The sequence below is a fragment of the Phragmites australis genome, chromosome 3, assembly GCF_958298935.1.
Source record: "Phragmites australis chromosome 3, lpPhrAust1.1, whole genome shotgun sequence".
NCBI lineage: Eukaryota > Viridiplantae > Streptophyta > Magnoliopsida > Poales > Poaceae > Phragmites > Phragmites australis.
Window position 1 is genome coordinate 17999148 of NC_084923.1, and position 72089 is coordinate 18071236.

Genomic DNA, 72089 nt, shown 5'->3' on the forward strand with positions numbered 1-72089 from the left:
TTACCTCCACTATCGGCTCATCTCATGGCCCCACTATTGGCTACACCTCCTCCACTAGGAATAACGAGGTCACTATCCCTCGCCAAAGGTGTGAGGATCCAAACCCCTCCGTACATCGATGACACCTACCTTGGTTGTGTTGAGGCTTAAACTTGTGTAAGACTTTGTCGCTCTAGTCGCCCCTAAAGCACAAGAAATACCTACAATCGCACTTTTCAGTCGTTGACAACCACTGTGTGCGAGGGGGCGAGGAAGGTAAGGCACTGAAGCTTAGGTACACACACACAAAACATGTCTGGCTGCATGCCCGGAGGATCGTTATACACTTCGATCAAAGAAAAAAAAAGAAGAAGAAACACTAAGCGGACCCAAGGATTTAGTTATATTAATAAAATTCATATCCAAAAGATGCTTACATGCCTTCCCGAGTTCCTCGCATCTTGACTACTCGGGACCAAAAGCACTGACCAAAGATGGGGGAGAAAACTACAAGCCCTAACAGCGGCGCATGAAGCGGCGTATGCGCTTCACCTACGGCCTATGGCTATGGAGGCTGATGCGGTAGCCAGCCCCCGTGCTCTCAGAGGACGAGGACGAAGAGGACTCCTCCATGACCTTCTCTCCCTCCTCCTTGGCCTTCTTCTTCTTTGCCTCGCCCCTGGAGGCACCACGTCAGAGGTGACCCTGCCCCAGTCAAGCTTGTCAAAATCATCAATATCTCCGACGATGAGGAGGAGGATGAGCCATAATCAAGTTGACGAAGAATCGCTCCCTTACACAGCAATGAAGAATCAACTGGGTCAACCCTAGATTTTATAGCGGGACCAATTATTTTTTTACACCTAGGGATGAAAACAAAAGCACCACAGGTACCGTCCTACGACCTTCCCAATTATTATCCTAAGGCACCATGGATTCCGCGCACACGGCGCAACTCCCCACGGTATCACCCTAGTTTTTTTTGCATACATATCCCATCACATTTATTAGTTGGATCCCTTTCGGCGCATGCAAGGGCAACCGATACAAGACCCTAGGAGAACCGGCGTATTACCCAGTCAGACGCACTGACGTTACCACATGTCATTAAGCGCTTCCAAAAAACAGGGAGAATATCTTGCCTCTACATATGATCTCCATTATGACAGTTCAAATGGGGAAAAGGCTCGCCATCAGAGAAGCTGAAGAGATTGCTCTAACCACGGTAGGGCTTCAAACACCTTTTGACTCCAATGCCTCTACGCCTCCGTCCTCAACATGGGCTCAGAGCACATTGCCTCTGCTCGAACCTCGACAGCCTTTGGCTTCAACACCTCTACGCCTTCGGCCCCAGGCCTTTGGCTCCAACACTTCTATGCCTTTGACCTCTACATGGGCTCCAGAGCGTATTATCTCTGTTCAAAACTCGACGGCCTTCGTCTCCAACACCTCTACGCCTCCGACCTCAGCATGGACTCCAAAACATATTATCTCCATCCGAAACTCGCCAGCCTCCGGCTCCAACACCTTTACACCTTCGATTTCATCATGGGCTCCAGAGCGCATTATCTCCGTTCGAACCTCGACGAATTTCGGCTCCAATGCCTCTACCCCTTCAGCCTCACCATGGGCTCTGGAGCGCATTATCTCCGTTCGAACCTTAACGGCCTTCGGCTCCAATGCCTCTACGCCTCTAGCCTCAGCATGGGCTTCGGAGCGCATTGCCTCTACTCGAACCTCAACGGCCTTTGGCTCCAATGCCTCTACGCTTTCGGCCTCAGCAAGGGCTTTGGAGCGCACCACCTCTGTTCGAACCTCGACGGCCTTTGGCTCTAATGTCAACCATGTCTCCAACTCTCATCATTGGACTCTAGACCACACAATTTCCTTTAGGTTATGCCATCTCCATCTATCTTCGTCACCATCGCTTATGATCATCACTGAGAGGCTCTTCAATGACTAAAAGCTATATTAGAATATTCTGATTATGAGGCTAGGCTAAAGATAGTTCCTTCTACATCTGCTCGCCCCTCCACACCTCAGGGCTAGCAGTTGAGGGGGTACTATTGGGGAAAATATCCTAGTCCACAGATAATACTAAGGTATGTCATCAAGAGCTTTTCTAGAGCTCTTGGGCTCCGGACTCCCAATAGAAGCTAAGGCTTTGGGAGGTCGTGAACCCCTCTAGCCACCGCCTCTCGAGACAGGGGAAGAAGTTAGCCTCCAGAAGCAATATTAGGCAAAAAGAGAACACCAAAGGCAATTGGCCTGACATGAAGTGACCGATAGTTAACGCTGGTGCAAGTGGTGGCCACCCTAACATCGCAGCGTAAGTGGTAGTTAGACTGATACCTAATAGTGCGGCGCCGCAATAGACGACCAGCTGAGTGCTACGCCCTTAGGGTCAATTGCATCATTGTATTACCATAGTTGTCGGTGGCATGGGAATCAGGGGTCCTCGAGTCCTGAGGCCAGAACAGCAGAGTGCCACGTGGCGCCCTCCCTCGGGGGTTATGATGAGGACATCACTCCCTCGGATACATACAATGATCCTCCATTGAACTTTCAAGGTCCAATCACAAGAGCTCGCGCACGACAATTAAATTTAGAGGTGAGCTCGTTCCTAAGCAACTCTTTATATAATTTTGAGAATAGATTACTACATAATGATTATGTGTTGTTTAGGAATCATGGAGAGGACAAGGAAACACATAGAGGAAGGCTTGGAGGCGTGGAGGAGCAGCTAGGACGTCCAACAACAGCAGGAGGTCCAGTCCAACTCGAGTCCGAATCAGCCTCGGCCTCCAGGACCAGCGAGCAATAAAACGGACGCCCAGGACGCATCCGGACTCCGTTTTCGACGATTCACATATGGTTGGAAAGATAATTTCATAAGGAAACCAATGGCGTTGGTTTGAGGTCCAAATTCCTTCTGAGTCAACGGGAAACGTCGAAACAAGTCAGCATCCAGAATCTGTCCCGGTGCTGCGTCACCGTTTTTGGTCCGTTGGGCCATGTATCGTGTTGGAGTCCATTAGGGACGCGTCTAGGGGTCCTTGGCCGACCCTAATCCTTTATATACAGTAGCCGTCGCCCTAATTAGGGTTGGGTTTTGCTTAGATTATTCTGTCAAAAACAGTTTCGCCGTTTCGTCGGTTTGTGAGACCCCAACTCGTGAGATTAATCATTCATCTGCAATTTGGTTGCATTCTTCCTTGTTCTTGCTTGTGTTCTTCGATTCGCAGGCAAGGATTTTAGCCTTCTTGGCGAGGTCAACCGTGCAACGCCGGTTGATAACCAGAGGAGACGTGGTGCTGCGATTGCGGGGTTTTCGGATCGTGTTGTTCGGAAGCCGGATCGACTTGTGTCTCGTTTCCACCAAATCGAGAGTTACCAGAACCTTTCGGAAGATCGGGAACCCTTGTTCATATTAAGTGGTATTCAGAGCTTCAGGTATACCGTCAGGTTCATATCTATCCTTAGTTTCGAGTGTTTTCGCCTTCGTTCCATAGTCCACTGCCATATCGTTTTTTTTTCCTGTCCTACAACCCTTCCGCGCCTTTAGCTTTTGCATATTTCAGTTTCAGAGTTCGTCGTGTTGAGTTTGTGTCCTGGTCAAGGTCTTGTTGCTGGTTAGGTCGTGTTAGAGTCCAGTTTGTGTGTTTTCCCCCACCGTTTCCATCAAACCCTAGCCTCCGTCGCATATTTTCCCCACTTTCTTCCCGTTTTGTCCTCTAATTCGGAGTCGTTTCTCAAATCGGGCATAACTTTCGCATACGAACTCTGTTTTCAGAAAAGTCATAGAGTTTTTCGCATCGAAACAGCGTTTCGGATCCGTTCGTCCCCCGCTTCGTCGGGTTCGGCGAAATCAGAATTCCCAAATTCGCCTCCGAAGTTTGAGTTTTCAATTTCCAAATATTTTTCTCATTTTACGGCTGAACTTCAGAAAATTCTACAGGCCACGTCTTTCACTTGTTTAAGCTCAAATTTTCTGTGGTTCCCTCTTGTGTGCTCCTAAGTGAAAAAAAATATCAAAAAAATAAAAAGAAAAAGTCGAATTTTCCCAAAAAAACAACGACAGCCCAAAAAAATAGAAAAAAGAGAGGGGCAAAAGAGGAACAATATCTAGAGGAGCACATAGAGAAGGGCAAAGTGAGCTGTGTTAGCGTGTGCTGTTTAGTTCTTTGTTTCTGTTGCTCTTGCTATCCATCATACTTGTTTCTCCACCTTGTTTAACACACATACTTGGTACTTTTAACACTTTAGGCCAGCAACGAGAACAAGTACTTGGGACTATAATTCAGCATTACTATCTGTTTCTGATTTGTGTTCCACATATACATATTTGTTCTCTTTGTGTGCCTTCCAAGCCCCATAGATTCTTCTGAACAGCACTGGTTTGCATCCCTGCAATCGCTCGCACGCCTTCCAGGTATCCTTTGCTTTGCTGGTAAGAACCCTGGTAAGAGCTTGGTAAGGTGTCTACCTTTGCTGATCTTGATTGAGAGGCACCACTCCATCTTGGTAGTACGATTATTAGGGATTACCTTCACTGTTTGTTGTTGTGTTTGTTTCCACAATGTCAGTTGAAGGAGATAAAACGCCAAAGGACTTCAAGGAGTGTGTCAGCCAAGAGCAGCTACAAGCTGTTGTAGACAATGCTCAGAAGGAGATGAGGGAGACAGTCATCAAGGCTGTAACTGAAGCGATAATTGAGATGAAACTCGCAAACGCGGTTGAGCGGGTGGACAAACGGTTATCCGAGCTCACCGACAGGGTAAATGCTTTGGAAAACCGTCCTGTGCACAACGAAGATGTGAATGGAAGCAACACCGGTGATGAGTTGTATGATGACGATGTTAATGTTGATCCAGCGGCGACATTGCAAAACAGATTACGGCGTCGTCTTCGCACTAACACCACAGGTATGGGTGGCGTTCCACATCACCACCACCATCGAGGTATGTATAATCGAGCTCCTGAAGATCCTTATGCTAAGGTTAAATTTACTATACCTTCTTTTTCGGGACATTATGATGCTGAGGGATATCTTGATTGGGAGATGACAGTAGAGCAAAAATTTAGTGCCCATCAAGTACCTGAACAACATAGAGTTAGACAAGCCACTAGTGAGTTTAAAGATTTTGCTATTATTTGGTGGACTGGTTTAGCTGCAGATGGTGCCACACCTCGTACATGGGAAGAGCTTAAGGTTGCTATGCGTGATAGATTTGTTCCCCCATCTTATCATAGAGACTTGCGTAAGAAATTGATGCGCTTAGAACAGGGAGATAAATCTGTGCAGGATTATTATGGTGAGCTTCAAAAGGGCTTGATGCGTTGTGGCATAGTAGAGGGAAACGAAGATTCTATTTGTCGATTTTATTCGGGTTTGAGACGTGAAATCCAGGATATTATTGATTATAAAGAATTTAACAATGTCAACCAGTTGTTTCAGTTTGCTATGCTTGCAGAGAAGGAGTTGCAGGGGCGTGAGCAGCAGGGCAAGTACAAGGCCAGCACCACATACACGCCGCGCACAGGACCATCCTTTGGGCTGTCCAAACCATCCACTTACAGGGCTCCCTCACCAGCGAGCAAGCAACAAGCAGCTACGGCACCAAATCCTGTCACTACACGACCTTCGGGCTCAGGTAAAAATTCTGTTTTGCAGGGACCTTCCAAGAGTGCTTCCTCTGTTGCATCAACGGGACACACCTCTGGCATTCAATGCCGTCGCTGCCATGGATTCGGTCATGTGCAGAAGGATTGCCCAAGTCAGCGGGCATACATTGCAACGGAAGATGGGTACATCAGCGCCTCTGACATTGAAGAAGAAGAAGAACCAGTTGTTGAGGAGAGCAACGAAATCTTGGGCAGTGATGACACAGCGACCTATAGGAGCATCATTGTGCAGCGGGCGCTCAGCACAAAGGTACAACAACCAGAGAAGCTGCAACGCCATAACTTGTTCCAGATTTTCTTCGTCATCCAAAATCGGCGAGCACGTGTCATCATCGATGGAGGTAGTTGTAATAATTTGGTGAGTTCAGATTTGGTCAAGAAGCTTGGCTTGACCACACGCCAACACCCCCATCCATATAATCTTCAGTGGTTTAATGATGCTGGAAAAGCTAAGGTAACACAAACTTGCAGAGTTTCTTTTTCCATTGGTTCCTATGCTGATTATGTTGACTGTGATGTGGTACCTATGGAAGCTTGCTCACTTTTATTGGGTCGACCTTGGGAATTTGATAATGATGCTATACACCATGGTAGAAGTAATACATATACTTTTATGCATAAAGGAAAGAAAATTACTTTGGTTCCTATGACCCCTGCTGAAATTGTACAAGCTGATAAAGAACGAGCTGCTAATTTGCGTGATACTAAATCTGAAAATCAGCAAGTTGCTAATTCTGTTTACCCACCTAAAAAGGATAAGTCTCCACCTAGTTCTAAGGTAGAGGGCATAAAATTGAAGGGTGGTGTTATGCTTGCACTAAAAAGTGACCTTGCTGAAATTTCTAATAATGATATTTGCTACACCTTGGTTTGCAAACGAGTTTTGTATTCGCTTGATGATGTTATTAGTTCGATACCTCCTGCTGCCACTAACCTTTTGCAGGAGTATGAGGATGTTTTCCCAGCTGAGATACCCCCGGGACTGCCACCTATGAGAGGGATAGAGCATCAAATCGATTTGATCCCGGGAGCAACATTGCCAAATCGTGCTGCGTATCGAACCAATCCCGAGGAGACTAAGGAAATTCAGCAGCAAGTCCAAGAGCTTTTGGACCGCGGGTATGTACGTGAGAGCCTTAGTCCTTGTGCTGTTCCTGTGATTTTGGTTCCTAAGAAAGATGGTACTTGGCGTATGTGTGTTGATTGTAGAGCCATCAATAACATTACTATTCGATATCGCCATCCTATTCCTAGACTTGATGATATGCTTGATGAGTTGTGTGGCTCTGTAATTTTTACAAAGATCGACTTGCGTAGTGGTTACCACCAAATTAGAATGAAACTTGGAGATGAATGGAAAACAGCTTTCAAAACTAAATTCGGATTATATGAGTGGTTAGTAATGCCTTTTGGTTTAACTAATGCACCTAGCACTTTCATGCGTTTGATGAATGAGGTTTTAAGAGCTTTTATTGGACGATTTGTGGTGGTTTACTTTAATGATATATTGATTTATAGCAAGTCTTTGGATGAACATATGGATCACTTACGTGCTGTTTTTAATGCTTTACGTGATGCACGTTTATTTGGTAACCTTGAGAAGTGCATCTTTTGCACGGATCGAGTCTCTTTTCTTGGCTATGTTATTACTCCACAGGGAATTGAGGTGGATGAGATGAAAATTGAAGCCATAAAGAGTTGGCCGGTGCCCCAAAACATCAAACAGGTGAGAAGTTTTCTTGGACTTGCAGGTTTTTATCGTCGATTCGTGAAGGATTTCAGCGCCATTGCTGCCCCCTTACACGAGTTGACAAAGAAAGGTGTGGTGTTCCATTGGGGTAAGGCACAAGAGGAGTCCTTTGACACTTTGAAGGACAAGCTTACGCACGCGCCATTGCTGCAACTTCCAAATTTTGGTAAGACCTTTGAGCTAGAATGTGATGCTAGTGGAGTTGGCATTGGAGGTGTTTTGATGCAAGAAGGTAAGCCCGTTGCATACTTTAGCGAAAAATTGCATGGCCCTGTTCTTAATTACTCTACGTATGATAAGGAATTGTATGCACTTGTACGTTCTTTAGAGACGTGGCGTCATTATTTGTGGCCTAAAGAATTTGTTATACATTCAGATCATGAATCGCTTAAGTATCTTCGTTCTCAAAATAATCTGAATCGTAGACATGCTAAGTGGGTTGAATTTATTGAATCTTTTCCTTATGTTATCAAACACAAGAAAGGGAAGGATAATATAATTGCTGATGCTTTGTCTAGACGATATGCTTTGTTGTCCCAACTTGATTATAGAATTTTTGGACTTGACTCAATAAAAGAACAATATGTGCTTGATCCTGATTTTAAAGATGTATTGCTGAACTGTAAAGAGGGACGTACATGGAACAAGTTTGTGATCAATGATGGATTTGTGTTTAGAGCTAACCGTCTATGCATTCCAGTTGGTTCCGTTCGTCTTTTGTTGTTGCAGGAAGCACATGGAGGAGGATTGATGGGACATTTTGGTGCTAAGAAGACGGAGGATATGTTGGCCACACATTTCTTTTGGCCAAAGATGAGGAGAGATGTTGAGCGGTTCGTGGCACGCTGTACCACATGTCAAAAGGCTAAGTCTCGCTTGAATCCACATGGTTTGTATATGCCTCTTCCTGTTCCTTCTATTCCTTGGGCAGATATTTCGATGGACTTTGTTTTGGGATTGCCTAGGACTAAGAGGGGGAGGGATAGCATTTTTGTTGTTGTGGATCGTTTTTCTAAGATGGCACATTTTATACCTTGTCATAAAAGTGATGATGCCGTTTATATTGCTGACCTCTTTTTCAAAGAGATTGTTCGCATGCATGGTATGCCTTCTACTATTGTTTCAGATCGCGACGCTAAATTTTTGAGTCACTTTTGGCGCACTCTATGGAATAAGTTGGGTACAAAACTATTGTTTTCTACTACTTGTCACCCACAAACTGATGGCCAAACGGAGGTAGTGAACCGCACTTTGGGTACCATGTTGAGAGCTATTTTGAAGAAAAATTTGAAGATGTGGGAAGAATGTTTGCCCCACGTGGAGTTTGTTTATAATCGGGCAACACATTCTACCACCAAGGTAAGTCCCTTTCAGGTAGTGTATGGTTTTACCCCTCGCGCTCCTATTGATCTTTTGCCTTTACCTACCACTGAAAGAACACATAGTGATGCTAGTGCACGTGCTGATTTTATTCGTAAGTTGCATGAAACAACTAAAATAAATATCGAAAAGATGAATGAAAAGTATAGAATTGCTGGTAGTGAAGGTAGGAAAGAAGTCAAACTTGAACCGGGTGATTTAGTGTGGTTACATTTAAGAAAAGATAGGTTTCCAGAGTTGCGTAAGTCTAAATTAATGCCAAGAGCTGCTGGTCCTTATAAGATAATTGAGAAAATAAATGATAATGCATATAAACTTGAGTTGCCACCCGAGTTCGGGGTTAGTCCTTCTTTTAACATTGCAGATTTGAAACCTTACTTGGGAGCCGATGATGAGCTTGAGTCGAGGACGACTCCAATTCAAGAGGGGGAGGATGATGAGGACATCACTCCCTCGGATACATACAATGATCCTCCATTGAACTTTCAAGGTCCAATCACAAGAGCTCGCGCACGACAATTAAATTTAGAGGTGAGCTCGTTCCTAAGCAACTCTTTATATAATTTTGAGAATAGATTACTACCTAATGATTATGTGTTGTTTAGGAATCATGGAGAGGACAAGGAAACACATAGAGGAAGGCTTGGAGGCGTGGAGGAGCAGCTAGGACGTCCAACAACAGCAGGAGGTCCAGTCCAACTCGAGTCCGAATCAGCCTCGGCCTCCAGGACCAGCGAGCAATAAAACGGACGCCCAGGACGCATCCGGACTTCGTTTTCGACGATTCACATATGGTTGGAAAGATAATTTCATAAGGAAACCAATGGCGTTGGTTTGAGGTCCAAATTCCTTCTGAGTCAACGGGAAACGTCGAAACAAGTCAGCATCCAGAATCTGTCCCGGTGCTGCGTCACCGTTTTTGGTCCGTTGGGCCATGTATCGTGTTGGAGTCCATTAGGGACGCGTCTAGGGGTCCTTGGCCGACCCTAATCCTTTATATACAGTAGCCGTCGCCCTAATTAGGGTTGGGTTTTGCTTAGATTATTCTGTCAAAAACAGTTTCGCCGTTTCGTCGGTTTGTGAGACCCCAACTCGTGAGATTAATCATTCATCTGCAATTTGGTTGCATTCTTCCTTGTTCTTGCTTGTGTTCTTCGATTCGCAGGCAAGGATTTTAGCCTTCTTGGCGAGGTCAACCGTGCAACGCCGGTTGATAACCAGAGGAGACGTGGTGCTGCGATTGCGGGGTTTTCGGATCGTGTTGTTCGGAAGCCGGATCGACTTGTGTCTCGTTTCCACCAAATCGAGAGTTACCAGAACCTTTCGGAAGATCGGGAACCCTTGTTCATATTAGGTTATCTCCCTGAGGTCCGAGAAGACCAAGTTCCGGGAGAGGGTGCTCAGGGCCATGAACAGTAGTCCCCGAGTACCTAAGTTCCCCGATGATCCGAGAAGACCAAGTTTCGGGAGAGGGTGCTTGGGGCTATGAACAGTGGTCCCCGAGTACCCGAGCTCCCCGATGACTAAGAAGGCCGAGTTCTGGGAGAGGGTGCTCGGGGTCATGAACAGTGGCCCCTGAGCACCCGAGTTCCCCGATGATAAAAGGAAGTCAGTTCCGGGAGAGAGTGCTCGGGGCCGCGAACAGTGGCCCTTGAGCACTCGGTTCCCCAAGGACCCGAGCAGTCAGTTCCGGGAGAGAGTGCTCGGGGTCGTGAATAGTGGCCCCCGAGCACTCGGTTCCCCGAGAACCAAAAGAGGGCATATCCGAGAGAGAATGCTCGGGGCTGTGAACAGTAGTCCCCAAGCACTCACAGTTCCCCGAGGGCCTGAGAAGTCCTTCGCCGGTGGTCCCCACAGGGACTCAGCGGTGAGGTGTCTACTGGTGAGAGGCCCGATGCCACATTTAAGAGGGCGCGTGGCCTGTCACTTCCAACGACTCCCCCCACGCTTGCTGTCAGTCCCTGCCACTACCTGGCAGGGAGGCGTGAGGATATTTAATGCACGAGTCCCATCACGCGTCATCCGGCGCGCCTCGGGATAACGTCGCAGAGCTCGAGGCACACCGCCTGCCGCCTTGCTGTGTCAGGCCTGCTCTGACCGGGCGGGCACACGGGGCTGCTCGGTGGCTGCCCGGTGGGCCCTCCCCGCAGCACTAGCTGAAAAGCCGAATGATGATGAACAAGACTGGACGGGGACATGTTTTCAACCCTCCCCGTCACCTCGCGCAGCAGCCCATGATGGTTGCTTTCCATTTATGGCGTCTTGGAACTTGTGCCATCCTTTCTGGGCACGCTACCGCCCTAACGGGTATATAAGCGGGGCGAGCTCCCCGAAGAAGAGGACCGAGATAGAGATCGACAAGACACACATCGAAGAGTCTCGGAGAACACAAGACACAGAAGACAGAGGCTTGGATCAACCGAAGAACAAGGAGCATGAAGCTCTAGACTTAGACAAATATTCTTGTAACACAGCAGATCCTCAGAGAGACATTCTCAGAGCATTTATAGCATACACACAGGAGTAGGGTGTTACGCTCAGTGCGGCCCGAACCTGTCTAAAAATCCCCTGAGCATTTACTCCTTCCTGCATCCGATCATTCTACCCCACCTGCATCTCATTTACTCCCATTTATTTCACCTACGAAGCGGGTTTAGAATCATCCCCCCCGGCCGAATCAAGGGGGTCCCTCTAGGGTCCCCGCTTGAGGAGTTCACCCTCCGACAATAGTAGATAATATATTCTGATTAAGGGCAAATGCATCCTACCTAGGCCCATGTTATGTGATTCGATTGGCCCTAGGCCCTTGTAGTATAGTGATATGTTGTATCGCTATCTTTGTAAGGGCATGCTTGCATATTTACACCCTAAACGATACTATAAATACAGACCTATGGCCATCAGTCTAGGAGACCAATCTTTTGGATGATCAACATGTTTTTTATTTTCTCTCCTCTCTACTTCTTCTCCTCTATGGATACTGGACACACCGGTATATACTTCATCACCATCACTGAACTATCCGGTGAGTTATTGTGAGCCATCCGAGCATTTCCTTCTTGTCTGTGCAAATTGCTCCGGTGTATGCATCCAGTGCATATCACTTCATCACCCGACTATCCGGTGAGTTAACTTCATCTAATGCAACCCTCTCTGGAAATAATGCTCAGGTGTGCACAATCTTCATCACTGGACCATCCGATGCGTTGAACTTCGTTCTGCCTCTTTGCACTGTTCATTGTCCGGTGTGTGCAACACTTTGATCACCGGACCATTCGGTGTTTTGATCTTCAACTTCAATGGCTGCTACCTTCTTTGGACAAAATACTCCTGTGTGTATCTTCTCTGATGACCGGACCTTCCGGTGAGGTCTTCAGGCCTCTCTCCACTTTGCCAAATATGCTTCGGTAAGTTCAACACCCAAAGCACCGGACTATCCAGCGAGACAAATCTTCCTGAGACTTCTCCAATTCAGTCCAACTTTGTCCCGGCTGCGGTGGCTTCTTCATGTATTGCATCCATAAGACCTACTAACATATATTCTTGACAAACATGTTACTCCCATTGACTATATTGTCATTAATCACCAAAATCACAATCAAGGACTAATGGGGCCATTTTCGCTACAATCTCCCATTTTTGTGATTGATGACAACACAAATAAAGCAAATGGTAAATAATAAATGATACCAAATGTAAAGATCATAAGCGAGCATAACGTCTTACCACATTGCTTATATGTATGTTCTTATCACTTAGTCCCCCTTTGTTGTGGCTTTTCCTTTCTCCATTGCCACTATATCCCTTGAATGACTTATGCAAAAGTTTCTCTTTTATCAATCTAGACGCCTAGCATCTTTTTTCTCTCTCTTTGTCAATTTCGGCATTCCTAGATGTCTTACTTGTTGCTACAATGTCCTCGCATTGTTTATCTTGCTTTGGTCATCAAACATCTTCCCCTTTGTCAATAACCTCCCCAAAAGGGTTGTAAACACATATTGAACTCAAGGAAAAAATATTAGAGCACATGTGAGAGAGCTTCACAAATCATGATCCAATAAAAAGATACAAATTGTATGAATATCAGTACAAAAGAATGATACCAATTATAGACTATGAAAGCACATAGATCATAATTTATGAAACTCACATAATATAGTCTAAACCCCCCCTCTATGTGTGCATATATATACGATGAGAAGGAAATATATGCACAATTAGATAATATATTAAGATAGAAAATTTAAACTATATTATGCATGGAGGTAGCTTAAATAAATAAAAGATTTGATAACAATACCAATTAAAGTATTTAAGCATTGGATACCTTCGGGGATATGTTGATTGCTCCATAAGACTACAAAAGATGTTAGTAGAAACACATGTTAATCTCAAAATCACAACCTATAGTATATACTCCTCTAAATATGTACATACAAGTGTTGAATACTTGTGATATATATACACTTGTTATTTATAACAGTGGGGATTTATCCTATAATTGGGTCATGAAGTGTTGAATACTTGTGATATATATACAGTTGTTATTTATAACAGTGGGGATTTATCCTATAATTGAGTCATGACACATGAAAGATACCAACTGTAAAAACAAGTGACATGTAAAGAACCTACAACTAATAAACTATATAGGTTGCTCATGAGTTAGAGATAAACACAAGCAACCTACTATATGAAAAGCTACACCATGCATTGCAATAAATTAAAATAAGCATATACAAACCTACACCAGACATGTGCAATGAGGTTATTATATGATTCTAAAAAAACATTCTCAATGTATTTCTCATTGCAAAGGGGTGATTATGGTATATCGATTAAATCATTGCAAGAAGTAGAATCACCTACCTTATGATTGTAATTAAATAGAGAGATAGATTACTTCAGAGGGACATTGATTTGAGATTCAATGCACTCAAATTTAGCTTTAAGCTCTTCATACTCCTTATTTAGCAAATTGAATTTGCACAATAATTGCTCATAATTAGAAACAAAGGTAGTATGAATGTTATTAAGTGCATTGAATTTCTTAAGCTCTTTTGATTGTTTCTTAAGGATCTTTGTTTCTCATTGATCAAATGAAGGAGTTCATCATAGGAAGGAGAATTCTCATTGGATTCATCATTACTTACATCGCTATCCATACATTTGACTATAAGGTACTTGTGAGATGACTTGCGCGATGACGACTTATGTAATGATGACCTTGAGGTAGAGCTTTTCTTGGAGGGGAGGATGATGAAACTTTCATTACTTGAACTTGACTCTTCATTGTCGCTCACCCATCTCCCTATGCTTGCGAATTCCTTGGCTCTCCCTTTTGTCTCCCTCTTCTTGATCTTGGTCTTCTTCTTGGTGTTGGTGATACAAGGTCTCATCCCATCCTCGATGACTCTTCAAACATCCAACTCTCGGGTTTGCAAATAACAAGTCATTAGAATTTTTCACTGAGAGAAGTTTGTGCCATCGAAAAATGGAGCACTATAGGAATCCATCCCAACCCCGAACGTCACAACTCACTAGGCAGTGAAGCCTAGATGATCACAATGAGACTAAGGCTCAAATAACACTTAAATTGGAAAAACCTTATGAAAAGTATGAAACTCTAACACAAATTGTAGAGCTAGATGTGAGCCCTAACTCTGATATCAATTGAAGGTATCAGTGACATCCTAAAAGAGAGTGAATTAGGACATTTAGAAATATTTTGTCTCCAAAATAACACAAGATAAATCTATATCAAATTCTATCTAGATGTGCTATAGGAGTATCTAGTGTGTCTACTCTACCGATCAAAACACTTGCAATCTATTTAAGAAGGTAAATTGCAAGAATGTAAATGTGGAAACGTAAATAAGGTAGAGAGAGTAAACTCGGCACAAAGAATTTTTTCCCGTGGTATCGATGACATGAATATCACCCCTAATCCACGTTGGAGCTCCACAAATGATATACTCCCAGTCTGCATTCGGTCATAGCTCTTGAGCCACCAAATTACAAAGACAAGGTCAATAAGGTCTCACCACTAGCCTCTCTTCCAGTTCTTTGCTGCCGTGATCACTTCGGAGCTTGAGTCACCAAGACAAGGGTCTCCGCATCTCTGCACAATCGCCTTGTCGCCGCTCTATACCAAGTCTGAGGGTCAACAAGCTTGCCGGCGAGTCACTAAGACTCCAAAGTGTTGGTGTACCACTTGGTACAAGGTTGGATCACTTCTTGATCCACTCTCTATACAGGAATCACCTAACAACACTCTCTCTAGGCCTATAATCACTAATTACTCACTAATCTTGTACTTAATCACCTTGGATAATCACTTTACGCACTTTGGTGCCTTTGATGTCTTCTTAGGTGTACATGAATTTCTTTGGACTACAGCAGCACGTCACTCACTTTAAATGATTGAGTGGACAGGTATTTATAGCATCAAACTCGCGTACTAGCCGTTAACCCAACAACTCAGAAAAGTTGTTAACACCAGATGATCCGATGATAACAATAGTACTAACACTGGATCATCTGGTGAGTACACTCTCACAAACTAGCTGTTGGAACCCCACTCAAGCCTCTGTGAACACCGGACACACCAGTGTATACTTCATCTCCATCATCGGACTATCTGGTGAGTTATCCTAAGCCATCTGAGCATTTCCTTCTTCTCTGTATAAATTACTCCAGTGTATGCATCCGGTGCATATCACTTCATCACCATATATCTAGTGAGTTGACTTCAGTCAACAGAAGCAATGCAACCCTCTCTAAAAATAATGCTCCGGTGTGCACAATCTTCATCACCCCCATCTGATGCGTTGAACCTTGTTCTGTCTCTTTGCACTGTTCATTATCCGGTGTGTGCAACACTTTGATCATCAGACCATCATGTGCTTTGATGTTTAACTTCAATGGCTGCAACCTCCTCTGGATAAAATGCTCTGGTGTGTATCTTCTCTAATCACCGACCTTCCGGTGAGGTCTTCAGGCCCCTCTCTATTTTGTCAAATATGCTCCAGTAAGTTCAACACCCAGAGCACCAGACCATTCGGTGAGACAAATCTTCTTAGAACTTCTCCAATTCAATCCAGCTTTGTCTCAGATGCGGTGGTTTCTTCATGTATTGCATCCATGAGACTTACTAACATATATTCTTGACAAACATGTTAATCTCATTGACTATGTTGTCATTAATCAACAAAACCACAATCATGACCTAATAGGGCTATTTTTGCTACAGCAGCCTAGGAAGGAGATGGCAACGTCAGCTTACTGCCAAGGGCTGCGAAGTAGGGAGGAGAAGGCACTGGGCGACAGAGGTTGAGGGAGGGTGGTGGCAGCACCGACAGGCTGCGAAGCGCGGCGGTGGAGTCGGAGCTAGGGTTGGGGAGAACAGCTGGGCAGCCACGCGAGAGGACCGACGAGGGCAAGTAGCGGGCTCCTGGGCGAGGACGCAAGGGTGAAGAGGGAGCACGCAGAAGAGCTGCAGTCCCTGTGGCGTCCTCTTCCTCCTAGGCGTGCTTCTCGTCCACACTGGTTGGCACGAGCGATCGCGGAGGTGACAAACTAGTGGAGGAGGCTGACGACAGTAGTGGCGTGGGGAAGCAGGGCAGGGTGGCACGATGGCGGAAAGCGGTGAGGGCGACTCCGGTGAATCTGTGGATGGCCGCTTGGGCTAGCGTTGCAGCCACGCTGGGCGTCGCCGCAAATGTGGGTGAGAGCGGCGGAAAGAAGCAATGTCGAGGGCTCGGACACTCGACGGGCTAGTGGCGAAGCACAATCGAAGACCCGCTCATCAACGATCGGTGCGCGATGGCGGAGTCCTAGAGAGGGTGACGTTCTTGGATCGAGTGGGGAATTGGGGACGGGTTTTCGAGAGGCTTCATCAAAGCAGTGGGATACAATGATGGGCTACAACGAGGGCAAAGATGGAAATGGGACTTGAGGGATGATACAGACAGCCAAATCGCTTTGTGTGTGCCACATTGAACAGGCAGAGCACGTTGCAGAGCATGTGAACAGTGCAACAGTAGCAGGAGGCCGAGGCGAAAGATGTAGTAAACTTTTAAGTCTTTATAGATGCATGATGGTGTTCTTCAAGCCAGCTGAGCAATTGATCTAGCCAGGTTAATGGAGTTGCTTGTATTTTCAGTCCACCCAAGCACTAATAAGATTATAAGAGCTCTAGATCTCCAATGAAGGAACCATGCGCTTGCTTTATTGGCAGAGTGTCGTCGAGCACTGCACCCGTCGGATTCAAACTAGGGTGACTATTTTCTTCTTAACTGAACGTCAAAGCTTCTAGCATAATTTCAGAAAACAAAATCATCACCAATTAAACAACACGCTAGCAGTTCTAAGACCATCCCCAACTATATTCTCTTCATTTCGTTCTCTTCCTGATTTCCTTCTCCGTTCCCATTCCTTTTATTTTCTCTTATCTTCAACAGCTTCCCTTCAAAGAGAATCGCGAAGGAAAAGAAGAGAGAATCCCGTCCTGAAGGGGATGACCTTGAGAATCCCGTTGTGAAGGGAACTGTGAAGGAAAACCGTTGAAACGCTGAAAGGAATGAAAATTCTTTAACAACGAGATTTTGATCCTCGAAAGAAATCCGTTAGGGCTGGCCGAAGGAGAGTCGCTAACACAGTCGAGCACGGGCTAAGCGTCTTGCTCGCACCACGGGCGTCTGGTGGTGCTGTAATCCGTTCGCTGCTCGCTCTTCCATTCCGACTCGCGCCGCACCGAGCCAGCAGCCGCGTCCGAAACCAAAAACCCGCCCCCAAACCAAAACCCTCGGCAACCGACGCCTCTCAAGCACCCCGGCAACCGACACCTCTCACCCCCGCCCACCTCGCCGCCGCGGACGCCATGAGCGCGGGCTGGAGGACGCTGCTGCTGCGCATCGGCGACCGGTGCCCCGAGTACGGGGGCTCCGCCGACCACAAGGAGCACATCGTGAGCGCCCCTTCCCCCATCCCGCCCGCTGTTTTTCCCCCGGCGCGCCGTCGGTCTCCGAACCCTAGATTATCGGCGTGCCGATTTGGTTGGGAATGTGCTGGATTTTCCTTGGGCCGTGTCGTGTTTGCTTGTCTCTGCTTTTGGTCGGAGTGTGTTTGGGAGCTCAAATCCCTAGCTCTCGGTTCCTGTTACCCGCACTAGCGCTTGAGACCTATGTTTTTTTTATCTATTGAACCGCTGCGGCTTGAGCTGGTTAAAAAATGATCTTAAAATTGTTAGTGTGATTGTACTAAATGGTAAATAGATAGCATCAGAGCAAAAATACAGGCAGATCACTTTCGCATTAGAATGCCTTCCACTTTATTGCTGGACGGACAGGCCATGAAACCATCCGTTGTGCAGAAATACCTCCTAGATCCTTCTTCTGCTCGTATCTGCAAACATATGCCACAACATAATGAATATGCAACTTTTGCTTGACATTTTTTTTTAATTTAGCTAACTAAATTGGTATACCCTTGTGGTTACACAGGCTCGTGCGGGCCAGGGGCGCGGGCATAGGGCGCATGGCGTGTGTGGACGTTAAGTGGTCACACGACATGGTATATGTGCCGGCACTTGACGCACGGATGTGTACTAAGAGGAAACGTTCTTGGTCATTTGCCTAAGTGTTAGTATGTTTGACCAGAGTCAGGGTTGATCAATCCTGGCGATGTCGGCTCCTACGAGTGATGAGGCTCTGAGTCTTGGGCAACGCTTCAACCACCGATGCTCCCCTTGCTACCGCCATGACGATTGCGACACCGAGACGTTGGTGGGTATGATGTGGTTGTCCAGCGTGTGGTCAAGGAGGTTGGTGGTGCGTCGTACCCGATCCTCACACGGAGCAACTACGCCGACTGGAGTCTGCTCATGAAGATCATGCTGCAAACTCGCGGCCTCTGTGATGCAATGGAGTTTAGCGTTGCGGATTTTCAAGAAGACCACATGGCACTGGAGGCTATCCTCCTGGTCATGCCCCAAGAGTTGATCAGCACACTATCAAAACGAGCACCAAGCAGGCTTGGGATGCCATCACGTTGATGTGTGTCAGTGACAATTGTGTTCGCAAGGCCTCGGCGCAACAGCTGTGGAAGGCTAAAGGCGGTGGAGGATCTTCCCTCCGGCCTCTTCACCAACCTTGCTCACACTGGAAGGAAGTGACTGGAAGGCTAAAGACGGTGGAGGATCGCCCCTTCGGCCTCGTCACCAACCTCGCTAATACTGGAGGAAGTGACTGGAAGGCTAAAGGCGGTGGAAGATCGCACCTCCGGCCTCGTCACCAACCTCGCCACGCAGGGAGAAACGATGGAAGAACAAAAGGTGGTAGAAAAATATCTGCAAGCAGTCCCCAAGAGATTTTCGTAGATTGCTTTGTCCATTGAGGCTCTTCTCGATCTCTCGATGCTCACGCTGGAGGAAGTGAATGGTAGGCTAAAGACGGTGGAGGATCGTCTCGGTCCGGAAGAATCCCCTACCGTCGGCGGAAAGCTCCTCCTCACTGAGGAGCAATGGCTCGCTTGCATGAAGGAGCGGAAGCAGCACCAAGGGTCCTCGGGCAGCAGAAATGCCTGTCGCCGTGCGTGAGCACCACAGAAGAAAGGGGGAGGCGGCGGCTCCGATGGCAAGGAGGTCGTGAACGATCTTTCCCACGACAAGTGCCGCAATTGCGGGCGTTTTGACCCAGAGCGAGGACGAAGAAGACGAGCCTGCGCTCCTGATGAAGCAGGTGTGCGCTCTCAGTGATGTGCAGGAGCCCCCTGCCAAGCCACGACAACCTTGACGAGCCACACGCGCAAGTCCACCTTGGTGCCAGCGACAACGGCAACCACTTGGAGGGTTGGTACTTAGACACCGGTGCCACTAACCACATGATGGGTCGCCATTATGTCGCGAAGTTCGACCGGTTACTGTTGCGGACAGTACATCAGTTACTATTGTAAATAGTACGTCAGTTACTGTTGCAAACAGTACTTCAAGGTGTGGTGGGCTCCGTCCGTTTCGGAGATGGCTTGGTGGTCGACATCCTCGGCTGTGGCACCATCCTGTTCGTTGGGAAGAACGGAGAGCACAAGGTGCTCTTCGGCGTCTACTTCATCTCATGGCTGAAGAAGAACATCATCAGTATGGGCCAGCTGGACGTGGGTGGTTCCAAGCTGCTGATCGAGGCTGACTTCTTGCGAATCATGGCGATCCAGGCAGAGGTGGAGGTGGAGAGCGGTCGGAAGTTTTGCGTCCTCTGCACTGACAACGGCAGCGAATTCACGTCCATTGAATTCACGCGTCACTGCATGGATCGCAGCGTCCAGCGACACTTCTTCGCGCCGTACAACGCACAACAGAACGGCGTGGTGGAGAGGCACAATCAGTCGATCGTCGCGACAACGCACGTGCTCTTGAAACAGAGGGGCATGTCGACAGAGTTTTGGGGAGAGGCGATGAGCACCGATGTCTTCCTGCTCAACCGCGCATCGACGAAGAGCCTGGATGGCATGACGCAGTTCGAGGTGTGGCACGGTCGGAAGCTGACGGTGAACTTCTTGCGCACCTTTGGCTGTCTGGCGTACGTCAAGGAGGCGCGATCGCATCTGTGGAAGCTTGATGACAGGAGCACGTCTTGTGTCTTCATCGGCTACGAGTGTTGCGTGAAAGCATACCGCCTCTACGACTCGAGCACCAAGCGTGTTCGCGGGTCGCGAGATGTGATCTTCGACGAGGACGCCGGATAGAGCTGGGAGGCGGATGCAGCCGGGAGTGTGGCTCTGTCAAGTGACTTCGCCGTGGAGTTCATGGTGAGTCAAGTCCATCTCTCGATAGCTGATGGGCCCACCTTAGCTGGAGGAGGAACATCTTGCGGTTCGCAATCTCAATCGCCACCGCGTCCCAAGGTCTGTGAATAGCGGCGCTAGCGGAAGTGGCATCGGTGATGGAGGTGACCTGGTGGTACGGCGAATGGTGAAGGAGATTGGTAGATCAACTGCGTACTCGACGTTGACGCTGACCAATTATGCTGAATGGTCCCTTATAATGAAGGTCATGTTGCAGGCGCGAGTCCTGTGAGACGTAGTCGAGCACGATGTCGATGTTGTCGAGGAGAACGGGACATGGACGCTGGTGGAGTTGCCGAGTGAACACCCAATCAGGCTCAAATTGGTTTTTAAACTCAAGAAAGACGAAGTTGAGGTTGCGATTATGCACAGAGTCTGTCTCGTCGCCAAGGGCTATGTGCAGCTACTGGGCGTGGACTTCGATGAGGTATTCGCACATGGATGTGAAATCCGTGCTAGAGTCTGTGCGCCTGCTGCTGGTAGTAGTTGCCCAAGAGGAATGGTCGCTCCATCACATGGATGTGGAATCAACATTTCTCAAACGACGAATTGGAGGAGGACGTCGCAGGACTTTGTGCTCTTCTCCGGCAACGATGGACCCCGACGACTGTGGAAGCACGCTACAGCTTGTGACAAGCACTACACGCATGGAACTTGAAGCTCGATAGCACTTTGAGGGTTCTTAGCTTCGAGCAGAGCGCGCAAGAATTTGTGACATACCGGTGTGGCCATGGCAACATGTTGCTACTCTTTGGAGTCTACGTGGATGATCTGATCATCACGGGATTGTTTGAGAAGGACGACTGGTTGGCTACACACAAGGTTTAGGGGGTGTATTGTTAGGATAATCCTTGTGTGTACTGTTCGCAACAGTAACACGGCTACTGTAGCAGAAATATCTCTGCCACTGCAGAAACAATACGTCGTCTATTGTATCAAACCGACATACTGTAGCTACACTAGACCGGTTGTTGCCTAGAAATATGGGGTGACCCCCTGCAAGGTGTGCCGTGTGCTCCCAGATGGAAGCTTGGGATGAGCTTCATCCGATTAGAGGCTGTCAACAGCCATAGGTTTTTTGATGTTGGAATAAACATCAGAAGCTGCTGGCACCGAATGTGCTTTGTCGGATGGAAGTACCGAATGTGCTTTGTCGGATGGAAGCACCGAATGTGCTTCATTCGATGTAATCCGTTAGAAGCTATTAACAGATATAGGCTTTGGGTGTTTGAATAAACATCAGAAGGTGTTGGTAGCGAAAAAAATTCATGTGTCCAGTGTGTGCTCGCATGTGTGTTCTATCAACCCACCTCTCGTAGGATCCGAGTCCAACAGGCTGCACCACATGATCTTCCAAATGGAACACATTCTCGTTTCGCAATGGTGTCACTGTAGTGTGTAGAATCTGATTGAAATTAGGCCTCAGAATTGGAATATAATCTTTTACCTGGTTGTCTGCTTATATTTCCAAACCCTACCATTGGTTATGCTAATTTCTTTTGCTTAGCCTCGACCCTCTGTATTCCGTCTCTCCCTAGTTGGATTTGGTGTATGTAATTTGGTCTACTTAAATTTATCATGTATATGTAGGAGTGCATTTTAATTTGAAAGGTTCTGTGCAGAGAAAAAATTGGCTGCAAACTAGTATGCTATGAATTCCCCAGCTGAAAGTTTTGCACAGCTGCTTATCACAAAGCAATGCATACTTAAAAAATTGGAAATGCAGGAGTCTGTATTCTGGAGTTGCAAATCTGTGTTTTGATTATTTGGGGAGTTTATGTGTTAATGGATTACCGTGCTTCTGTTGAATAGGATCTTTTGTAAGTGAATCTGTGACTATTGGTTAGCGATTTGGTAAAATGAATATTAAATTATGTGTCCGCATGATCCCAATGCGTTACTTTTAACTTAGGATCTGTTTGGTATAGCTCTCTCTGATTCAAATTCTCTGCGGAGAGTGATTCTCTGGGGGAAGTGATTCTGTGGCTGAAAGTGATCCTCTAGAATAAACTATATAGAGGAAGTGATTCTGTGCGGGAAGTAAATCAGGGGAAGCTGATTTTTTCAGCTCCCCAGCTTCTAGTTCATTTCAGAGAATCACTCCCACAGATTCCACTCAGAGAGCTAAAAGCTGAAAGCTGCTGTTTGACAGAGCTTCCTCTGATTCCAGTCGGGAAGCTGCTCTGGGAGCTCTGCCAAACAGGCCCTTATAAGTGCAACAGGTGGAGTTTCTGATGCTATTTTTGTTTAAACAAAGCAGTTTGAGTTAAATGATTTCACTACCAATTATTTAACATGATGTAACTAGGGTGCAAAATGAAGAGGTATATCAAATTTCTGCACATTTAACAGCTAGAACACTGTTCCCATGTTTGTTTTCGTTGCATATTTACACCATCATATAGTTGTTGCAACTCATGGACATTGGTCTGAAGATAACGATATAATTTCATGTGTTATTTATGTTTCTTTCACATTTTTTTTTCTGATAAACATTTGCTTCACAGGAAACTTGTTATGGTGTACTATGTAGAGAATATGAACACTCCAAAGAGGCCATATTTGAGGTCTGTATGCAGTACTGCTTGCCCACATATTGTTGTCCCTATTTTCTGATCTGGCGATTCTTTTTGTAGTATAATCTATAATGTGTAGATCGACGAAGAAATATGAATATCTAACTGGTGTGTTTCTAGATGTAGTCCACTGGCTAAGTGAATTTAGTATTTGTTAAAGCAACTAGCATCAAGGATGTCAGAATCACGATCCGTTATAACTTTTTGTTTGACAGGATCAGATCGTAGGATGAAGAATGAAGATTATACGATGTTCTGAAAAATACCTATATTTATATATAGTAACAAATTTTATTGTTGAGATATATGTTTCTACTGCACAACACTTAAAGTATTTGATTAGACTTGAGTAGATTAAACATTGCACCAGGGGCATCTATTCCATTCATACAACATCAGGTGCATGGAAGCTTTCACGTAACATCATCTCCTTCAGAATTTTGTTTCACTTTAAACCAGGCTTAGGATTGGACCCTCTCTTAATCTGTGAGCATCTATTGTAGCAAAAGCTCTTTACCATATCTGCGAGCCATGTCATGAGCTTCGATTTACATGAAGCATAAGGTGAAAAATGCATCCGCGAGACACATTGCCACCCTTTATCACATCCACAACATCAGTGAGCTTCGATTTTTATTCAACATCTCTGGTTATAAAATAAGCCTTTTTGCCACATTTCGAGCCGCAATATTGCCCTTGCCACTGCAGCAACTCGGTGTGTCGCCTGCAGGACCCGTTGTGTCAGCAAGCCACTTTGGTTTGAGCGGTTCCTAAGCCTGGTGCAAAATGAAACTAAACTGCAAAAGATATCGTGTCATGTGAATGGAATCAATGCATTGCTTACACATAGTGTTTTGTGCATAAGATGCCAATGTACTCGGTATAATGTGCAATTTATTCATTAAACTTTATGAATTTGTAAGTGCTTTAAAATTAATTGAATTAAACCAACCTCACATATTTATTTAGTCCAACTTTGGTCCATTCCATTGAGACTCAATCCAATTTTATAAAAGAAACGATTTAAAAGTCCAATATAATGATAAAAGGAAGCATATTAGACTAACAAAGCTTAAATTAGTATAGGATAAGGAGATCGAATCCAATCCTACAAGATCTCGATCCTAGTACTGATCCGTGTCATGTCAACTTCGTGGGATTGTAACCAATCTGTACCTTGATCCTGACAACATTGCTACTGAGTGATTTTAGACTACTCTTTTTTGACAGTGAATACAGAAAGGAAAAATGAATGCAAAGAGGATATATCTTACATGCTGCACCTTGTACATTTGCTTACTTTGTATAAGCCTGCGAGAGACACCATTATTAATTATTATATGGTTGAAGTACCTTGAGGTTCTAACTGAAACAATTTCTTTTCCGAGCAGTTTCTCCTTCAGTGCGCTGAACAGTTGCCTCACAAGATTCCTTTCTTTGGAGTTTTGGTATGCAAATATTTACTCTAAAGCTAGTAGCATATTGCTATTTTATGTTATCTCGCCTTTTTGCTAAAATTTTGTGTGGAATATTGCAATATTATATATTCTCAATATAATGTTGACTTTTTTGTTTGCTTAATTATGAAGGACAGCAACTTATACCAGCATTATGAAAACAAATTCCAGATGCACATTTTGTCCTTTTTCTCAAGTGTTCCGGAGTTATGTTTATGGAATTATTGCTACTGTATATTGCGTTTGGGTCACTAGTTACAGTGACACTGCATAAAAATAGATCCAGAATTCTGGTTAACATGATGGTTGATGGTGCTTTTGTGGGAGAGGACACTAAAGTTCACTTATGTTCTGGCTCATAACTTCATATGCTGTTGAGCTAGGTCTTATTGTGCTTGCACACAAACAAATTGACATAACATACCCTGTGCTGTTTCATTTATGCATTTGGATTTCGCTATCTGCTGCTTCTGTATGATTTTTTATTATTAGATATCTCCTCACCTCTGTAATGCCAAACATATATTTTCAAGAGTAATCAATGCCACACATATTCTCTTCCCACCATTTTCATATGTACAGCGGAACTAGCAAATGTTCCAGGTTTATGTGCATCTACATGCACAGAGATTTAGTTGTGCATCTCATGGTCTCCTCTGTATGATAATATCGGTCTCTTTCATTACATGGGCTTGACATTGCTTATAGTGTGTTCAAGTCTTTGTTGTGCGAGACAATTGTGGTGCTGAACTATTGAATTTTGATTGCATGTTTTTATGAGGACAGGACCAGGTAGCTAATTTTGTTAACTTGGATCAAATGAAAGGCAAATTTGTTGCCATGCGTATTCTTGTATAGAAGCTTTCTGTTTTCTAATGAATCTCGTCCATAGTCTATGGTGATGTGTGTTTTCACAACTTTGCAGCCTAATATGATCAATATCTTGCACCAGTAACATTAGAGTTTATATTATGATGCATTGGTATCTTTGGTGATTTGTTGTAAGAACAGGATGTAACAACATGGTTCTTATAAAATCAAGCTAACTCTTTGTTATTGTCTACTTTGTTTTTTTAAATGTCAGATTGGTTTGATAAACTTAGAAAATGAAGACTTCGCCAAGGATATTGTAGATACCACACATGCCAACTTACAAGTATGTACCCTTATTTCGGCATTACTTAACAGAACAGTATCTATTATCCTTTTCTCTCCCTTGTTCCACCAGATACAGTTTCTCTATAAAAATATTTCAGCAATTAGTGTTACTGTAGATGTTATTTTGGCAAAAACTGGATACTGTGTCAGTTAATGATTGGAAAGCCACTCTTTGGTTCCTCCTAATAAGATCATCCTATCTATAAAAGTGACAGATGTCTTCATTGCAGGATGCCTTGCATAATGAAAATCATGATAGAATTAGGATATTGCTGCGATTTCTCAGTGGCCTGGTAAGTAATACAGCTGGTTTGCTTCGTTTTATTTGTTGTCTTAATATCCCTAATGTTTGCTTTCCTGTATGTCCTAACTCGTGATGCTTGTAGTTTTACAGTCGGCATCCTCTCTTGTTTTGAATTGACAATGAATCTGCACGAATAGTTTAATTTATATACATCTCAATTATGCTGATGGCTGTTAATTGTCATTAGTCTTCTTGATACTCAGCTAACTTGGGGAGCAAATGAATAAGCTGAAAAACCTGTTCAGTTCACAGTACAACTTCGTGAATAGTTCTAAAGCTAAAGTACACTATACTCCCTCCAGTCAGAAGTTAATGTTATTTTAGAATGGTGCACAGTCAACTTATTTTAACTACAAAGATTATCTTACTAGCATTTAGACCGGTCATATGAAAATGATAACAGTAGTATTGCCTCGAAAACTGCTGTCTCAATATTATAATTATCATAAGTTCCTATTAGATGTGGAGGTCTGCGGAAGAAATACTTAAAAGGGCTTTATTTATCTTAGGTGCTATTTCATGCATCTTTGCCACTTTGGCTTCTACATTCCGCAACCGGAAGTGGAAGCCATTTAGTTCCAGCTCCAGAAATAAGATTTATTTATTGATTAGATATGTCCGTGGCGCTAGTTAACAATGTACGCTCTATCAGTTATCATGCTACGTATGACTGGTCATTGTTAGATTTATGGTCCTAAAATATGAATTTGGTCAGCCGATAGTTTAGGATAATGCTGTATTTAAATTAGGTTTGATATCTACTATTGGCACTCTTGTTTGAGTTTGTTAAGTTTGGAAAACAGTGAATACTTTGACACCCTCTCTCTGAATAACGGAGGCATTTTTTTCTGATCTTTTTATGGCATGGTAGAAATGTTTTCTTGTATTGAACACCATATGCATGTATCGTGGTGAAGCATATATTATTTCTGTTGTTCGTTCACTTTATTGTCTTAATTGTAGATCTTATGTTTGCTCTGTAGATGTGCAGCAAAGTTGTCGTTCCAAATTCTTTAATTGAGACATTTGAGACTCTATTATCATCTGCTGCAACAATATTAGATGAGGAGACTGGAAATCCATCGTGGCAACCACGTGCTGACTTTTATGTTTATTGTATTTTGGCCTCTCTTCCATGGGGTGGTCCAGAATTGTTTGAGGTAACTTTGATTAACTACTGTAATTCACTGCTTATATGAACCAACATCAAATTTGGTGCCTAATATAAGTAATTTAGCGACTGTCATACTTTGTTCTGGGGTTATGCAGTTGTATAGTGTACATGCATTTGTTAAGCCACCCTCTTTCACACACACTAGAAGAAGAAAATCAAAAGTCAAAAGTACAGTTTGGTACTGTTCCATAAATCTACCCAGAAAAAAAATGAATGTAGTATGTTCATGTGCAAAATTTCGAAAGTATGGTGAGATTGACATCGAAGTTTTGCATGTGTCTTTAGCATAACATGTATGCCATCCACTGATTCCCCCTCCCCCCCTTAGATTTGGGAACTTTTGGAACACTTTATCATGTGCTTTACACACTTTTGACTAAATGGGGGTTAATGCCCACTAAAATTTCTCTCTAATAGACAAAGTGTCGTGCTCCTATGAATTTTTTTCCTAGAAGATTTAGCAGATGGGAACTCGATGGTAACAACAAGCTTATGAATTGTACCATGCAGCAAGTTCCAGATGAGTTTGAGAGAGTTTTGGTTGGTATACAGTCTTACATAAGCATCAGAAGGCATTTTGATGATATTGCTTTCTCAGTCTTTGAGACGGATGAAGGCCACTCTCCCAACAAAAAGGTACTGCTAATCTTCTTAATACATGAACATGACACTTGCTTATTTCTTGATTCAGTACTAAAAGCTAGTCCTTGCAGGATTTCATGGAAGACCTATGGGAGCTCATTCAAGTTCTTTCTCGCAATGGATGGAAAGTTAAAAGTGGTATGGAAGACAACCTTAAAGATTTCTTACAACAACAACAACAACAACAACAAAGCCTTTCAGTCCCAAACAAGTTGGGGTAGGCTAGAGATGAAACCCATAAGATCTTGAAAGTCTAGTCATGGCTCTGGCACGTGGATAGCTAACTTCCACGCACCCCTGTCCATGGCTAGTTCTTTGGTGATATTCCAGTCTTTCAGATCCCTCTTTACAGACTCCTCCCATGTCAAGCTTGGTCTACCTCGACCTCTCTTGACATTATCCGCACGCTTTATTCTTCCGCTATGTACAGGCGCTTCTGAGGGCCTGCGTTGTATATGCCCAAACCATCTCAAACGATGTTGGACAAGCTTCTCTTCAATTGGTGCTACACCAACTCTATCACGTATGTTATCATTCCGAACCCGATCCTTTCTTGTGTGGCCACACATCCATCTTAGCATGCGCATCTCCGCTACACTCAACCGTTGGACATGTCGCCTTTTAGTTGGCCAACATTCTGCGCCATACAACATCGCAGGTCTAATTGCCGTCCTATAGAACCTGCCTTTTAGCTTCTGTGGTACTATCTTGTCGCAGAGGACGCCGGAAGCTTGGCGCCACTTCATCCAACCGGCTTTGATTCGATAGCTCACATCTTCATCGATTTCACCATCCTTCTGCAGCATCGACCCCAAATATCGAAAGGTATCCTTCTGAGGTATCACCTGCCCGTCAAGGCAAACCTCATCCTCCTCGTGCCTAGTAGTACTAAAATCGCACCTCATGTACTCAGTTTTAATTCTACTAAGCCTAAAACCCTTCGACTCCAAGGTCTGTCTCCACAGCTCCAACTTTCTATTTACCCCCGTCCAACTATCGTCGACTAGCACCACATCATCTGCAAAGAGCATACACCATGGGATATCACCTTGTATATCCCTTGTAACCTCATCCATCACCAAAGCAAAAAGATAAGGGCTCAAAGCTGACCCTTGGTGCAGTCCTATTCTAATTGGAAAATCATTGGTGTCACCATCGCTTGTCCGAACACTTGTCACAACATTATCGTACATATCCTTGATAAGGGTAATATACTTTGTTGGGACTTTGTGCTTCTCCAAGGCCTACCACATAACATTCCGCGGTATCTTATCGTAGGCCTTCTCTAAGTCAATGAACACCATATGCAAGTCATTCTTTTGCTCCCTGTATCTCTCCATAAGTTGTCGTACCAAGAAGATAGCTTCCATGGTCGACCTCCCAGGCATGAAACCAAACTGATTTTTGGTCACACTTGTCATTCTTCGTAAGCGGTGTTCAATGACTCTCTCCCATAGCTTCATCGTATGGCTCATCAGCTTAATCCCACGGTAATTAGTACAACTTTGAATATCCTCCTTATTCTTGAAGATTGGTACTAATATACTCCGCCTCCATTCTTCGGGCATCTTGTTTGCCCAAAAAGTGAGGTTGAAAAGCTTAGTTAGCCATACAATTGCTATGTCTCCAAAGCATCTCCACACCTCAATAGGGATACCATCAGGGCCCATTGCCTTGCCTCCTTTCATCCTTTTTAAAGCCTCCTTGACCTCAAACTCCTGAATCCTTCGTACAAAACGCCTGTTGGCATCATCAAAGGAGTCGTCCAGCTCAATGGAAGAGCTCTCACCTCCTCCATTGAACAGCTGGTCGAAGTACTCTCGCCATCTATTCTTAATCTCATCTTCCTTCACCAGAAGTCGATCTGTCCCATCCTTGATGCATTTGACTTGGTTGACATCCCTCGTCTTCCTCTCATGGATCTTGGCCATCTTATAGATGTCCCTTTCCCCTTCTTTCGTGTTTAACCGCTGGTAGAGGTCCTCATACGCCCGACCTCTTGCTTCACTCACTGCTCGCTTTGCGGTCTTCTTCGCCACCTTGTACTTCTCTACGTTGTCAACACTCCTGTCCAAGTGTAGGCGTTTGAAACATTCTTTCTTCTCCTTGATAGCCTTCTGGACATCCTCGTTCCACCACCAGGTATCTTTCGCTTCGTTTCTACTTCCCCTCGTCACCCCAAACTCCTCGGAAGCCACCTTCCGAATGCAAGTCGCCATCTTTATCCACATATTGTTTGCATCACCTCCTTCCTCCCAAGAGCCCTCCTTAATTACCCTCTCCTTGAAAGCTTGAGCCGCTTCCCCCCTGAGCTTCCACCACTTCGTTCTAGCGACTTTAGCGCGCTTATCCCGCTGGACACGTATCCGGAAGCGGAAGTCAGCCACCAAAAGCTTATGTTGAGGGACAACACTCTCTCCAGATATCACCTTACAATTTAGGCAAGCACGCCTGTCTTCCCTTCTCGAGAGGACGAAATCGATCTGGCTTGAGTGTTGGCCACTACTAAAGGTCACTAGATGGGATTCCCTCTTTTTAAAGAGAGTGTTAGCTACGATCATGTCGTAGGCTAGAGCAAAGCTTAAGACATCCTCTCCTTCTTGATTCCTGCTTCCATAACCAAAGCCCCCATGCACCCCCTCGAAACCTGTGTTAGATGTACCCACGTGGCCATTGAGGTCTCCTCCTATGAAGAGCTTCTCGCCAATAGGTACACTCCTAACCATGTCCTCCAGACCTTCCCAGAACTCCCTCTTGGTGCTCTCATTGTGGCCTACTTGAGGGGCATACGCGCTGATAACATTGAGAACTAAGTCCCCAACGACCAGCTTGACCAGGATAATCCGGTCCCCTTGCCTCTTGACGTCTACCACTCCATACTTGAGGCTCTTGTCGATCAAGATGCCTACTCTATTTTTATTTGTAGTTGTCCCCGTGTATCACAGCTTGAAGCCGGTATCCTCCACCTCCTTCGCCTTCTGTCATTTCCATTTGGTTTCTTGGACGCATAGGATATTAACCCGTCTCCTCACCGCTGTATCAACTAACTCCCGTAGCTTACCCGTCAGGGACCCTACGTTCCAGCTACCTAAGCGGATCCTACTTGGCTCGGCTAGCTTCCTTACCCTTCGCACTCGTCGAGTCAAATGCGAAGACCCTTGCTCATTTTTCACTACACCCGGGCGCCGATGTAGCGCGCCACTAAGGATGCGACGACCCGATCCTTGCCCACTTATCACCGTATCCAGATCAAGATACGGCGCGCCACCAAGGGGGTGACGGCCCGGCCCTTGCTCATTTAACACCACATCCGGGTTCCAATGTGGCGCGTCGCTAAGAGTGTTACGCCCCAACGATTTTCTTTCGGGTTTCATCTCCATAAGAGTGGCTGAGTTTTGTGTTGGCTCGCCAAGCCTATCACAACCCTCCTCCTTTACCCGGGCTTGGGACCGGCTATGTCGAGACAACATAGGCGGAGTTAACCTTAAAGATTTCTTACTGATAATTATATTTCCCTAACTTTCTGTTTCAGTAGCATTTTATATTGTGTGAGCTGCGGACTGTTTTTAGTAGTTATTTCAGAATCTGTTCTAGCTGTTAATAAACCCCTTACATACACATTGGTTGAATTTTAAAATACCTATTGTTTTGTCAAATTAGGTCGCATTCTATCCAAAATCTTTGCTGTCTTATTATGACTACAGAATGGAATTCTAATTACTTCCTTGGCAGTTCCAAAACCCCACTTGTCATTTGAAGCTCAGTTGGTGTCTGGAAAATCTCATCGTCTTTCCCCGATTAGTTGTCCTCCGCCTAGTCTCTCGCAGTCATCTTCTGAAATATTAAAAGGGCAGGAGAAACACGAAGCTGATCTGAAGTATCCTCAAAGACTTCGCAGACTCCATATCTTTCCAACAAATAAAGCCGAGGTAGTTTGCAAGTTTACGATTTACAGACACTTTGTATGCTTTGGTCGCTATACGCAATCTAAACCTGAATTGAATTTGCTACTGGTTGTTTTTATTTTTTACATTGCAAACTCAGTTGTTCATATCCTCTAAAGATCATATATTTTGGCTCTGAGCTACTTCTTCCATCGGTTGTCAGATGGCTTGCTATGGCTTTGTGCATGTCCGGTGTAATGCTCCTAGCTGCCCTGCATTCAATACTGAGTTAGAAGTTGAAGATACATTTTAGTTTAAGCGATACACATTCTGAAATAAGTTGATAATAATATTTCCCCTATCAGATCCTTTGGTTTCTGAAACTACTGCCAAATGTGATGTAAATGAAGTCCATCTTGTAATGAGTTAATATATCATAACTTTTAACATGTGTCCTGATACAACTGTTCTTTCTTGATACATAACATCTTAATATTGTATAATGTAACTCAATTTGCTTTTTTGTCCCGGGTAGTTCAGTAAATAATATGGAAATTATACATTTTGCAATTGTATTTCTGTGCCTTCATGTGCGTGACACATAAGTTCTGTGTCCTGGACATGAAAGGGCACTATGGCTGGGTGAAGTTCCTCTAGAAACCTAATCTATATGCACATTGGCTTCAGTTGTCCATCAATGAAACCCAAACTTCTTTCGATTTCCATCCTTGATATTATTCACTTGTAGGTGTACCAATTAGATACTATAAATATACATCTCCATGACCACTGTATAGTGTTTTGCACATCTAATCAGCTATTGTTCGTTCACAGAACATGCAACCAGTAGATCGTTTTGTTGTTGAAGAATGCATGTTGGATGTGCTGCTTTTCTTCAATGGATGGTCAGTCTGTATAACTTGTATTTTTTTCTGAATTTAAACTTACTTGATTGTCGTGGTATTGTTAATACCTCTATACCTTTTAATGATTTGTGATTTCGGAGGATATCACGTTTCTGCTTGTTAACTGTATTCATGGAAGACACGTCTGGTACTAACTAGTTGTTATGTTTGCTTGTCAGCCTCTATGTAAATATGCCTTTGTGGTTTCAATATTGAATACTTCATTTTCTCCCATTATTCAAGCTGGTTATATTACTCCCTTGCTTGAATCCATCGTGTGAGTTATTTAAGTAATTAAGTTTTATCCCATGAGCCTAACTCACCGCCCTCAGAATAAGCTGTAGAGGGTCTGCATTGTTTGCTGCCCAGTTTCTTTTTGTGCTGAGTGATGACCACGCGCAGGGTCTGGATCATGCTCCCTTTGTCACTGAATATAGGATGTCCTTGAGTCTTGACTTTCCAGTCCCAAATGCAAGATTCTGACCTGGATTTGTTTTTGCTGTCATGCACAAGTAAAAAATTAAATTGTGAAAGCATGTTCCGAGACCATTGTAATGACATTATTTTCATATAGTCAATCTATATAATTTTGGATGTACAAATATTTATTGTACAGAAGTTTTACCGCGTGAATCTCAGTCCTATAATTAGTGATACAAGGACGATTTGACATTTACAGTGCAGATTGTCTAATTTTCTGAGCAGTTTTGCTACGGTTGAACTTTGCTTATGGCTATATCTAAAGAGAACAGCGGTAGTATTTAATGCATATAACTTGATTAACCTGCATTTAGTATGGCATCATTGAACTTTGTGTTGCTGATTGTCTATTGAATTATAGAATTTCAGCTTGCTTACTGATTCCATCTTGGTTATATTTTTCTTTGAAAGATAGTCGAAAAGAATGTGCGTTTTATCTGGTCAGCCTGCCTGTGTCTTTCCGCTATGAATACCTGATGGCTGAAACCATATTTTCACAGGTATTACTTTCTTATTTTTAATATTGACTTATTGGGTATTGGGGGTTTAATGTTAATATCAGCTTCTACCTGCCTTCATTTTACGTGAACTGTATTGTTTAGTTCTACTCGATCTGAATTACTTGTCATGCACACAGAACAGGAAAGGTGTTAACACTTTAGTTTTTGGCATAGTTTGTCCCTATTGATGTACACCTGTCTCTGTAACAGTACTTCCAGTAAGCAGTTAATAGGGGTATTTGGTAGAAAATGTTGCTTTAACAACCCAGATCAACATACATGCACAAGCCAAAACTATCCTCCTAAAGTGTCATCTATTTTAGACTGGAGGGACTAGTCTACTGATTGTCTGAATCTATCAGTCTGCTGATTTCAGCTGATCTCGAAGTATTTTGTACTTTGTGCAGAGAAGTAACTACTGTGAAAAATAGGTTGTCCCAGGCCACTTTCCAACCTGGATCAACTTAGGTTTATAAACATTAATTGCCACAAAATGAATGGATTTTGGAAACACTGATGATAAGTCTGTCGTATGAGGTATCTCTAGGAGTCCAGGATACATGCTGTAAAATTTGTGCATACTGTGTTTCACTTTGAGGTTCACCTTTCCCTGTTGTAGTGAGTAGAGGTGTAGAACATTTTTTTTTTCTGAGTATACTGTTTTATTTTGATATTTTTTTGCAGCTATTATTGTTGCCGAATCCGCCTTTCAAGCCAATTTACTATACATTGGTTATCATCGACCTTTGCAAGGTAGTTCTTTCACGCTTTAAGACTTCATGACTTGAATGCTGTTTTGTCTGTTTGTATCTTACAGTCAGAGTCAATGTACAGCTGAGTCTGTTATGGGATGCAAGTATGCAACACACGTCAATCTTAGCGAATCACATTTGGCAAACTTTTTGTAACATTTATCAATCTTAATTTTTAATTTTGGGATCTAAGTGATATTACTATGCAAGTTTTTCTTATTTACATATATGCAAGCATGGTTTGGTGGAATAGGCTACCAGGAAGGCAGGAAGTAGTTGGACTTTTGACTTTTCTATGGTTGCAAAGTAAATTTATGTTCTATTCAAATTCTCATGAGGTTTGTATCAATCAAGGAGCTATTGAAACAACACAGGATGTGTAATGCTCATGCCATCCTTTTCAGATTCATTGTTTTTGTTCTGTGATGTACTGATATCTTGCCTTAGTGTGAGGTTTCTTGTGAACTACAACACACTGATACCAATTGTTGTGACTGAACACCCATGTGCAACTAGAGGAGAGGCAGTATTTGTTGGATGTGTTGCCTTGTAAAAATCTGCTAGTGGCAGTCAAAGATTAGAAATTAGGATTTTTCAAAATTTATGGGAGCTATATTGGTTTCTGGTAACCAGCCGGTTTCCTCCTTTCTGTCTATCCTGGTTTGCTGTTTCTCTTTTTTATTTCTTATATAATTATTTTTGTCAATATTGTATTGGTTTGGTGGTCTATAAGTATTATTTCAAGATTTCGTTAAAATTAGTATGAAAGCAACTCTTCTTGTTCTTGGCATTATGAAACCTACCGGTCCATGCTGGTGTTAGATAGATATATATTGCTCTATGTAACATCTCCAGAGTATAAGAGGTTCTTTGCATATTGTCACACACACACACACACACATATATATATATATATATATATATATATATATATATACTGGCCTAGGGTTTCTAGGGAATACAAGTTGCTATTCTTAACATGGTATCAGAGTCAAGGTTAGTAAATCCGGGAGCACAACTTAAAAGGTAGAGGGTCCCTCATCCATCAGGCTAGTTTTTTGGGTTGAGTTGGCCCGAGACTTTGGTCGTGGCTCCGGTTGGGCATGTGTGTTTTGCAGGCCCATTGAGACCTAGGCTAGGGGCACTGGCTCGTGGGTATAGCGAGCTAGGTCAGACTGCACATTCTCAGTCAGTTCGTTTCTGCTCCTACTCAGCTCCACTATAGTCATCTCCTGCGTGTTTTGTGCTATTTTTGTGGGACTATCTCTTGTCGTCTCTTTTTTCCATGCTCCAGTTCTTTACAACTTCGTGCTTATTTTGATGCTACTTGGGCTAGTGATCCTTCTGATCACCGGTTTATTTCTGCCTACTGTGTTTTCCTTGGTGGTTCTCTTATTGCTTAGAAGACTAAAAAATAGACTGCAATTTCTTGTTTTAGTGCAGAGGCTGAGTTGCGAACCATAGCATTGTTGACAGCAGGGCTTAGTTGGTTACGGTGGTTACTTGAGTATTTCGATGTTTCTTCTCCTGCACCTACTCCTCTTTACTCAAATAGTACATGTGCTATCAGTATTGTTTGGGATCCGATGAAGCATGAACTCACCAAGCATATTGGTGTTGATGCTTTTTACACACGGACACATGTACATGATGAGGTGATTGCTCTTCAACATCTTTCTTCTGAGCTTCAGTTGACTGATTTTTTCACGAAGGCACATAGTATAGCTCAGCACAGGTTCTATCTCTCCAAACTCAGTGTGGCTGGCCCCCCATGAGTTTTGGGGTGGTGGTGGTATTAGATAGATATATATTGCTCTGTGTAATATCCCTAGAGTATAAAGGGTTCTTTGCATATTGTCACTTGTACATGTATATATACTAGCATAGGGCCTACATGGAATACAGGTTGCTATTCCTAACAGCTGGTAGGATCTTAACCACCATGTTCTCAATCCCTATTGGCATTTTTTGTCTTTCAAGGATTGATTAAAAATGAGCAGTTTTTTTGTCTTTCAAGGATTGATTAAAAACGAGCCTAATTATCTAAAGTTTTGTTTCAGGCATTGCCAGGTGCATTTCCTTCGGTTGTGGTAGGAGCAGTGCATGCTCTTTTTGACAGAATTAGCAACATGGACATGGAGTGCCGCACCAGACTTATCCTATGGTTTTCACATCATTTGTAAGTTGATCATCATTTTGATTTGTTTTGTTATTTAGGACTTCTGCTTTGTATTGCTTATTTTTATTTGGCCTAATATATGATCTCTTCATATTTTCTTATGTGGTCTGTTGCTTGGTACATTCTTCTTAAAGATATTCAAAACCTGAATCCCCAATAATGTTCTCCTCTACTGCTTCTTGTAATCATTAGTAAAATGTCATATACATTGTTAATACAGTTTTCTGTGCAAATGGTTGCAGAACTTAACAGTTTTGTTTTCTATCAAACAATTTACTGTTGCGATACCTAAAAATAATGATGTTGCTCCACCTCTACAGGTCAAATTTTCAATTTATTTGGCCTTGGCAGGAGTGGTCTTATGTTAAGGACCTCCCAAAATGGGCTCCACAACGAGTTTTTGTCCAAGAAGTATTGGAAAGGGAAGTACGCCTGTCCTACTTCGAAAAAATCAAGCAGGTTATTCTTGTGCTATTAGTCATTCCTCTTAAATAAGGAGTGTTTTCTTTTGGCACTTTGTTGACTTTCCATACTTCTAGCTTTGTTTCTGTTGATGGGGCTGCATTTGTTTTAATAGGGATCTTGCATCACCTCTTTTGTAGAGTATTGAGGATGCTGCTGAATTGGAAGAACTGTTACCCCCAAAAGCTGGGCCTAAGTTCAAATACCACAGTGATGAAAGCAATGAAAACACAGATGGCCATAGAGTATCTAAGGAACTTGTTGGCATGGTTAGAGGAAAGAAGACTGCACGTGATATTATTTTATGGGTGGAGGAACATATAATTCCAACCAATGGTGCTGAATTTGCACTCGGTGTTGTTAGTCAGACACTTCTTGACATCGGCTCGAAAAGTTTCACCCATCTTATCACTGTTTTGGAGAGATATGGTCAAATAATCTCTAAGCTATGTCCAAATGAGGAAATGCAGTTACTGTTGATGGATGAAGTTAGTGCTTATTGGAAGAACAGTACCCAGATGACTGCTATAGCTATTGATAGAATGATGGGTTATCGCCTGATATCCAATTTGGCTATAGTCAAATGGGTTTTTTCTCCTGCCAATGTTGACCAATTTCATGTTTCTGATCGCCCATGGGAGGTACATCCTTTGTGTTACATTTGTATATTACAAATTTTCATGTGTCCAGAAAGTAGAATATAGCAACCAAATGAGAACTATATTTGAAGAGATCAACACTTTCCCGTTATAATTGAAAAAGTGACTGTACATACAATGTGGTTTCTGTTTTGTGTGGATGCATGTTTGTTGTAATATCCATCCTTGCATTGTTTCCCCACAATTCATTTGTTATAACTGAGCTCTTCATATGTCATTTGAATATATCTGATTAAAATGTTTTTCCATCAAGATTCTTAGAAATGCTGTTAGTAAAACATACAATCGGATCAGTGACCTCCGGAAGGAAATTCAGTCTCTCAAGAAAGGTCTTCAAGTTGCTAAAGTGGTCAGTGGAAAAGCCATAAAAGAGTTGGAGGAGGCTAAATCAGTACTTGCGATTGCAGAGGGGCAACCTGCTCCAGCCGAAAGACCAGGTAGGCTAAGGCGACTCCAAGTATATGCTGACAAGGCAAAACAAGAGGAAATATCCACTGAAGAATCTTTAGAAGCTAAGGGAGCCCTCCTTGCTCGGGGTCTAGAAGAAAGCAAGGTGCATTATGTGCTTTTGTTATTATCTTTATTATTTGATTTCTCTCTCTGCGTATGCACCCATATGCACGTATCTATAGATATAAATATTGCAGTCTTTCAATATTTTCTGTTATGCTTTGATATCATAAAGTTGACTATCCTTTCACCAACTTACTGTAATCTGACCATTTGGTTTGACAGGAATTGATTAAGTTGCTATTTAAGAGCTTTGTTGACGTGCTCACAGAACGTTTGCCACCTGTTTCTTCTGATGGAGAGATTCCTAATCTACGCGCTGGAGATCTGAATGTAAATTTTGCTGCCCGCGATCCTGAAACGGCGACAATGGAGATCGACAATGAAAATGGAGCAGATAATAGGTTACTCTAATATTCAGTTTGTGTCATCACTGTTATTAGCATAACTGCTTGTATTGTCTTGGAGTCACATATTAAGGGTAAAACAAGCTCTTAAAGATTTTGGACTTGCGGCCCTTTTTTCTTTCTTTTTTTGGTGGTAGGTTCATTTCGATTTGGGGCTTGGTATGGATAGTTGAACTCTGTTGGCGTTCATCTGTGTTACTTGGGATGCAAGTGGCTCAACCAATGGGTAGTTGAGTCACCACACTAGTTCATTTGGCTTCTACATCTAAGGAAAAAATGAACTAGCAATTAGGTGGAGATGCATTTTTAGTTCAAAATAGTGGGTTTTGAGTCAACCCATAAAAATGAAACTTGCATCCCACGTGTTACTCTTGCTGTATTGCACATTAGCACAAATTTTCAGAACATTCTTTCAAAATAATGGGGCAAAATTCAGATGTTCAGTAGAGATCTGGAGACCAGTCAAAATGAGCTGGTTCCCAGATGAATTGATACCTGCTGATTAGAGGAGCTATATTTTGCATTCTCTATTTCTGGACAGCTAACTTGTTTTGTATTTTTCACAGTGAACCAAATGGGCAAAACCCAAAAAATGACTACAAAGTTGGAGAGCTTGAGCAATGGTGTCTTTGTGCACTGGGTTATCTCAAGTCATTTTCTCGCCAATATGCGACCGAGGTGAGTATTGTTATCCCTTTTTGGAAGTTCTCATACTGTTATATGGATAATCATGTTGGACCAAGTTCTTGTAAAAAGAGTTGGACCAACTGGATTTGTCCCGCATTTGGAAACTGCCCCACTATAACTTGAAAGCACCAATTTATTTTGTCTCTTAGCAAGTGGTAATGGCCAGGCTAAGGTGTACTAGAGCCTGAAAATTAGTTCGTGCTTTTTATATAAAGGTTACTTCAGCACATTGTTTTATTGGCTTGAGAAATGTTTGATGTTACACTGATCATACATAATGTCCTGCAGATTTGGTCTCACATTGCAATGTTGGATGAGGAGGTTTTCGTTGGGGATATTCACCCTCTTATCAGAAAAGCTGCTTTCTCTGGTTTGTGCAGATTTACTAGAGAAGGTTCTCACCTTTGATTTTTGGCCCCTCCTTTTGAAAATTGAGTGTATTGAACCTGTATCATACTGGAGTCCAGCTTTAACCATGTTTCACTAATTGGACAGGCCCCCAAGTACTAAACTAATGATTTCGCATGAACTTGTCCATTTCCTTTTTTTCCCTCTTAAGGAAGATTATGAGAGAACTCCAAAACTGAAGTATATTTACTAGGTAATTAAATTATTATTAGCTTTACAGTTGTCTGGAAGTGCAATTGGTTCAATATTTCCCGCGAGCGGTTTGGTAAGCTGTTGAGAAGCAGTACTAGTAGTGTCAGCGTGCCTAGTGAATTGTTAACCAAAAGATACAAATCTTCACAAACATGTGTGTAACGTTGATCATCCCGATATGAAATAAGACTGCATGCAGTGTGCAAATGTTGTACCCCGGGTAACAATTTCTAATTGAATTTTGTATCGAACCGTAAGAGGTGTTGTCCTGGTTGCAACCGGCCTTTTCGGATTGTCAGTGCTTTCCTTAGATGCAAACCAAAGAGACCAGATAGAGCTATATCACCGCTTGACTTAGAAACAAGAGTAAAAGTACGACGAAACCAGTAAATTTGAAAATTCGTTCAACGGAGGCAGCCCACATTCAACAGTTTCTGATTCATTGTGATCTCATCCTATGCCACTTTCGGAATTGGTGCCAGCTCATGTGTAGAGATCTAGATTGTTTTACCTCCACCTGTATGTCCCTTAGTGAATTTTTTTTTGCCCCGTCTTTTCTCACAGAGCCCTGATTTTGATCTGTCCCGTCCTGTTTTAATTAAAATTATTATCAAATTTAATTAGAAGATAATAACTATCACAACATACAAGTCAATAAAAAAAATACATCTAAGATTCACGAGATCTAATATAATATGTAATAGTTACTTATATATATATTGGTTTATAAAAATTTTATTAAAAAAGATAATAAATTTCTTAATAAACATGTTAAACGTGTATGTAATATATACTCTGAGACAGAGTGGGGCGGGACAGAGCTTGACCCACTCTCGTCTCATTTCAATCGGTGTCCCGTCCTATCTTGTCCCGCTCTGATCGGTGCCATCGCATTGTCTTGCCCTAACCGGGGCAGAACGGATAGTGATCCGACGAATCGGGTAGGGATTTAGACCTTACTCGTGCGTCGTTAGTTTTGCCTTCGTCTGTTGTTCCTATGTTGCTCCGCTGCATCCCGTCACCGGGGCTTAAAAAAGTCATGTTGACCTCGACTCCTCGTACCTAGGTTAGCATGGCAAACCTCGCCACATCAACTACGGACGTTACATTACATATACAGCAACCACCACGAGGTCCAACATGTTCTTGTAGCCGTGTAGGTGCAGTATCGCTTGGAGCTCCGCCTGACGGCGATGCCATCGGTAGATCGGCGTGCTGGTCGAATCCCAGTCACGCGGTTCTCGATTTTCACATCCTTAGCTTTTTGGAGGTCGCGTGCTCGCAGCGTTCTCTAGCGGTGACCTCGCATCGTGCCTCCAGTAAAGGATCAAAGGATTCCGCGTAAACATGCCTAACCTCGTCGTCATGTGTTGCTCCGTCACGGTTCTTCAGCTGGCGACAGTTCCATGTCATCCGAAGAGTCCATACGATCGTCTCGGTTCAAATTTACAGTAGTTCCCAAATCATTCCAATGAGTACCATGATTACCATATGATGATGATGTCACTATTTACGGTAACGGTTAGGAACATCCTTCTAATTAAGGTTCGCGAGGCTATTCTGAGCATGTGTTTTTTCTTTAATGTAATTGAATAAAATGTGCTTGATCCAGACTCGTTGTATGAGCTAGAAAAAAGATACTCTGAGACTCTTTGTATTCTTAAGGTGTATTTCTCATCATCCTTTTTTGATATCATGATACATCTCACTGTTCACTTTGTGAATGAGATATACTATATTGGTCTTGTGTTCCTACATCACATGTTTCCATATGAGAGATACTTTACGTTCTCAAGTCGTACGAAAGAAATTGAGCCTTTTTTGAGGGATGGATCGTGCAAGGTTACATGACGGAGGAGATATTGGAGTGGTCTATTAATTACATTGATCTAAATAACCTAATTAGCGTGCCTAAGTCTCGCCATGAGGGGAGGCTCACAGGTGCAGGAGTCCTAGGGATGATGCCAATAACTCCTGATCAGAAGGCATACAACCAAGCTCATTTCCTTGTGCTGTAACAAATGAGCGAAGTATGCCTATATGTCGATGAGCATAAGCAGATGCTACATAAAGAAAATCTATGGTAGACCGAAGCTTGGGTTGTGAGGTAGCATATGCAAAGGTTCACGACTTGGTTCCGAGATCAAATCAGACAATCGAGTACTCCTACAAGTGCTTTGGTAAAAAAATAGCATCGAGTCATATATACATAATTATAACATATCAAGAGTATGATATAAATGGATACATATTTTACACAGTTGCCCAAGATGAGAAGAGCATATACCAGAATAGTGGTGTCTGTATAGATGCTTATGACAACGATATGTAGAGGAGCACATACTACGATCAAACAGAAGAGATCTGAGAGCTGAACTACTTGGGATTTAAGGTAGCTCTGTATCGGTGCCGTTGGGTACATGAGGCAAAGGACGTCACTAATGACAAGTATGAATTCACTAGTGTTGATCTCAAACATATCGAATACAAGTCTGAACCCTTCATACTCGCTAAACATGTTTGCCAAATCTTTTATGTGACCGACACAACAAAGAGAAAACACCATGTGACTGACACATATATCGTTGGAGTTGCAAATATCGTTGATGAGCAGGAGTTCAATCAATTTGATGAAATCCCCTCTTTTGCTACTGCAATCGTGCCTCGGCTTTCGCCAACCGAGAAAACTCCATAACTGCACTCCGACCATAATGAAATGATTCATGTCAAGAAAGCATGAAAACATCGAATTTGAATTTGAGTGTCAAATTTGTAATATTAATGTTAAATTTGAATTTTAGGTTTCAAGTTATTTGAATATGTAATATTAATGTAAAATTTGAATTTTCATTCAGCTAAATTTTTTCTCTTTGAAAAGTAAAATGTGACTGGTGAAATTAATCAAACGTCACTTATTATAATAGGTGACGGGTAAATAATGTTACCTATCACTTATTGTAACTCATAGGTGACAGTTTAACATTATTACCCATCACCGACGCTCTAAAATAAGTGACGGGTGATTGTAACAGGCGACAGGTAAAATGTATCACTCATCAGCTATTAGCTGTATGTATATATTGTCCGCATCCCCGCGCGCATCACCTAAGTCATTTCCCGCTGGGCGCCAAAGTCATTTCACGCTAGGGTTCGCCACCGCCCTTCGCTGAGCCCGTCGCCGTCACCATTGAGCCCGTCACAGTTGCCGCCGTTGGATCCTATTGCCATCGCCGCCGTCACCCCCAAGCCCATCGCCGTCCTTGCCGACGACGCCCTCTCCGCTCCCCTCGGAGCCCCAATGCACTCAAAGCATCGTCGTCGCCTCCGAGTGCACCATGATCTCCCTCACACCGAGGTATGCCCTCATCCCCGCCCTCGCTCCTCCCCTCCATCTCCTCCCCATCTCTGCTTAATGTTGAATGTTTCAACTGTAGTGGAAAGAGACCTTCGAGTCTTGCGCTCTTGCACCAAGTCCTTGATCTTAGATAAGTTGGTTCAGTGAATAGATCAGCACATCATGCTTGTTTTGTTTTCCTCAGTTAGGTTATAAAGAGGTCCTTATTTTTCTTACAGTTATGTTCCTTGTTTTTATTTACTATCAATGCTTATTTCATGTTAGAATTAGTTGTCTTGATAACTTATTAACATCGTTGTTTTGTTAGCCATGTATCCATTTTGGGTACTTTGAAATATGGCCATTCATAATTTCATATCATGTGTTATCTGAATAAGCTCTTACTTTGTGACTTTTCCCCTCTTTCTATTCTAGACAGCACTGTTACATACTCTAGTTGCTTGATGATGAGTTGATAATATGAGATTGGGCAATTTATTAAGTACATTAGTTAGACTTGTGATACACTAGTTCTCTGATTTGTGTGATAGCCCCTGGTGATTTACTTTAGTGACTCTCATTGCCTTCTGAATTTGAGTACTGAGACACATTTCATGTGTTGATTGTCCAGTGGCCTATTTGTTGTGGTTCCAATGACTAGTTTGTGTGCTACTGCTGTTAGTTCAGAGATAGCTTACCAATTTTGATTCTGCATAATGAAGCTGGTTCAACTTTTTTTGCTATTGTCAGTATTTGATTTGAATCTTGCTATCCTTTTTATTGTCTCTGACTTGGCAGCTATCATATAATTATGTTTAGTATATGAACTATTTCTATTCTGGACATGGTATATAGCAATGCCACCGATCACGTGTTGGAGCTCCTCCCAATGACTAAGTCACAACTCTGGGTGAAGCACTTCGTTAAACGATCTAGTGGAAGAGAAGCGACATCATGGTCTCTAGTGCATTCCAGTTTGGACGAGCTCTAAGTGCACCGCCATCGGGCCTCCCACTTCCAGAGAAGGCAGCTTCTCTGCCTTCTCCTCTGCATCCGGTAGCCTTGCTTCCATATCCAATTCCATCTCCCCCATAGGGTCCAAAGAAGAAGGAAAAGGAGGCCAAGAAGAAAGGCTCTAAGAAGCACCTGCTGAAGATGTTGAAGGCCATTGTAATGTCTAAGAAGTCCACAGACATTGGAGTAGCGTGGACTAGTGCCAACACGAAATTAGAATATGGGAAGCCTATGATGATGGTAGATGGCCTAACAAGGGTGGGAAAAGCATGTGTCGACCTGTATAATTACTACATGCAGGCTTCTAGAGATAGCAATGCCAGATCTATAGTTGTACAATACAAATGACGACACCTCTTAAGTAATGATGACAACTATTTCATTGTGGGTTTTAATGACTTATATGACCTCTTCAACCTTGATGGCCTAGACGTTCTGTTATTACGGATCTTCACATTATAAGTCCATTGAAACTAAATATTCATGAATTAATACCACTAAGTCTTGAATCTAACTATGTTCTTATCTGTATACACTTGATGAAAGAAACAAAGAAGAACAAGGATTCCATCGCATGTCTTGACCCTGAGGCCATTACAATATCAGTCATCCAACTTCATCCCCGACTACACTCTGGACCATGCGGTCAGGGCAATGCAATAATATTCCAAAATGCAGTACCTGATGGGCGCTCACAATGCCGTGGCCATTGGATCTTACTGGTCATTTACCTCAAGTGGGACTTGGTGTTCTACCTCGACTTGTCAAGACAAGTAGGACCAAAAGACAAACTTAGACAGCGTGATTACAACGCTGTAAAAGGAATCCTCGATGTGTAAGTTCTCCCTGACTTAGTTTGCATATTTAACTTTTCTAACATTCAAATGCTTCCTAATCGATCCATCTTTATGCAGGGCTTTTGACAAGTACCTTCGAGCTCAACCTGACTACAATGAGAAAGACGGCTGTAGACTGACACATAAAACTGGCTTCATGGTAAGTGCTACCAAACAGATTACCAAATACTCTCTGTTGCTATATTTTCCTTTTGATCTAAAACTAAAATTTCTTTCTAGCAGTGCCACCAACAACCACCGGGCAACGCCTGTTGATTCTATATTGCGTTGAACATGCTGCTCACGCTCTGCATGAAGGATCTTAAATCCCTAGATGTAAGTTCAATATGAGATTGTTTGTAATTAATTTCAGTAATTAGTTTAATTATGTGATAACATGGCATTGGCCACGCGTCAAATTATGCAGAAATTTGACGCTCTTTTTTTCGACGATGGTGCACTCCTGGAGATTCGACGATGGATCATCGAGTTCTTGGTGTCTGAAGTCATCAGCACACACAATGAGTTCTACTATAGAACCCCTAGGTTGTGAGGTCTTATGTGATATGAGTTGATCGGGACTTTGTAACATTTGTGATTCTGTAATGAATTGATTGGAACTTTGTAATCTTTGTGATTATATGATCAATACTATTCGAGCTAGTGCTTGTCGATATGGATTTAGATGCGTTGATGTTGAATGCAGGGAGAAAATGGCTACCAAATCCTGGCTACACTCCAGGATGCAGCTAGCAAGAAGGTCAATCCAGTGTGATAACCTGCACATAAGTGACAGGTAACTAGCTTACCAGTCACTTATATATTCCTCCCCAACACATGCGTGACAGATATAAGTGACGGCAGATATAAGTGACAGGTAACCTAGTTACCTGTCACTTATCTTAGGACATAAGTGACGGGTGAAGAGGATGCCCGTCACTTATGTCTCTCACCCCATCACATGAGAGACGCTTATAGGTGACAGGTCACGGTTATGACCCGTCACTGATGACATCTGTAACATCCAGTTTTAAAGGAATAAAACTGGTCACAACACATATATGACAGGATCAAGTTTCATACATGCGTTTACATCATCAGTGTATCATCACAGTGTCGTTATTACAATAACATAATTAACTTATTACAAAAGGACCTGAGGGTCTAAAAGAAAACACAACAGAACTAAAGATCTTCAATGCCAGCAGGGCTTCCATCATCCACAGGCGTCAACCGGGGGCACTCCAACATAGAACAGCAACTCCGGGTCCAAGTCATCTTCATCAAAGGTTGCAACTTCATTAACGGCTTCTGAACAGTAGTAGAATGCAAGAGAAGAGACAACAGGTGTGAGTACAAAAATGTACTCCGCAAGTGAAGGGAAAACATGCTATGGGGCTTAAGTCAAGGAAATGTTAGACACGGTTAATTGCACTGAGCAAACTTTAACATAATGACTCCAACAACATGCATCTTATTTGCTAAGTGTGAAGACACCACTGTAACAAAAAGATTGACTCATCGGATTCCATCCGACTACCAAGACTCACTAGGTAATTCCATTACCTAGCTACCCAACCAACCATACCAAACCCTGATCCCATCTAATCCTGAAGAAGTCCAAGTCTGCTCTTGTTCGTGAGCACAGCTGATCGACAAGATTGGTACTCTGCAGAGTTTGCACAGCTTTCTCCATGAGTCGTGATTCCCGTGTTGCTTCATATTAGCAAATAAACGTATTCCTGAGCTTAATGCACGAAAACAATGAGAGATTAGCTCAAGGAGTACAAACAAAGATAGAAGAAAGAGCGCGAAAGACAACTATCGACTTCTGGATCAGCAGGAGGGGAATGAGTGGCAGATTCCACTCCACATTAGGAGGCGTAGGCCTTGCTTTGGGAGGGATGGATGTTCGATAGAAGGGGTTTCTGCTTCCGTTTCAAGCAGACGAGAGAGACGGTCCAGAAGAATCGAAGGCAAGTAAAGGCGATCGACAGCCTACAGATGGTTGCACGCACATTCTCTCTCCATGCAGTGTTATAAATTGCTTGACTAACCGGCGTTCCGCGGGTCCTTTCCGCTCTAATCAGATAAAGGGGGGTAAGGACCCGCTAAGCTCCTATATCACTTCCGTGGTGTGGAGTCGGGGTCTTACTACAAGGCCTTTACAAAGCTCCCGCCAACTTGCAGGCACCCACTGAGGTTTCACCGCTAACAGACGATTACATCACTGCAGAAGCCCCCTCTTGTGTCACTCAACCGTCCAACGACGCCAATAAAGTTAGAGGGGTGGCTAATTATTTGGCTAGGCCATACCCATATAAGCCTCGTGGTTGTGCGGATTCACATGGTTATATGTTCAAGAACTGGTCCTTAGGACCCCACACAGGAACAAACACAAGCCTGTTGTATAACACCACCTCAAACCAACTATCTTGTTAAGATCCCTATACCATGTTGCTACAAAAGATTACCACTCCCGATTTATGTTGCATAGGTATTAGTCAAGATTAATATTTTCCCCAACTAAGACTGCACTAGCATATACTACCCATCTTAGCCCATGGTTAAACAACGACGATAAGGAATAATCAACCAAAGGTAGTAAATCCTAACATAGGATTCCAATTTAGACAAGCATTCATAGAAGGAATAAAATAGCTACATATGATTCCTAGAACAGGGTGTTCAAGGACACTTTCCTTCACCGGAGGGTTGCTCAAAGTCCTCGAAAGCTTGATCCTGAAGATTCCCAAACTACTCACCTCCTAATCAACAAATCGGAAAAAGCACACAAAGAAAACTACTAATAACAGTACAAAACATAGTACTAAAACTAGGTAAAAACCCTATAAAAAGATTCTACACATCGCTACAAATATTTGAGCGCGAAAAACGCTCAAATCAGAGCTACGAGCAAAAAGTTATAAGCTTTTGAAGTTTAAGGTGCTAATCTGCAAATTTTACTTAATTTTCGAGAATAAACCGAATTGATTTTATACTGAAAATTCTATTTATGGCGTCATAAAACAAAAACAATTTATTTTTTAATAGGAAAAAGGGTGATGGACTGAGTCGATGGCTTGTGAACATTAGGGAGGGGCTTCGGTCCACCGGTCCACCGTGGACCATAGGCGCCAGTGATTTGAGCATGGAGCCGAGGCGGCCAGAGTTGACCGAAAAGGGGGCTCCGGCGAGTGGTGAAAAAGAGAGGGAGTAGTGCCGCGATCTCACCATGAGAGAGGACAGTGCCGAAGAGGGCTCAAGGTGGTCGGGCAAAGGAGCAGACGACGACGACAGTCGGAGAGGTGTCGGGGATGGGCTATGGCGGTCGAATGGCGACGACGTGCCCCGGGTTTGACTAAGTGGAAGCACTAGGCCGGGTCGTGATGTGTCTAGGGACACCTACCGAAGCTGTGGCAAGGTGGGCCACTGGGCCAAGGACTGCCGCAATAGGACCAAGAAAGGAGGTGAGGCCCATCTGACTCAAGGAGAAGACAACAAGCCCACTTTGCTCCTTGCTATGGCAACCATAGCCCCAATGACTCGGGTAGTCTGGCGCCTAATTTCCCTAACCCATCGGACCATCTAATGACATCGCCCACACCATAGTCGCCGCAGGAGAAAAATCACGTGCACCTTATCGAGGTTAAAGTGTTTGTCTATATGGGTAGAGAGGAAAAGCACGGCGACAACCAGTGGATCCTCGACACAGGAGCCACCAACCACATGACCAGTGAGAGGGGCATCTTCTCCGAGCTCGACACAGGGATCTCTGGGTCCGTCCGCTACGGGGTTGGATCATTGTTGACATCAAAGGGCGCAGCGCCGTGTTGTTCACATGCAAGGGCGGCGCACACCGCATGCTCACAAGGGTGTACCACATCCCCAAGCTGACCGCGAGCATCATTAGCCTAGGACAACTTGATGAAACTAGGTGCCAAATGGTGATCGACGACGGGACTCTCTACATCCGTGACCAACAGCGATGATTTCTAGCCAAGGTGAAGCGATCTCCCAGCCAGTTGTACTTCCTCAGGCTGAAGGTTGCTCGACCGGTGTGCCATGCGTAGTGCCGAGGAGGCGTGGCAATAGCATGCCCATTTTGGCCACCTGAACTTTCAGGGACTAAGGAAGGCGCGTGAAGGATGGGTCTGAGGGCTACCCAAGATCACGCAGATGGATTAGGTCTGCGACGGGTGCCTTGGTGGCAACCATAGGCGATCTTCGTTCCCGAAAAAGACCAACTACCATGCACAGGACGTCCTCGATCTCGTACATGGTGACTTGTGTGGTCTTGTGACTCCAATGACATCGGGCGGGAAGCACTTCTTCTTACTCCTGTTGGATGATCATAGCCGCTACATGTGGCTGGTGCTCATCGCCACCAAGGACCAGGCGACAGAGGCCATCAAGCAGTTCTAGACGGTGACCAAGGTCGAGCACGGGTGCAAGCTCTGTGCATTCCACACGGACCGAGGTGGGGTGTTGACATCCATCGCCTTCGCCGACCACTACGCTGGGACCGGTGTGACGGGCCGACTGACAGCGCCTACTCTTCGCAATAGAACGGGGTGGTGGAGAGATGTAACTAGATGATTGTGGGGATGGCGTGCAACATGATGAAGGCGAAGAACATGCCGGGGGAGTTCTGGGGCGAGGCCGTGTCCACCGCAGTGCTTGTCCTCAATCAGTCACCGACATGCAGTGTTGATGGTATGACACCATACCAGGCGTGGGATGGCGAGCGACAGGCGATACACTTCCTGCAAACCTTCAGCTATGTCACTCACATCAAGGTGGTCAAGCCGCACCTGAAGAAATTTGATGACCGCAGCAAGCTCATGGTCTTCATCAGCTACAAGCTCGGCGCCAAGGCCTACCATGTCTATGATCCCGTCGACCGGCGCGTGCATGTTATGTGGGATGTCATCTTCAATGAAGTGGCCCAGTGGGACTGAGACAAGCCAGTGGACGAAGTGAAGCTCGGCAGCGACCATTTCACCGTGGAGTACACGGTGAGCTACAACAGGCCGGAGGAACACGTGTCTGCCCTGACTCCAAGCATGCTGCCAAGCACGCTGTGTCGCGCCAGAGAGCACGGGCGTGGTCAAACCTGACGCGGCGTCCGACGTGTAGACGTGCAGCGCAAGCGTGGAGTTCACTTCCCCGCCTCTAGGGGTCGTTGATCACCTCGACAATGACCATGACAACTACTCACTGAGGCTCTGCGACATTGACAAGGTCCTTGGTGCGGCAAGCAACCCCAGGTTGGCGAAGCGCGACCTTGACGAGCTCCATACGATGACGACATAGGAGCCATCCTCGTTTGCTGAGGCCAAGAGAGAACCAAGTTGGCGCAAGGCGTTGAAGGAGGAGTTGGCATCCATCATTTAAAATCGAACCTGGAATTTGGAGGATCTTCCTGCAGACCACCGGGCGGTCTTCAAGACCAAGCGGGACGAGTGCGGCACTGTGGTGAAGCACAAGGCACGCCTCGTCACCAAAGGCTATATCCAGCGAGAGGGCATCGGCTTCGAGGAAGTCTTTGCTCCTATGGCGCGGCTGGAAACCGTGAGGCTGCTACTCGCCGTTGCCACGCACCGTGCCTGGGAGGTCCACCATATGGATGTCAAATCGGTGTTCCTCAATGGGGATCTCCAGGAGGAAGTCTACGTGGCACAACCTCCTGGCTTCGTCGAAGATCAACACCTGAGCAAGGTACTTCGACTGCGCAAGGCGCTCTACGGCCTTCGCCAAGCTCAGCGCGCGTGGAACGCCAAGCTTGATGACACTCTGTTGTCACTTGGTTTCAGCCAGAGCAGCATCGAGCATGCTGTCTGTACACGTGAGAAGGACGGCCACAACCTGATCGTTAGGGTCTACGTCAACGACTTGGTCATCATCGGCTTCGACACTCGCGAAATTGGCCAGTTCAAGGAGGAGATGAAGGGGCAATTTCCGCATGAGCGATCTGGGATTGCTCGGCTACTACCTTGGCATCGAGGAGCGCCAGAGCACGAGCGGCATCACATTGAACTAGGTGGCATACACATTGAAGATCTTGGAGAAGGCGGGACTGGCGGACTGCAATCCGAGCCATGTGCCCATGGAACCACGACTGAAGTTGAGAAAATCAAGCACTTCACCTGCGGTGGACCCAACACAGTATTAGAGCATTGTCAGAAGTCTCCAATACCTAGTGAACACACGGCCTGACCTGACCTTTGTGGTGGGTTATGTCAACCGTTTCATGGAGGATCCGCACGAAAACCACATGGTCACCATCAAGCACGAATTGAGATACATCGCAGACATGCGCGACCATAGGATCCTCTATCCAAAGGAGTGCGATGCGCGGTTGGAGCTGCTGGGCTTCAGTGACAACGGTATGGCTAGCGACGTCGATGATCGCAAGAGCATGATTGGCGTGTTGTACCTTCTCAGCAGCTGCCCTGTGACTTGGCAAGCACAGAAACAGAAGGTGGTGGCACTGTCGTCTTGCGAAGTTGAATACATCGCCGAACGACCGCAGCAAGTCAAGGTGTGTGACTAGCACGGCTGCTCGGTGACAAACTCAATCTGGAGCCCTGCGCGCCAGTGCTTAAGGTGGACAACAAGTCCTCCATTTCTCTCTGCAAGAATCCTGTCTACCATGACCGAAGCAAGCACATCACGTTGAGTACCACTACATTCGAGAGTGCGTCGACAATGGAAAGATCAAGCTCAGATGGGCCGGCACTGAGGAGCAGCTGGCTAACATCCTGCCGAAGCCGCTCGGGCGTATTTGGTTCGCAGAACTGCACAGGTAGATTGGCGTCATCAAGGTTGGTTGAACAATGCAAGAATTGAGGGGGAGATTGTTTGATAATCCGCTGCATGTTCAGTTTCCTCTTTGTTTTCTTCGTTCAGTTTGTGAGCGGGGTCATATCTGTGGCCGTGCGCGTCCAGGGGGACCCCAGACGCGGTGCTGTGTTCATGTGGGGTCACCAACGTTTTCCGGATTTCCAACGTCGTGTGCGTCATGGTTGAGGCCGTGAGATGACACGGTTTTTTGAGATCGTGGTGCAAGTTTAGACAGTTAGATGTTAGCTTGTTTATAAATAGCCAATCAATACAACAGAAAAGGCTGCTCAGTTCTTAAGCAGCACCAAAAGCTTGTGCGTGAGTTTGGGAATTGTGCCAGGAACTCTCCGGCTGCTTGATTGCATCGGTAGCTCCGTCACAGACCGTTGACGAAGTGGAACAGCACGCCGTCCGCTTGGGTCGCCAGCACCGCGGCCTCACCACCGTCCGGCCCTACCCTCATCAGACCAGGTACGTGTCGGCGATGTAGAGGTCGCCGGTCTTGGCGTAGAACTGCAGGCCCAGCGGGCGGCCGCACATGCTCTCCGTCTCTTCCGACGGCACCGCGGACGCCGTGCATAGCGGGATCTTTCAGTAGAGTAGTTGGCGTTATGCGCGAACGTGGTCCAGCCGAGGGCGCTGCCGCCCCACTTGAGGACGCGGCCGTCCGAGACGCCGGCGTAGGGCCCTTGGCCCCTGCGGTCGAAGGCGAGGCTCTCGGCGCCGCTGACGCCGTCGGGCAGCGGGAGGTGGAAGCTCCAGAGCATGGGCGTGGTCTTGAACGAATCGGCCGCGCAGAACGACGGAAGCAGAACAGCGAGGCCGACGACGAGAAGAAGCGACGTCGCCAGGTTGCGCCCCATCGTCGCGATCGTCGTCGAGAGCGCTTACTCGATGGAGCTTCGATGGAACGACATGCTGGGTACGTACGTACGTGCGTGCGTTTTATAGGCCAGGGCGTGCGGCGGCCGTGTCAGACTTGGCAAACTGTGGCCACGTCAGCTTTATCATGTAACTTCCGATCCCGAGTGCAGCAAATAAATGGCTTAATGCATCCTGCATAATTTGGGCCGCAGATAACAGTCTGATGCACAAATTAATCCAACATTTCACTTCTTGGTTCAATGTCTTGTGTTTACTGGCGATGGCTTTTGACCACCTCTTATTTTTGGGTCACGGTACGCCACAGCAGTAACAAATAATTCAGGCAGGGATGCAGGGTAAAATTGGGAGATTGAGATGAAAGTAAATGCACACTTTCCTTAAAACATATTAGAAACAGAATAAGTATTGGTGAAAAATACCTGCTTGAACTCTCATCCACAATATCCATGAGAAGAAATTAATCTTGGTTACTACAGCTAATTGCTAGCAATCTCCTCTCATCTGTTCATGATTTCCCAAACGTAAGGCAAAGAAGAGGAAAATGAAGAAACTTATATTCTTCAGAGTTTTTTCTGTTCAAATGAAAAGCACCCATTGAAAAAAAATTGGATCGAGTTGTACCGCATCATTTCAGTCTCACACTAACTCAAGGGACAGCAGTACTGCTCCTAAGTTGGCATAACTAAGCCTTTGTTTCACATGATCTACAGAGTTTAAGTTCCCAAAAAGATCGTGCCTTTCCCAAAAACAGCAGGATGAATGACGAAGTCCAACCCCCACATATAGCACATGCTAAGCTCATTTCACCTAGGCTGCCTCCACTAAGGCAGCGAGTGTCAAACTGTCAATAGCCGGAAGTAGATGATCCAAACTGTACGAAAGCACAGAACGCCTCCAAAGGTGTCAAACTTTTAAGCCAGTGTCTACAAACTCAGATGAGCCTGTGTAAATCCAACTGTTTCACTCTGTAAAAATAAAAAGGTAACTGCAACCAGCATAATGTGCAGCACAGATCACAGCGCGCATCCAACAGCAGCTATTCGCAGGGTAGCATTTTGTGCAGTTGTGATTTCTGAACACATCACATGCTTATTGATTCTATAGAAAGTCGGACAAGTCTTAGTAATTCATTTACATTGTTGAAGTTAAAATCCAAAACCGTTTTTACTGAAGCAAGACCATCATCCACACCTTTTTCCCTTTCCTGATTGCCAGCAGCAGAAGCAATCGCAACCTGTGATTTGCGAGTTGCATCGAATGCACTGTTCACATCATTTATCTAAGAAGGTCAACAAACAATAATTAGATCAAAATATCACTATTGAATGATGATGCACTGAAGTGTTATTAAGCTAGCTTAGTTTGATAAAAAGCAATTAGCATTGAAAGCATAGCCAGTTGCTGATGTTGGTTAAGGAACATCCAGTAATTAATTAATTTCAAGCTATTAGCTCCATACAGTACAAAAGGGAAGGTCATTTAACTAACCCAGTTTGGCCTCTACAAGATGCAGCCGCATTGTATGGGTTTGAATTCCAATTCTATTTTCTGTCATACTTAATTTATGTACATTTACTCCAAAGTTCTCAACTTCTCATTTAACTTAAATTGTCAAGGCTATTTCTATGCTCACACAGCAATTATTATAAAACTGGATGCCACTAAGAACCACAGCTATTGTGCTTCCCATGATTTTATGTCCAACCAAAATGCTAATGAGAGCAAGTGTCATTTTAATCACTTCACTGGTACTGCAACATATATTTATATGAGGGCCTTGAATGCTGGAGAACTTACTGATCCAACCTCAACCAAAAATTTAATATATCATGATTAGTATATTGATAAATGTTGCAGTGCTGAGCTCCTAATTTGTTCCAATCAACGAATATGGGTAGCATTATACAATATATACAAAACCTAAAACACATTATAGTATTATACTGTGGTTGATTCAGCCTGTTGGACATAGGCCCTGGTGTTCTGACCCCCCCACCCACCCCTCACATGATACACTTAAAAAATTTACAAACAATGGGGGAACAACAAATTGGAAATTTCATCTCATAAAATGTAGTGATAAAATTCTACCATGCTGAAAGTGGAATGGATTGTTTGCAGTAACAGCCCATTAGGACATGCAACAAGGTACTTACATAGGCAAGTAATCTCAACAAGTGTGCTTGGTTACGAACTGGTAGAGGCAAATGGTTGCCAGCCACTTGGGGTGAACTTCCATCCTTGGTTGATGGGGCTTTTGACAATCCATGGCTATTTATATTATCAATATCTGAGGCAGAAGATGATGACGATTCACATATATAACCGCAACAATTAAAAGGTAATATACATGTAAAAATTCCATAGAGACATAGAACTGCCACAAAAATTTTCGGGAAAAGAGGAATGAAGTAATAGAGAGAAAAAAGGCGTTATTTGAACTAAATGCCAGCAGCACAAATGAAAATGCATCCAGATTTTTAGGTAAAAAGGAAAAACATAAGCCTGTGTGGACTGAGGAAGGGCTTCAATATTAGATTGTGAAATGTGTGAAGCACTGTGTACAATCAACAAGCTGAACAAATTGTTTGGACATCAAGTACCTGGGGCTATCTGTACAATCGCCTGCAATTCCTGTTGATCTTTGCTTGCACTAGGGTGTTTATAAGATGCTACCTTGAGGTAAGCCACTTCTTCACACTTATACGCTAAAGCAGCAGCAGCCATTTTCTTGCACCGTTCATATTCATGAGCACAAAAACTGGAAAGTAAAATAACATCACTTTAGCACGTAAAATACTTGCAGCATTACTATGCATAGCAGAAAACTTAAACAAGCTTTCTCTGAAATACAATTATACGTAAAAATGTTAGAAAATTTGCCTGCACAACAACTTGGATCTACCGAGGCACGCCATGCAAGATTGTAGAACGACATCGGAGACGAGATATTTTTTAACGAGGTTCAGCTGAAGCCTACATCCTCAGGATATGACTACGGGCGATCCTCCCCACAATTGCAACACCGGCCGCCTAGGTCCGGCAAAAACGCTGGCACCCCCCCCCCCACATGCCTATTGCTTTGTCGTCGTTTTGTGGTTACAATAGCGGTCCTCTCGTATTTATGAGGAGGTCAGGTTAAAAGAGTCTAACTCCAACTCGACTCTATACCGCTAATTACAACTCCACGTCCAATACGTAACTTGTCTTGTACAAAATATTCAGTGCAAACTCAACAAAAAAGAAAATCCTCAAATCAATCTAGCATGGATGGGAGTGATGAGTAATCACTATAAGCCTAGATTGAATGATCGACACTGTTAGGAATATAGAGTCCTTATCCATTACGTATAGATTAGGTTACTAGAGTCCTTATACTGTACTCCTCATGTACTCTATATATTGCCCCCAGAGGCTACTATTGATTACAAGTTGCTATTCCTAACATGGTATTAGAGCTATGGTTTTTTTAGGACGCCGCAACTTGTTCCGATCTAGATCTATTCCACACTCGTCGGCACAAATCGATCTGCTATTGTAGTTCGTCGATCGTCCCCCGCTCGGTGGTCTCTAGGCGCTGCCCTGACTCCATTTGGCCGCTCCCCATTATGGCTCCCTCCTTGTCGCGGCTCCCTCCTGCTGCCTCCTCCCCGTCGTGGCTTATCATTCACGGTCACTAGGGCATTTTGTTTGTCGTATTGCTACTTTTCGTCTAAGGCATTTTTTTGTCGTCTTGGTCTATCTATAGGTTTAGTGACAACTTACGTCTGTTATCTTGCTACTCATCGTTGCTTTGTTGCGATTCTTGATAAGGGCACTGTGTGTTGTCATCATCATGACTACTGTGCTCTGCTAAGCACTTCTTCGGCTTGATTCGATAGTATTACAAGACTCCACTCTACAGCGGCTTTGAAGAGATAAGTTTTTGGATGTATTAAGTTTATTACTTAGTGTCACCTCTTTCAAATACAACGCTATTGCATACACCTTGTATTTGAGGGGGAGGGGGGTGTTAGGTATATAGAGTCCTTATCCATTACGTACAAGTTAGGTTACTAGAGTCCTTATCCTCTATTCCTCATGTACTCTATATATTGCGCTCATGGGCTCTTATTGAATACAAGTTGCTATTCCTAACAGATACAAGCAATCATTGTGTGTCTAGATTGAACTGGCCAGCATTCAGGTATAATCAACTTAGTTTAACATATCCATACTACAACTAAAATGGTATCAACAAATATGGTGACAAATTAACTGCCAGATGGGTCAGGAAGAAAGGACGAATTCACTGTTCTACCTCAACAGAGTTTTACTCTTCTGTTCACTCAAAAGGACGACTTCACTGTTCTACCTCAACAGAGTTTTACTCTTATGTCCTCTCGCAACCACAATAGTGAAACCATTTGGTAAAAGGAACTAAGATACAAAAAGACAAGCGTACAAGTAGCTTACTTGCATAGTTTTGCAGTTTCAGAGTACATCTTCATTGACTGAGCTGCATCACCTGGTCTCGAACTGTCAAAATTAGGAGTTTCCAGAAGAAATGCAACATGCAGAAACTTCAAAGCTGCCTCAAAGTACAGACCTGTACTTTCAACTTCTAGTCCATTATTCTGCAGGGCAGATTTGAGTCAAAAAAATATAAGGAAAAGTTGTTATCATGGGTAGTGCACGATGATATAACATCTAGCGAAGTGGGAGTTAGCAACCTTCATATGATTAGCCTTATGCTTTAGATCTCTAGCTTCCTTGAGAGCAAATGTAACCATACTACCATCCTTTCTCATTGGACTCGCGCCCAAAGAATTAAAAATCGCTTGCTTAACAGTGCTGCGTTGCACTCCATTTTGAACATTGGACCTAATCAACTTTACTTTCATTTTTGACGATTCAGATTTTACTGAAGTCGGGCAGATCTCTTGTTTACTTTCTTCCATAGGCAAATTGACAACTTGAGCAACAGGCTTCTGAATATCTTGATTATCAATTTTAGAGTGTGATTTTTCTTTTCCAAATGACATGTCCATCTGGTGACCAGATCCACTACCTTGGCGAGTTTCAATATTCTTATTTCCATGAGCAGTGGGATCAGACTTGGTATCCAAAGTTTTATACATATGGTCAGAAAGTTGCTGACCAGGTTGCGGTGAAGGGCCCTCCGTATCCAAGCCCTTTTTATTACCAGAACACAGTTGACGATCTCCTCTACCAACACCTGTGTCATTTACAGTAAGGTCCTTTCTGCATGATGCCTTTGGCAGATTATTATCCAAAGACCTATCCAGACGAGTGATATCGGATACTTGAGCACAAGCTGACTGAGCTAATTCCTTGTTACTGTTATAAGAGCTCCCTTGAAAACTATGAAGAAAGGGTTCACCTGCAGCTTGACTCCCAGCTTGCTGGCCATTACCTAACACACCGACTTCAGTGTTTGGGTATTTTACTGGGCTATGCGTGTTGTCGAAACAAACATTCAGCATTCCATCTTTTCTTGCCTGGGAAAGCTTTACAATGTTAAAACTTCTCAGCGGTGACGAAAAAACTGATTCAACTGGAGAGTCCCTTGCTTCTCGAGAGTTTTTGTTTCTTTGGGAGCTCGAAATCTTTGAAGAGCTTGAGGTTGCAGCTGTGGAAGATTGCAGATAGGCAACATCCCTCCCAGTGGGTTCAGCCAAGTCCATAGCCTGCCTGGGAGGTAAAGTTTCCCATAGTTCTGATGAACCTTCTTTCCCAGTAACAAACTTGTCGTCGGCAACTAGCTCATGATTTAGGCGCCCCCCAGAAGAAGACAACACTGTATCTGCATGCTGAAATTTTCCAGGTTTACTATCCATCTTGGATGCCATCTCTTCGGACTTCAATATATTAGACTTCTTGTCCTTCAAGTTCTCGTTCTTGCACCCATTGCTTACACAATGTATTGAATTAACCTGATTCTCCTCCCATTCCTTCACTACCTTCTTCTTGGAAGACAAATCTAATATGCCTACATCAGAAGGACGTTCTTTCTCCCCCCTATGAAAGGGTACATCCACATCATTAGTACTCTTGGGTTTTTCCAATAAATCATACCCTGAAGTAACTTTTTCCTTGTGTAAACAAATGTCACCAGTTTCACGTGAACCCTTCATGGCTTTTGCCTTTGCAGACAAAGCCTCAGGTTCATCAGCAACTTCCCCACCAGCTGAATCACAATCATGGTCCCGATCTCTGTCAATTTGGTGTCGATCCTCCTTTTTAGTTTTCTTAGATGTTTTGTGTTCATCTTGATCAATCCCTCTTTTGTTCCTTATCTTTGAATGTGCCTTGGTCCTTTCCCTAATATATCCTGTACATAAACATAGAATTATGTGTCAGTAAGAAATTTAAATAACAGAATACAACATAGAATGAAAATTTATTAGAAGATACTCCCTGTAGTCATAAATAAGTGTCGTTTTGGACATCGACACGGTCCCCAAAACACATCTTTAAATGCTAAGTTTTGGTGTAATATATTTATAGAATATAGCAAAGGTATACTATTATGAAACTACTTTTCGAGACAAATACACCCATATCATTTTCATATATCAAAACTCAATACATAAAGAGTAATTTGTAGCCAAACTTGAAAATGTTGACTGCATGCAACCCAAAACGACACTTATATGTGACTGGAGGGAGTAATCCATATCAGACATATCATACATAACAAATATGATAGAGAACTAAACCTCCATCTGAGTAACTACTGTGATTGTGCTTAGACTTCTGCTTTTCAGAAACAAGGTCAGCTGATCTGCTCATCGGCCTGAGGTGTTTGTTCACAGAATGTTTCTTGAAATTATAATGCTCGCCATCAATTGTTCTTTTATTTTTGCTAGGATCCTGCTGGTTGCTCATCAGAGGAATTGACAATGGTGTATGGTAAGAACTCTCAACCAGACCATTCCCATCACTCGGAGCAATTTTCCTTTTCCTACTCTGTTCAATCTGTCCACTTATGTTGTAGACGCTGGATGTTGCTGTACCTGCACCTGCAGTGTGAGGACCACCTGAAGAAACACCTGTGGCAAGTGCTGGAATGACATACAATGCATTCAGAGCATCTGTTGTTTCATCCTGACTGATGTCACACCTATTCATCCCAGGTCTGCAAATAATTTGAACTACTTTTTAGCAGTGGAAAACTTGTGCTCTATGAAAATCATTTATGAAAAAAAAAAAAAACCACACAGGCCATAGGAGCCCTTGCATTTGCTCAATGGTATCACACAGCTCATGGGGCACTTAGCAAAACAGGGGGAAAATTGGAGTACAATATTAGTCCAGAACTAATACTAAGGTCTACCAAAATATAGCTGTTTTAAAAGAAATGGCATTAAGGTAGATGGAAGAAATATTCCTGGCCAAAAGAAACTGAGATAATTGATTTGTTTTTTTTTTTCAAAAAGACAACTGATTTGAGTATGGAAACCAAGCATTTTAAGGCAACTCATAACATGTAAGATGTCAGTTATCGCGCGCAAACAATAATGCATCCTGGAGACGGATAGAAATATGGATATATGTGGACCTTAAAAAAGTATTCAAGTATTTATAGCTTATGCATGAACTTGAACTTACAGCCAGTAAAGCATGCTACATTTCCACTTCTTGGGAAGCATAGAAGGGTTCGTTCCGTAGGGTAGAAGACGCCATTTCTGGCATATGTCACAGCATACCCAATGGTCCTTTATCACAACAGGTACAGGAAAAGGATCTGCATTTGTAGTTGCTACCCCGCTGGTTGATGGCATATGCAACTGTTCCTCTGAAACAGGAAATCGTCCGTGCTTTACACTGGTTGGGATATCCTTCCTTGCAGAACCGACATCAAAATCATTCTCGTTATTGGTGTTCATCATATTCTCTTTTTGACATAATTCTCCCTGGGCACTTCTGTTATCCAACAAAACCCCCTCCATGCCTCCTTGAGATCTGTTAGGTAGGTTTTCACTAAGATCATTGTGAGATCTGGTTTTCTTTTCCAAATGACTAGATTTTAACTGAGTGTGATTTTTCCTATCTATAACCGCTGCAGAATAGTGGGTACAGTTGTCATCCTCTAAGAAATCATATGATGCTGCAGCATTCACCTGGCGTTCCTTGTGCATTCTTTTGACCTCAGTTCGGGAGTTATCATATCCAGTTTTGTTACTGGAAAATGTTTCTTTCACATGAACGTTCCTCAAGTCATCACATGGCCCAACACCCCAGTCCTTATTCCTGTCCTCGTATTCAAAATCAACTGCGGCTGCCTCAAACTTCCTCTCAGTTTTTACTTTGCTTTTTTTCTTCCTATCAAATGAAGAAGATTTGTGATTAGACATATCCCTTTCCCCTATATCAATGGCCACTTTGTCCGTATTAATTTTTGGTTCCCCCTTTGGTGCTAAATAACCAGTACCTGAATTTCCAAAACCACTATTTTCTGTATACTTTGTGGCTTCTGCTTTGATTGCTTCAGCTTTAACTGTTGCCAGGTCATTGCCACGTATTTGTTCTTTCAATCGAACATCTTCATTTTGTTGAGAAGGCTTGGATATGCAAGTATTTCTTGTTGATTCATGCGCAAATTGACTCTCACCCATTAGCTCCATGGTTGAAGCAGGCATGTCCAATGTAATCTCTTGGCTAGCAAGCATTTCTATGTTGACCTCCTTGTTCACGATCGCACCAGTATCACCTTTATCTTTTCTAGTCTTTGTATATGTAGATATCTTTTTCTTACTGCCAGACTTCATGTGCTTAGCCACATGGCCTCTGACATGTCCAGGTGGAAGAGAAGACAGCAAAAGTCCTTCAAATGCTCTAGGTGCATTTTCTATGTCCAAATGTGTTTCCCATTTCTTTACCAACGGAGCAACTTTATTCGTTAATTGCAGCATGTTGCCACACAGGGGTGACAGCAATAACCCTCCAGGAACTGGAAAGCATGTCATGACCTGAAAGACGATGCAGAAAGAAAAGCAATTCTAGTTACTACTTTGCTTGATGAGTTAAACAAATATTAACATGGTGAATTAACAGTAATTCACCTGCAGGATGGTCCAAGGTGATTCATATGGCACATTGCTCAACTCAGGAGATAGTCCCCTGAGCCTATCAGGACTCTCCTCCAAGGACGAAGATGAAGAAATATCAAGGCCCAGGCCACTATAGATAGCTGCATTTTTTCTTGGGAGAGCATTGTTGGAACCAACTTTGAGTGACTTCGAGTCACTACCATTAAAGGAACTCTCCAAAGAATCAGAACCCCCAACCGATTCCTCACCGTTTGTGCTCGAGCATCTTTCCTTCTTACATAAATCACTAGTTGAAGGTGCTCCAGAACTGTTATTTTGGGAAATGGACTCCACAGCCGCAGTAGAAGCGTTTTGATCCATTCTCTGCATTAATAAATCATGACATTACCAATACAACATGAATGAGTATTCACTAGATCATACACAACTTAACAGCGAAATGAAAATCAATGAAAACCTCAGCAGATGGTTGGTAAGGTGATCTAGATGTGCTAATGTTTGCTGCCATGTGTGGGCTTCTGGTTTGAGGCAATGGGGGAGAAGAACGCTGATATGTGGGCAAAAATGAACCATATCCACCAAATTTGGACCCTGTCAAAGATTGTGCTCTGCTTAACGTCCCTCTCAAATGCATCACATGAAACTGACCAGCATTGACCATCAGCTCTCACCTAGGATCTCTGCAGAAACTCCTCCTTCAAAGTCCTTCTGAAAATGTCCTAGAACACGCTGAAGTTTTTCATCCTGGAACCAAATGAAGAACTCACTCAACAAGAATGCCACAAAAAGTTGGGAAAAAAAAAACTTAGTCAAAGGTATAGACATGCATCATTATTCGAACTAAAGTTCCCGATATGTTGTCAAATCAAGCATTGATTGGCAAAGAACATAGCAAAGTCTAATCCTAAGCTATTTTTAAAAAAAATATTGTCCATGCCATTCACTTAACTTCGACATCAAGAGGTTCCATCATTCACACCTTATTGTGTTTCATTTACTTCTATATAAAGGTATTTGTGTGTTTGAGTTGAAGTGTTCAAGCAAGCTAACATCCTCAAGCTCTCAAGTCAGAACAACAATGCAGTTGTAATTTATGGCACAATGTTGACAAAAGAGCCTTGTTGAAACCACGAATACTATGAAACAGACCTACAGAATCTCAAAAGGGAAAAAAGTTCATACAGTCACTAGTACAAAAGCATCCCCAAATCCTTGCGCCGTTGCTCAAGTTGTAAGTTTTCCGTAAACAACAGGAAAGTTCACTTTTTGGGGTATTTGTAGCATCTCTGATTAGTTGATCTTTTATCGTGTAACAAAAAAAGTAACGCATAGCACTTAATTAGCACAGAGACCATTAAAACATCATCCGGCATTTATTTTCCATGTAAAGATGAAGCCATCAAAGCCCAATATCACCCACATGCGCCACTATCCACCTAAATGAGCGACCTTTCCCCATTGTTGATGAGAAGCAAGCGGAGCAAGGGACTCCCTCACACCACTAAACGTGGATAAAACACACAGCGCTAACTGTCCAGAGCGCCACGACGTTGAGTAGTGTTCAGACTCCAGAGCACTCACTCAACCAAAGCAGTAGAAACAGGCGTCCTGCCTACCGATTAAGTGCCCAACCGTGCAAAGCTCCCAAGCGGTGAATTTGGCCGTTCAAGCAGCTCACCGCACTGAATTGGTCCCATCCGCGCCGAATTTAACACCACAGCAAGCTAGCACAACCCGCCGCCGCACTTCCGCGAGCCCGAGAGGGAGAGGAGGGAGCCAGGCCAGGGACAGGGTGGGTACTCACGATGTAGGAGAGCGCGGCGTCGGGGTCGAAGAAGGCCTCGTCGTCGTCGCCGTCGGGGCAGGCCTCCCCCTCCTCCAGCTCCTCCACGTCGTCCGCCACGCCGCCCTTCTGCCGCAGCGGGGCCCCACGCAGCGGCACCATCCACCCGCTGCACCAGCAGCCTCCGACGGACCCGCGTGCGGCGCACAAGGTTTCGGGGATCGCGGAACTCAGAGGCGCCGGCGCTGTCTCCTCGTCCCGTCGCGTCGACGTCTCGTGGTCCCCGCGCCCCGACCGCGTAGTTCTTTGAGTTCTTTCTGTACCGCTGTGTCGTGCAGTGGCCGTGTCGCGTTGGAGGTTGGCTGGCCGGCCTGGTCGAGCTGGTGAAGCGTTTGTTATTAGTCGCCGCGTCTTCTCGCCGCTCTCCGCGGTCTCCCTCTTCGCCGGTCCAGTGATCTTGCTGCGGTTTTGCGGGGAGTAATCCGAGGGGCGGGGGTATTTTTGGACGATGCGGTGAAGAAATGGAAATGGACTTCGCGTTTGCATCTGCATTAATTAATAATTTTAATTAATTATTAAGTTGACTGTTTATTTAATTATGATTTTAACATTAGAAAACTATTTTGATAGTCCCGGTATGTGTTTTTTTATTTAAGATCGGAACATATGTATTTCCAACATAAACTATCACAATCGAGTAATTTAAATTATATTACAAGATCTTAAGTATTACCAAGTTAATAATTTGCAGAAAAAAGATCTAGGAGAAAACTAAAACTGATCAACTCCAAGCAAAAAAGAATTAACGCAGCGAAAACAAAAATTATATACCACAAAAGGTGAGTAAAGCTATATGCTCTTAGTCTTCACCCCAAAAGCGCGACCACCGAGTAGTTGCCTACTCATGCCCATCACCCTCGGTAAGCGTGAAGTAGCCAAACACCGCTTCTTTCTCACTTGCAAAACCTGTAGAGCAGCTAAGTACGAAGTTACTCACAAGACTTAATCCATATATGATACATATAAATAATTCAATTTCAAGGATCATGTATTGAGCCATTAGCAAGAAAAATAACACAAGGTTAAGTACATTAATATGCTTAAGCAACCTAGACACATATATGTAAGCACCTATGCTTAACCAACATATCTTGTAACCAACAACTTACACATAAATGTAAATGAAAACATAGCAATACATCAATAGCCAACATCAACATTTCCCAATAGACCATCCATACCATCGTCCCACACTCGTAACTCTATGATCGGTGCAGATGAACAGAAGCATGCTCATAACCGAGAGCGTGGCAATTCGAATTATTTTTACACCATGCAGGGGTACTCCTTTACCCTGCAGGTGGTGGTGGCCTTGGAGCCGTCACCATGGCTCCCGGCTTCGGATAAGGGCAATCACGTGCGAAATGTCCGACGCGCCCATAGTTGTAGCACGGGCCGCTAGGGCCACCAGTCACAGTGGCTTGAGAACTGGCGGGTCTTGGAGGTTGTCCTTACAGAGCGGAGAAAGATGAGCGCCGTACAATCCACATTGGTCATGGAGCGGCCGAAGTCGTCACATGCGATGGAGGAGGTTGACTCTCCGTCCGTGCAAATTGAGAGCTCCCGCCCATAGAAGACGACAGAACCCTCTTGCGCTTCTTCTCCTCCTAATGGTTCTTCAACTTGAACTCCACCGTGAGAGAGGTGCTCATTAGCTTGTTGAAATCAGTGAACTCATGCGCCGATAACCGGTCTTGCATCTTGGAACTTAGGCCATTCACAAAGCGGTATTGCTTCCGCTCGTCGGTGTTGACCTCGTCCGGTGCATACTATGCAAGGTGGTTGAACACCTACATATACTCCATCATCGATTTGCCTCCTTACTTGAGGTCCATAAACTCCCGCCTCTTGACCTCCATAAAGCCCTTAGGGATGTGGAAATCACGGAATACTTGGCAGAACTCCGCTCAAGACACCGGTGATTAGTGGGGGGCATGACCAGAACTTTGGACCACCATGCGCCCGCTGCACCCTGAAGCTGATGGGTGGCGAAGAGCGCCTTCTCGTGGTCCTCGCATCGAAGGAGAGCGAGCTTCTACTCGATAGTCCAGAGCTAGTGGTTGTCATCCAAAGGATCCTCAGCCCACGTGAAGGTGGTTGGCTGAGTTTGTAGAAAATTAGCGAAGTCATCACAACGTCCGGCCCCACCTCCTCCATGAGGGGCCGTATTATGCACGAGAGCCTGACAGTTTTGCTCAGTTTGTATGAGCACCTTCGCCATGCTCTGTGGTGGAGGCGGCACTGGATTATTCTTATTCGAGGCCTCAGAAAGCTCACCCAAACTATCACGGGTTCTCATCCTGTTAATGACGACAAGATAGAAGAGGGAACATCAAATTCCGACTTAGTATAGTAGCATCAGCCGGATATCATTACTTGGATCTCATAATACCCTATACTTGGGTAAAAAAACATGTATATGAGTTATAGAAAATGAAGGTATGCTCGATTCCTATCTACACATTTCTTTCTCAAACGACATCAACGTATTACACTTAGGAGCATAATATAGCAGGTTCATATATATTAATCATGGAGAGATATAAAAGAAACTTTAGTGGGTTACTTATTGGATTAGACACTTTACTAACCTACGTCCTAAGCATTGTTTAGGCTACTTCATTAAACCAAGCTCGGATACCAAGCTGTAAGAAACCATCTAAATAGTATTCTAATTAATCAATAAGTTGATTATTTACTTAATCACAACTTTAACGATTAAACGAAATACTATCCCGGTAGTCCCCGCACGTGTTTTGTGCCCAAGATCGGAACACATGTCTTTCCAACATAAGCCATCACAACCAAGCTTAATAAGGAGCGAGTAATTTAAATTATATTACAAGATCTTAAGCATTAACAAGTTTAATAATTTACAGCAAAAGAGATCCAGAAGGAAACTAAAACTGAGCAACTCCTAGCCAAAAGAGAACTACGCAGCAAAAACAAAAGCTATAGATCACAAAAGGTGGGTGAAGCCATATGCCCTTAGGCTTCACCCCAAAAGTGCGATCACCGAGCAGTTGTCGACTCATGCCCGCCACCCCTCGGTAGGCGTAAAGTAGCCAAATACCATCTCTTCCTCACCTGTAAAACCCGTAGAACAGCTGAGTACGAATGTAGTCGCAAAATTTAATCCATATAGGGTACATACAAATAACCCGACTCCAAGGATCATGCATTGAACCATTAGCAAGAAAAAGACCACAAGGTTAAGTACATTAATATGCTTATGCAACCTAGACACATATATGTGAACACTTATACTTAACCAACATACTCTATAACCAACAGCTTGCGCATAGATGTAAATGGAAACATAGCAATACATCAATAGCCAACATCAATATTTCCCAATAGACCATCCATACCATCATCCCACACTCGTAACTACGACCGATGCGGATGGACAGAAGCATACTTATGACCGAGAGTGTGGCAATTCGAATTGTTTTTACACCCTGTAGGGGATACTCCTTTACCTACACGACTTGAGGACCATATGACCCACGTGCCCACACAGGCCTACGCAATGGGGTACTCGAGTCAACCTTTCCCAATAAGCCCCAACCATTTTCTCATGTGCCGATAGGTGCGGGGGTCATCCAGAAGTACTCCCAGAATAAATTAGATGCCTCTACAAGCCCGACAGCTCACACCATCGATTCGCACACCAAAAGGCCACACCTATAAAGGTATTCGGCTTGTCGTTCCCATAATGCGACATGTAGCAAGTACGAAAAGTGCTGAAGTCAACGGCACCGATAGACGGTGCTTAAACGATGCAAAGCGGTCTATGGTTCCCAGGCTCCTCTCCCGAACTACCCCGAGAAACTCTTCCAGGGCAGAAGACACCCCTAACACTGCCCACATCTCGTCTCATCCTCACAACTCAAACAACCAACATCATCAATATTATCATAGTGAACCGTAATTAAATCTATAGCTTGCGAGCAATGTAACACTCCACCACTCGACTTCTACCGGTGACCTATGCATCGCTAAGCATTTTGAATGACCTTGTAAATTAGACATCAACAATATCGCTAAGGCTATAACGATGTGGATATTTAAAACTCAAGGTAGATGTAATGCAATCAACATAGGTTCTACCCACATAAACCCGATATTGACTCGCTACACATACAAACATACATAGAGCATATCTTATCAATTTTAGACTTCACACTTCAATTCAACGGGTGCAATATGCTTAAATGCCTGCCTTGCTGCTCTGGCGGTTGTCTGATACTCCCCGCACAACACTCACAGAACTCTGAGAGGTTGGCGTCGCCTTCAACCACGATCACGCCACACTCTGGTTCTTCATTCACTAAAGAAGAACGCATGCAATGATGAGTATGAATGAAGTGCAACAATGCATGCTACAATATGTATATGATGGAATGCCCTAAATATGTTTTATAATGCATGGAAACACTTTTCTAGCTATAAAAAGTCATAAGAAGACTAGCAAAATTGGTTTCACAATTTTTGGATTTGTAAAGAATTAACGGTGAATTAATGAAGCATAACCTAATTAATTTATCTCAGAAATTTAATTAATTATTTCATAGCTGGGGATATTTTTAATAGGTAGATTAGGGTATTATGAAACAAAAAAATTGGTTTCAAAATTTTTAGAGCTACAGAGAATTTATTATGAATTTTACAAGTTTCAGCAAACAGTGAACTGCACTGAAACGGTACTGTCTGAGTTGACCGTGGTCAGACAGCCAATAGGGGCAGTCAGACCGCCAGGAGTGGCTGTCAGACCATGGGAAAACACGGTCAGACCGCCGACGTGCATAGAGATTTGGGGTATGGTGGTCAGACCGGCTCGGGGGGCGGTCCAACTCCTGGAACGGCGGTCAGACCGCTATAAAATGTGGTCAAACCATTGTGCTCGGCCAGGGGAACTTGGTGAGCTCATCAGCGATGATTTTGGACCTAAAGCATCATCTTGACCTTCTCTACCGTGTAGGATAACATGCACATGCCAAAAATGACCGAAACTCAGTTATTACCTTTAATGGTGGTGGAGGCTATTATTGAGCTTGATGACCTCAAATCCAGTCAATCTAACCACGAGGAATGAATAGGAGGGGGTATAGGGTGCTCATCACGTCCTAGCAAGCTTGTGGTCTGGTCGTGGAGGTTGGGGAATGACCGGAGCTCAAAATCACCGTCGGAGAGGTGGTGGACGGCTTGAGGAGGAAAAAGATGTTGTCGAGGAGCTCGGGCTCGACGGGGAAAACCACATCTGGTGGGGGAGCTCACTGGAGACCTCCTCCTAGGCCTCCCCTCCTTGCTCCTCCTCTCCACCAACTCTCTTGGCCGGTTGGGGAAAAATGAGGGAGAGGGTGTGAGAGAGTGTACTCATGGGAGAGAGAGCGAAAGAAAGTGATCGATCTACTTAACCTGAGCCTCTGTGTGCTGGCTGTAGACCGCGAATGGCTCCTGTTGGACCATGGGAAATCCATGTGGCAGCGTACCAGGTGGTCAGACCGCGGGGGACCCCAGTTAGACCGTGAGGGGTTCTTTTGCTGAAATTTTTCTAAGTCTCCCCTCATCAACCTCCTTCTATTCTTTTCCTTCTCCAAGGTATTTAGGGATTCTTCAAAACACTCTAAACTATCTCTAAGCTATTTAAAACATGTTTAACTAGTATTTGATAGGCAAACACGTGTAAGCAAATGCGATAACAATTACGCATGTTTAATTATGAAATAGCATTTTTGGGACGTGACCGTCGCAGGGATCATTATCAATCTAGCTGTTAGTTTGGGGGTTGGGGAGATAATTTTGGAATCAGATTTCGATGTTCTTGCTTCAGCAACCAAGAGCAATGATCTCAATTTTGTAGTTGTTGGTGTGTTGGTTAGAGAATGAAGAAAAAAATCTTGTTTCCTTAGTCTGGGATGATGCTCAGTTTTTGTTTTGTTATATAGAGTCAAATAATATTGCGCATATCCTTGCTAGACAAGGCTCGAGTTTAGTGCATGGCAACCCTTTTTGCGTTGGCGAGGAACCAAACTTTGTATCGAGTCATTTGGCCACGATTTGGCTATGTCGCATGGTTAATGGAATGAGATTTATTCCTAAAGAAAGAATAAATTCCTTCTGTGCTACTAAAAAGTCACTCAATTCCTTTATATGTCAATAACATGTAATTCCTTGATATGCCAATGACATATGGGCCATGTCATTGACACATTTAGTGGCAAATAAAGGACCATGTGAACTTTCAATGACAAATAAGAAATTCTCAACAAAAAAAGATGATGCCACATTACCATAGAAACACACTTCCTTACCCCCTCTACCACTATCGGTTCGGATATAAACAGTGATATTATATTATTGTCGGTTTTTATCAAGAACTGACACTAAAAGTCTATAAAAAAGAACCAATAGAAAAAATAATGATCATTGCTGGTTCATGTTAAGAACCGACACTAATACTATTACTATCCATTCTTGATATGAACCAGTGGTGAAAATATATTTTTTACTTATGAACTGATCACTACCGATTTTTATTATGAACCGGTAATGATAATGGAAGATATCATTTCTTCGAAAATTCATAACTTTTTCATATATAGTTGGATGGAGACAAACTTTATATAACTTCTCTAATTCAATCAAATTTTGTCCCGACTGCAGTGACTTTTTCATGTATTGCATCCATGATACTTATTAACATATATTGTTGACAAACATGTTAGTCTCAATGACTATATTATCATTAATCACTAAAATCACAATAATAACCTAATAGGGTCATTTTCGTTACAATGGCAATTTCTTCGACATCCTGCAGGAGATAAATTTATTGATAAAAATTGCATGCATTCCAAACGGGTCCTTATTAGCTAAAGATTTTGAAGAAGAAGGAAGAGGAGGAATTTCCTGTGCTTCCACTAGAAGAAGATAGTCTTGTAAATATCTTACTATATAACCCAATATACATGTTACATGGTTATATAATAGTGTCAAGACCAATTAAAGGGTGCATTTGCTATGATTTCTACCACAGCAAATGGTCGGCATTTTCATTAAAGCAAGCTACATCTCCCTCTATTGATCTACCTCTACAAAAATCTTCAATAGTTTCTAGCATAACAATAGTTTATTTACTTAATTAATAAAAATCATTTGAAATTATGGAAAAAATGTAGTAACATGACTTTATGATGCAATATTCATTTATGAAATGTTGGTTTACTGAACTCAACCATGTGAGAGCAAAGTAAAAAATCACATGACTTATAGGCGGTTTGTGGATTTTTCTCATACAATAGAACCCTTCAACACGCAACCATTTCTCAAGTGTGCAATAAGAATGATTAATTCTCAAATGGCTCACTGCCCGTGTGATCATTTTAATATCATCATAAATATAACTTAGCCAAATGGAAGTGCAAGTATGAAAAAAGAGTTTGGTGACTTAGAAATATACCTTATCTTATAAATCAAAACATATGTATCCTAGGATCCTGGTTCAAGAGATATCAAGCAGATAAAGAGAAAATGTGCAAACAATAGTAGATTTTAGGTATCAAACATGTAGACCTAATATCTTGTGTAGTCCAATGGATAATGCTTCACATTTCTTTAAGAGTGTGATGTGGGTAGCTAGAGTTGCAAAATTCGGGTATATGTGGCATATTGGGAATGGTAGGAAAGTAAAATTGTGGATGGCTATGAGGTAATTTAATATTATTGAGCATGAAGCTTTCTTACTGTTGGAGCACGAAAGCGTGCCCCGAATAGATATGGCAAGAGCCCCGCTCATAAGAGGAGGCTCAAGCTTGGAGTTGAACAGTGAGTCAAGAGGAGAGGACGAGAGAGAAATGAAGCCAGTATTATGGGGAAAACCTATGCTCTTTAAGCGCTTATTTATAGCGAGAAGAGATAGGGAAAATTACCAGTATGCCCCTATGATATTATATTACAATCATGTACATAGAGAGGTATTTCGGGTATTTCACCCTTTTACATACCACGTGGTGATTATGATACTACGATAGCTATGATAATATCACAATGCATCATCTAAATATCTCTACGTAGGGTGTTCCCCCAATAGTACCCCTCATCCGCTGATTCCGAGGTTCTGAGGGGAGAGCAGATGCACTATGAATTAGCCCTAGCCCGCTCAAAGTCGGGATATCTGGGATGGCCTTTCGTTGTTGCAGCATGGACGTCCTTGCTTAGGAGCGAGTGTTGCGAGGTCCGCCGAGGTCACATGCCAAGTGGTGATAGTGGCGTAGCGTGGCGGAGTCGCGCCACCTGAAGCGT

At 43.6% G+C, this 72089-nt stretch overlaps 3 protein-coding genes across 3 annotated transcripts; 1 reads left to right on the forward strand and 2 right to left on the reverse strand.

The window, feature by feature from the left end:
- The first annotated feature begins 17536 nt into the window (after positions 1–17536).
- Positions 17537–39993, forward strand: LOC133912504 (nuclear cap-binding protein subunit 1). Its single transcript, XM_062355274.1, has 19 exons — positions 17537–17762; positions 23140–23199; positions 24600–24656; positions 25750–25821; positions 26054–26116; positions 27111–27287; positions 27812–27937; positions 28015–28081; positions 31676–31872; positions 32662–32732; positions 33628–33712; positions 34397–34465; positions 36525–36643; positions 36964–37102; positions 37246–37746; positions 38018–38317; positions 38500–38678; positions 39248–39359; positions 39657–39993. The coding sequence occupies exons 1-19, from the start codon at positions 17676–17678 to the stop codon at positions 39774–39776; spliced, it is 2601 nt and encodes an 866-aa protein (XP_062211258.1). The 5' UTR covers positions 17537–17675; the 3' UTR covers positions 39777–39993.
- Positions 39994–52374: 12381 nt separating this feature from the next.
- On the reverse strand, positions 52375–52861 carry LOC133910551 (protein STRICTOSIDINE SYNTHASE-LIKE 10-like). Its single transcript, XM_062352908.1, has 2 exons — positions 52570–52861; positions 52375–52451 (listed from the first exon to the last, which is right to left on the reverse strand). The coding sequence occupies exons 1-2, from the start codon at positions 52859–52861 to the stop codon at positions 52375–52377; spliced, it is 369 nt and encodes a 122-aa protein (XP_062208892.1).
- Positions 52862–53745: 884 nt separating this feature from the next.
- LOC133912505 (cysteine-tryptophan domain-containing zinc finger protein 3-like) lies at positions 53746–64255 on the reverse strand. The gene is made up of 11 exons (XM_062355275.1): positions 63744–64255; positions 62611–62683; positions 62397–62530; positions 61952–62302; positions 60498–61858; positions 59606–60024; positions 57596–59217; positions 57339–57499; positions 55487–55644; positions 55040–55173; positions 53746–54162 (listed from the first exon to the last, which is right to left on the reverse strand). Exons 1-11 carry the CDS (start codon positions 63882–63884, stop codon positions 53965–53967), a joined length of 4752 nt encoding a protein of 1583 aa, XP_062211259.1. The 5' UTR covers positions 63885–64255; the 3' UTR covers positions 53746–53964.
- Between the last annotated feature and the right edge of the window lie 7834 nt (positions 64256–72089).

Coding starts and splice junctions, on each gene's coding strand:
- LOC133912505 (XM_062355275.1), bottom strand. CDS start 63,884: ATGGTGCCGCTGCGTGGGGCCCCGCTGCGGCAGAAGGGCGGCGTGGCG. Junction 59,218..59,605: donor CAGTAGTTACTCAGATGGAG/GTTTAGTTCTCT, acceptor GTTTATGTACAG/GATATATTAGGGAAAGGACC. Junction 55,174..55,486: donor GATTGTACAGATAGCCCCAG/GTACTTGATGTC, acceptor CTTCTGCCTCAG/ATATTGATAATATAAATAGC.
- LOC133912504 (XM_062355274.1), top strand. CDS start 17,676: ATGAGCGCGGGCTGGAGGACGCTGCTGCTGCGCATCGGCGACCGGTGC. Junction 32,733..33,627: donor CTGCTTTTCTTCAATGGATG/GTCAGTCTGTAT, acceptor TTTGAAAGATAG/TCGAAAAGAATGTGCGTTTT. Junction 36,644..36,963: donor CTATGGTTTTCACATCATTT/GTAAGTTGATCA, acceptor CCACCTCTACAG/GTCAAATTTTCAATTTATTT.
- LOC133910551 (XM_062352908.1), bottom strand. CDS start 52,861: ATGGGGCGCAACCTGGCGACGTCGCTTCTTCTCGTCGTCGGCCTCGCT. Junction 52,452..52,569: donor AAGATCCCGCTATGCACGGC/GTCCGCGGTGCC, acceptor TGATGAGGGTAG/GGCCGGACGGTGGTGAGGCC.